Source organism: Ambystoma mexicanum, chromosome 12 (genome assembly GCF_040938575.1).
Source record: "Ambystoma mexicanum isolate Mex_15411 chromosome 12, UKY_AmexF1_1, whole genome shotgun sequence".
NCBI lineage: Eukaryota > Metazoa > Chordata > Amphibia > Caudata > Ambystomatidae > Ambystoma > Ambystoma mexicanum.
Window position 1 is genome coordinate 552,991,529 of NC_090936.1, and position 72,089 is coordinate 553,063,617.

Here is a 72,089-nt window from a genome sequence, read left to right on the forward strand (position 1 = left end):
TGGTAGTTCTCCCAGAGTGGGATTTTGCCACAATATGCCATGCCTAAATAACAATCAAAATCAAATGTACAATGCCCAATACCAGACACTAGGGGCTGAGAGTATATTTGAACCTAATACAATGGTATATGGTGTAAGTGAGAGGACCCCAAAAATACAGTTAATTCTCCCAATGGAGTCAATCAAGACACACTCCAGGAGGGAATGAGACCAAGACCAAGTGCTGGTGTTAAGAAAAGTCTTTTATCTAAATAGGGCAAGCAGAATCTACTTTACTCACGCCGAGAGCGCTCTGCATAAAACATGTTACAATTTACTTTTATACACAAAATCTGTCATCAAGCACAGTGAAGGCCTAAGGGGCACATGAACAGTTGGGATTGATCACTAAGAGTGGGCACCTATTGGTGCCATAGGGTCAGAGGGCTGCGGTTGGCTCAGGAACACGTGGTGTTGGGATGGTGCTTCTCGGGTCAATCGGTCAGCTGGGCTCATCGAATTGGCATGTGGAATCAGCAACTTGTTGTGCTGTTACTTATTGAATAACCTTTTGAGATTTTCCCTTGTGGCCACACATTCCCATTCATTAACTACCATAATCTTCTTGTCCAGCGAGCTTAAAGGCCGGTGGGCTTAGACACTTGGGAAATGTGTTTCAAGTCCAGGTATATTTATTATTGGTCATAGGTTAAAATACAGTCATTGAATGCATCACTTGACCTATTGAGAGGCTGAGCTATGTGTTGATACCATTTAAGATATACTGGCTGAAGAGGTGAGGCTTTTGAGGTCGATGTGTGGTTTGGAATGTCCATCTGATAAACAACAAAGAGGGCCATAAATCTACAACTGGAAACACACGTTAAAGAATAGGTCACAAAAAGGCCCATACCATCTTGGTCATAAGTTTCATTGTGGGGGGTTAGTGGTCGGGTTGTCCAAACATCATTAAATCTCTGCTAATCTACCTTGACACCATGAAGGGTAGAGGAGAATCAAAACACCTTTGCGGTATAGTTTTGCATTGCACAAAGAAACAGGACCCTCAGAAATAGATTTTACATACCGGCTTTTACACGTGACCTACTGCATTACATTCAGGTTATACTTGGTCAGGATACACTATATTTTCTAGCTGGCTAACTATTCTCATTGTAACAAAACTCATTAATTAGCTAGACGCATAATTGAGTTAGTTTCCATACTATAATAAAACAATTCATGGCTTAGGGTCTGCTCATACAGCCTTAACACATATGCATTTTGGTCAAAGCGATTGGTTGCTATATTACGTTTACACAATATCATACATATATTTATATTTCAACTAAAAGATGAGGTAGCTTGATGCTGGCGTGTACAGTGTTATGCTGGTTGTGCATTTCGTTATTGCAATCTATTTATTTTAGCAGTGTCATACCATATGTTAATATACATTGCACTTTCATGACTGAACTCTAACGTTAGAACTTTTAATCATGCAGATATTATACCGTGTGCTAATATGCTCATTGTTCTACTCTTATACTTGCATCATTTTACATGCAAAAAGGCACTTTGGCTTTCTTCTTACTAAAGCACAAACAATCAAATGGACTTGGGGGTCGCTCTTAACAGTTGACCCTCATTTAAGGAATATGGGATGGTGTTTTTTATGGCCAGAATCTGTTGGGTGTGGGGGCAGGTTTATAGAGACGGATGGCTTTTGCGCTGGTTACTGCTCGGGGCTGTATCTGGGTCTGTGAAGTGAGACGGAAGACAGAAGATACAGTGTAAAGTTTGTTGCATTCCCGCAGCTAGTCTCTCATGAGAACCGAACAAATGCAGAGACGGCAAAGGTTGAGGAGGTGAGGGGAGTAGCTTGCTCGCTGTGTGTGCCTAACTGGGAGAACTAGAACTGCAGGTCTGCGTTGAAACTTCACAACTGTCCTGCCATTACAAAATGGAGTCAGTAACTTACAAAATGGAGTCTCGTTCAACTCTAGTCTTATGCTGTCTCAAGGGAGGGTCACAGTTCCTAGGGGTATTCCCGCACGAGTGCTCTAGGGTCGGGGCACTGAACCCACAGCAGCCGCAACTGGGCTTACCCTGGAAGTGTCGGAATGGGGGGGTTAAAAAAGGCCCCTTCCTTCCACTCATTCCCCCCTTTCGTTATGTAACTGTCCTAACCTCTTATGTTCCTCCTCCTCAGCTACTGCTGCATCCCATGCAGGTGTTCCCTTTATGGGCATCCATGTCCTACCTACTGCTCTGAGGCTTTCACCCCTCCTAGCATATTCGTCTGGAGTGCAGGATATATAAATACACCCTCCCTCGCCCTCCGGTCCACCCATACTTCCTTGTGCCATTGTATCTCTCTAGGTTCCTTTATGGTTGTGTGGTATAAATTATCCACCCTGTGCCCTGTGTTATATATGGCAGTCATTCTATATTTGGGCTCTGAACCATCTCCTGTTTGCACTTCTGCTTCATGTTTTATTTGAGCCACTCCATTTGCACGGCCCATTGTCACCATCCTCAGCGCACCATTAGGTACCGCGTTTGCGCAGCATCAGAGTCCTAATTGGCACACACAAAAAATGAAGAGAAAAAAGATGATGAGTGGTATGAGTTGTTTCACTGTCATTCCAAGCCAGGAAAAAAGATTATCGAACCAGGTGCTGGGCTGTGCCCCTCCATCGTCCTTCATACACTCTCCAAGGTCATGCACTGCTGCTATCACGTGTGAGAGAGAGCCGTTCTCCGCATCTGGAGAAGGTACGAACGTGCAACGTTTGCTCCCGATTTTTCGGCAAACACCTCCATCGATCACTGCTCACAGGTCTAGCACATACCTGTTCTGCATGGTCATTAGTCGCAGGGCTCTGAGTCCACTTTGATGACATTGAACCCTTGTTCAGTGTCATTGTCCAATCGGATGAGCTCCCACCTTGTTATCTGAAGCCATTTGGCATTTGCTCTCACAGGGATGCTGGGAACAAAGGACACACAAAATGTCTCGACAGAGCTGAACAACACCGAATCGATCAGGGATCTGTGCTAGGAGTTCTGATGATTTGGCTGAAATATAGTTTGATGATCGTTTCTTCATCTGCATTGTGCTCTATAAACCTTCCTCATCCATGGCATACACAGGAACCTTGTCAGGCGGCGTTGGGGACAGTTCATTTGGCGCCGCCACTTGTGTGCTTCCTCCTTGGATATGGCTTTCTTGAATCATCATTAGTGCAAAATGTTGCGTTGCCAGGGAACATGTGCTCCTCCATGATTGCGGGAGGTGCAGGTACGCCATGTTGCCGCAAACCCAGTATGTGTCCATCATTGCGGCCATTCCTTTCTTCATGTCAGGTATTATAAGAGTTTTATTGCAATTTTTGTTTTCCCCCATGTTCTTTTTACCTTCCCCACGGAAGCAGAGTTCATATGAAATGTCTTTTTGCAGTTTGAAGGGTTTCTTGATGGCGGTAACCCAAGTAAACTTCATTATGTGTTCAGTCCATATGGGAGCACATGTTCTCTGTACCCATGAAAGTTTATCTTCAGACAGCCCTTACAATGCTTCTGCAAATGGAATTTCTTGTGGCAGCAATACTTTGGGAGTGTCGGAGGCATGAGGTATAACTGAGCACAAAACAACTCTCGTTAGTTGTTTGTTTTGCTGTGTTTCTCATGTCAGCATACCACTTGTTTGTCTGGTGTGGGTGTTGAGGATCATCAACTGTATCTAAGCCGAATTTATAATGATCCTCCCATTTTTCCTGTTGTGTTTCCCTCTTTTTCATCCTAGGCCCACTGTCATACGCAATCGCTGCCGCGGGTGGCGGCTCCTTCCACGTTGGAAACTGCAACCCGGCAGGTAGGGATGGTAGTCCCTTCTTTGTGTTTGGTATCGGCCCATTGGCCGGTCGCAGGACTGCCGGAAGTTATCTGCTCCCCACTCCCGGCAGTCGCTGCGTTTCAACCTCGCTGGTTCTTGCTCCAGCTACCTTGGTTCCTTCGCTTTATTTTCTTGGCTCCTCCTGCTATCCTCTGCTCGCCTCTGCATTGCGGCGGTATTGGTGCCGGCTAGTTTTGCTTTTCTTGCGGAACGGGTTTCTGCTTTCCTCCCTGTCTGTCCGTTCGTCCGGCAGTGGCTCTCCCTTCTCCCTTTCTCTTCCGCTGATCCTTCAGTGGTTTTTCTAGCTGGCTATCCTTCTCTCGGTCGCTGCTTCGGCGGCAGGTTTTTCCTCTTTGCTGTGTTCTTCACCCTAGAGGTCCTCCAGTTTTCCCTTCCTTCCTTCTCTTTTCTTCTCTGGTGTTTATTGCTATCTCCTCCTGGGCCTTGTTCCCTCTGGGCCCTGTTTTGCTCCGCTGCTGCCTTCCTCCCTCAGCTGGCTATTCCCTTCCTCGCAGGGATTCTATACTCACCGGCAGCATTCTCCTCAGTCACCAGAGTCTATTCCCTTGTTGGATTTACTTTATTGAGATCTCTCCTGTGGATTTCGGCACATCATCCTGCCAACAAGTTGCCTTGGATCTTCGCCTACTCACCAGCCATCTATCTCCTCGCAAAGGGTTTTTTTCTCCCCCGTGTGGGTTTTTCCCTTTTGTTCTGGCTTGTTCCCGGAAGAGGAATCCCGGGACAGCTGTCCAGTTAGCGGTCACTGTGGCTTCTCTCCGAGGCAGGCAAGTGCCACTAAAAAAAGGAAGGGATTACCTTAGCCGGCGGAACCTACTGAACTCAGATAACTCCGAAGGTTCAGGTGAGGAGAGTGTGGAGGCACGGGAGAACAAAGGGGTTCAACAGCATAAACAGTCACACTCACCTCTCTCATTTCCTTGAGCCTGCCTGCCACTCTCTTTTGCCTCCCATTCTGTATATAAATTATAGTAGCTGATAGCCATATGTTTGTTATCACTGCTCTCTTCTCTGATGGTTATGTTTCCTGGAGTTGCGGTTTCTGAGACTGGCATGGTGGTTGGATATGGGTGGTTTTGCACCCAGGTGAGTTCTGAAGGAGTTCTGTCATTCATTGTGTAAACGCTAAAATCAGAATCATTTACATATGGGGACTGTGGGGTTGTTTGCATCATTGTGATACTTGTGGTGTTATTATGTTCATCCCCAAGGCCCCCGTGGGCCCATATTATTTTAACACCATCCCAAATTAGATGGGGCCCTTTCTTGATTGTTTTTATGCCCACACACCGCTGGGTCACATTGATTGAAATATATGTAATTGCCCAATACAAGAACAGGCCAAATAATGTTGAAAAGAATACCATTGCACACATAAACAAAACACATTCATAGGAATAACTAGGATAAACATATCTTCTTTGTCTATTCCTATCTACGCTATTATTTGTTGATGGCGGGGCCTCTTCCAAGCCCATGGTAGCTCCTAATAAATTAAAGATAAACATTTGTTAATCATGCATATTAAGCTTTCGTTATTTACACACCGTTTACTCGTGGATCTCCTTAATTGTTCAATTTGCATTTACTTTTTTTATTTCTTAATACAAGCAGGTGTTCCTGCATCCCTCTCTTCTCCCTCCCCACACCTCGAGTCTGGGGAAGAAGAACTGAGGGAGACAACGTATAGCAGTTGAAATCAAAAGAAAAACATAAATCATATATATATATATGTATATATATATTTATACATGCATATTAACAAAGAGGAAAAGGTAGAGAGAGAGCGAGTGAGAGAGACACATCTTTGTTATTTTTATCCTGTTTTACAGGTTACCAGTATTCGTTAATAACATGCATTTATTTAAATATCTTCATTTACTCTTTGTTTACTTTTATTCTGTGTCTGACAATTATCCTTATATTCCTGCTCTTCCCACCTTCTATGTTTGTGCACTTTGCTCGTTTCTGCTACCTTCGTGGTCTGCGCAGTCCGTACTCCCATGGGCCTTGCAAACATCTGTCAAATGTACCCCATACCTTAGGCCCTGTACCTTGACTGCTGTGGGCGTGCAGTATATCACCTTGTATGGACCATGGAACCTTGGCCTGTTCCACCTACGCAAAAAACTCCTCACATATACCATGTCACCTGTCATCAACTGGCAGTCTGGGCTATCTGTGGCTGGAGTGGTTGTATCAGTGGCGTTTTTATGTGTAAATGGTGTTGCTATTTGTTTAGCTATGGCTCGTGTTGCTCTCGTCAGATTTCTGAGGTACTCATGGAATTCTTCTCCTAGAACTGTGGCACTTTGATGTGCATCAGATTGTCTGCGCAGGGGTGAGTGGGCTGTCTGCATCCTGCTACCTGTCATAATTTTATGGGGTGACAGGTGCTGGTCCTTGCTAGGCGGGTTCCTCATTTCAAAAAGCGTCAGGGGTAAACAATACACCCAGTTCTTCTTGAGTGTATGACAACATTTTGACAATCTACTCTTGAGTATCCCGTTCATTTTTTCAACAAGCTCGTTCAATTGCAGATGATAAATCGTACAGAGCTTATGAGTTATACCTAGCATCGCTGTAATGTGCTTGAAGATGTTGTTTACAAAGTGTGTCCCGTTGTCGGAACGTATGACATCACAAATGCCCCAGCGGGGAAACACTTCCCTGACCAAGAACTTGGTGGCACGCCGTGCATCTGGATGAGTGCAGGGGCCTGCTTCCACCCACCGGGAAAAGCGGCATACCACAACAATAAAGTATCGAGCCGCATTACACCACTCTCCCATGTCTGCATAATCTATATGCAGTTCTCTGAATGGATCTTCAGGTTTTGGTAATGTTCATCTGAGAGTTCGTAATGTCATGCCAGAGTTGTAGGTTTGGCATGTGATGCATTCTATTATTAACTTTGTCACGTGCTTCTGTAATCCTCGGGCAAACCAATTTTCCTGTATGTCTGCAATAATGTGCTGCTTTGTATTGTGAGCTGGGAAGTGCAATTTTTGAATGCTATGTTGAGCAACTTTGCTGGCATCACTACCTTACCAGTGTTATTCTGTCTCCATAATAGATCAGTGGATGACTGGCTACACCCCTTTTTTACCCATGTCTCCTTCTCTTCGCTGGGTGCATCTTGCTGAAGCTCAATGATTTGAGAGACTGATAATGAGTTGAATCCTTCTGGCTGTGTTTCCTCTACTATCTTTTGTAGTATTTACTCACCTGTTGGGGGTTTCGGTAAATAGGAGGCTTCCTTGGCGGCAGCGTCCGCTGCCGCATTTCCCAACAAGATGACGTCATCACCTCGTGTGTGGGCCTGACATTTTATGACTGCTACAAGCGTAGGTTCTTTTAATGCATCACTTAATGCCAAAAAGCCCAGCCTAAAGCCAACAAATAAAGAGCGATCGTAAGGGAGATGTATTACATCTAAAAAAAGATTGGCAAATCTCCAAAGAGTTGGGTAGAAGAAACACTGAGCCATTTTTCAAGGAATACCTTTGAATCTCTAGATTCCTGAAAGCGTTGCATTTAGCAGTTGTCTTAAGGGGGACCTTAAGTAAAAGGACGGCACTCACTAGGGTTTCCCTAAAAGTGTCTAGCACCTAACCCACACAAGATTATTTTTCACATGGTGAACCAAGCCCTGGTTTTTTGCACCTTCCAGATGCAGGAAATCCCTGAGGACATCTTTATATGGTGCCAGTCTCGGGGTAGACAAAAGTCTCACCCAATACAGGGCTGGCTCTAGGGCAGAGGTCTTCAAACTCTGAGGCGCGGCTGTATCCCACGTGGGGCGCGAGAGCCCAACATGAAATGTTAAAAAAATATTTTTTTTAAACTTTATTTTAGTTTTTTTAGTTTTTTTTAGATTGGAGGAAATGGGCAGGGGTGGCACATGGCCGGACTAGACCTTAAAACTGTCTCAGGCACCAAAGAAAAAGTGTCCCACAGTTGCAAATGGATGTTCTTTCCTTTAGTCACAGACTTTTTGAATAGTACCCCAAGGGGTGGGTTTTGTTAAAATATACGCAAATTGTGATATTTAAAGAACATTTATTCAGCAACAATGGTCAAAACATCTAGCTGCATAGTGAAGTAACTCATCCATCTGGCTCACATTGTCCAAAAAAGTGGCCCATTTTGACTGGCCTACACTAGCATTTTGCAATTTTGGTACAGGCATTGCGTTATTGCCCTATAGGCCAGTCCAATCATGGCGGCTCATCCATAATGGGTGAGGGGGCGTCCACCCAGTGGCCCCCTCCCCCATTATGGAGGAGCCGAGGAGCCAGCACAGTGAAACACTGAGCACTCCCTCAGCTGCTTTTTCCAGCTGAGGGAGTGCTCCTGGACTGGCTGAACTGTCAAAGGTAAACACTGTTTCCCTTTGACAGTTCAGTTCCTCAGCCGCACATGCTCACTGAGCCATGCAACGCTGGGGGTGTTTGCTTCGCCAGCCTTGCATAGCTCATTGAAAATGCTGGCCTGGGGCAATGAATGTCTGTATGTGTGAGGGGGAGCTCCTGCGCCTCCTCGCACATACGGACAGAGCAACCTGGAGCAGGGCATTTCAGAACCCATGCACAGGCCCCTGCAGAAGGTACGTTTATGTTCATTTATTTTTTATTTAAATATGTGTATGGATGCGTGTATGCTTGTGTTATGAATGAGTGTATGGTGATGGGTGCTCATATGAATGATAGAGTAATTGCTGTGAGAATGTGTGTGTGTGTTTGTTTTCGTCCGTTCAGCTGATTTTGGCGACTGGGAGGTGGAGGGGGAAGGAGCGTTGCGCAACAAAGGCATTTTAAAAATGCCTTTGTTGCACAATCCGCCACCAACCTGCCAAAATCAGCTTTCCTTCTGAGGCACTGTGTAGCCCAGGGGACAGGGATGGTACTTAGTTTTATTGGATAGCTATCATAGGTATCCAGTCTAAAATACCATGTTCCCCCTTGGCCCCCCAGGGGCAATTGTAAACTGTTTGGCTTTTTTCCCATTTTTTGTTTAAATTATGCTGTAAAATGCAACATTTTAATCCATTATTTTAAAAATAATCATGGGGAGGGAATCCCCCAAACCTACTTCCTTGGTTCAGGCTCCTTCACTGCGCTCAGTCGCTATGCCATTTTTGGGGGAAATATTTATGCCCCTCCACTTAAAAAAAATCACCAGCTCCCACTGGCCCTCGTACTGTGTTGGGAACAGGGTGGGGGGAGCCCAGCGACTGTGTTGGGATCAGGTTGGGCAGGAGGAACTGGGATAGTGGTGGGAGCAGGGTGGGGAGAGCCCAGAGTCTGTGATGGGGTGGGGAGAGCCCAGGGACTGGGTAGGAGTGGGATGACAGAGCACAGCGACTGTGATGGGAGCCTGGGACTATACTTAGAGTAGGGTGCAGTGACGGTGCACAATAGTTCAAAGCCATTTGTACATACTGTCCATTTGGCATTTATGGGGGCCCGGCCTGCCCAAATTTTTCTTAGTTGTGGCCGAATGCTGAAAAGGTTTGAAGACCACTGCTCTAGGGCAATCGAGTCTGTTAGAGGCAACATTTGGAGTTTCAAATGAATCAACAAGGATGGAGCATTCTTAGGCAAGAGCAATAGCTTCTTTAAGAAATTGTTCTCGACAGGAGATATCATTTTTTGCAATGCTTTATTATCAAATAGCTGTAGATTGCCCTGCTACCATGGACTTTAAAAAGGAACAAATGGCCCTGATATATTTACTTAGCTTTACCTTGGATTTAAAAGTTGGTCTGGCCACCACCCCTTGTTGAACCTAATCCCCAGGTAATCAAAGTGCCTAACTTGATCCAATACGGGGCCATCAACCTTGATTTTCACTTGACAGGATTTAGAAAATGGGGGTTTGAAGACCACAACTTTAGTTTTGGTGCAGTTGAGCTCAAGGCCAAACTCCTTACATTTCGCTGAGAAGATGTTAAGGGCCACTCTCAGCCCAGCTGGATTAGTGGCGAGAATGGCTGCATCATCAGGGAAAAATAGGGTGGGTCATTTTTGTGACCCTGTTTTTGGGGTGTCCAGGACACCTACCTTCAATGCACCCACAATTTCCTGGATGTATAGCAGGAAAGTTAGCTGAGCCAGAACGCATCCCTGGCAGAAACCCTTCAATACATTGATATGATCAGATTCGTCCCCTCCCAGACCATAGCGGACTGTGGTCTAGGTATGCACATAGAGTAGTTTAATTGCATCAAGAAGCTCTTTTGGGACTTCCCGCTCTTCAGAATGAGCCACAATAATATTCTTCACACAGAATCGAACAGTGTTTTGAGATCCCAAAAAATTACATATAAGTTCATTTTTAATAATTTTGTATATTTTTGGATTAATAGAGTCAACAAAAAGCATTGATCCACAGTGCCCTGACCAATTCGAAATCCCTCCTGGGCATTACTGCAATTTTCCCAACAGGACTTTGCCAAATGTTTTCCCGGCGCAGTCTAGTAGGGAAATGGGCCAACATTTTCGGGCTGATCTTTGGGCCCTTTTTTTATGTATGGGTACTATTGTGGCCTCTTTCCAGGATCACAGAACTTCCTTGGCTCTAATGGTAGCATCAAATACTTTACATAGAATTGGGACCCAGATGGTCAACTCATCCAGATAAAAATCTAAAGGGATCAAATCGGGCCCAGCCGCTTTCTCCCTTTTTTGTGAGCCCACAGCATCTTCCTACTCCTTGAGTGTTATAACCAAGGGTACTGGGGGAATTGCGTCCAGTTCATCCATGATATGGCACACATCGTGCCTTCCCAGGGCTGCATAGATATTTGAAAAGTACCTTCGCCAGACAGCACCCGAGATACAGCATTGTAAAGACTTGCTGTCATCCAGTTTACTCAGAGACACCAGCTTCCAGAACTGCAACATATCCTTTCATGCATGGCCTCATAAAGGGCGGCACAAAAAGCTTGGGAGTGTGCTTTTTTCATTGCGAGCAAAAGTGCTTTGTGATAATGCCTCAATTGTTGTAGTGCTCCCTTGTCCACAGGTCTCACAGTTTGAGCCCCATAACTACGCCAACTGAACATTTCGAAGTTTAACTTGAAAACAGCAGGGGGAGCAAGCTTCCCTTTGTTAGCAGCTAAATCCTGGAATTCGCTCCCTACTGATATTAGAGCTGAATCCTCCTTTTGGTGCTTTAGAGCCAAAGTGAAGGACGTGCTTTTTACTCAGTAATACTATTCCCTTGCCCTCAGTCCTGTCACTTCAGCAGTCAGATCTATATAGCCTGCTATATGCCTATATGCCTGCCCTAATGTTCTATCTCGGAAACACTTGTGTTGTCCTTCAACTCGGAACATTCTGTAACCTGGTCCGCCTATTGTGTTTATTATAGGCACTTGTAACCACTTTGTATGTGTAACCCATGTTTCTGCTCTAATTTGTAACCTATGTTGTGCTCCAAGTTGAATGTGCCCAGATACCCAAGGGCTTGGCTGCTCTATACAAATAAATAAACTAAACTCAATTAAACAACACTAAATCTTTTTTTGATCCAGAGAATTTGGCATTATACCAGGATTTTGTGTGTGCCAAGCCCTGTGTTTGGTCTTTTCATTTGTCGAGGACACAAGGGGAATACGTTTTTTTCCCATGATATCGAACTCTGCAATCATGGAAATGCTGGTAGGCCAATATTACAAATGTGAATATTTTGAGAGAGGCAGTGGATATAAACACAACCTTTAAGCAACAAACAAGATTGATAAATTGAAATAAATCCTGCTGAAGATCTAAACAAATTGTGAAACACTCTTTGGGTATTATCAATGAAGTTCATGAGTTTAACAGAAGGTTATGAATGGAAAATTACAGAAACAGATTCAAATCAATTTGTGTTTGGCAATATTTGAACCAGTTTCTTGATGTTAAATGTAAATTAAAGGATATGAAATCAACACATTTATGGAATTCTGAACTTCTTAATTTACTAAGTTTGACCTTTGGATGTTTAAGGAGATGATATAGAGTAGACATGGTGAAATCACATATTCCAAGGTTATTTGAATTTGAATTTGAAATGTATAAATGCACAAACTTGGCATCTGGCTGTGAAGGATAATATAGAGCAGGTGAAGTAAAGAAGAAAATACAGAGAAAGATGGTATACTTTAAATTGATTGGTTGAGTGCTTAGAACAACCATGTATAGCAATGAAATTCCTTTTTTCAATATATATTCATGGTCTTGCCTTTGAACAACTCAATTCATCACATCTGGTTTTATTGATTAGATTCTGTTATTTTATTTTGGATCTATTCACATTTAGAAGGTAAAACTGAAATTTGATGTGATGCCCACTTTTTTGTCTTGTCCAACCCCAGTGGTTTTGATTTTGTATTCAAAAGCAACTATGCTATGAAGCAGATTTCTCTTCTATTTTGGTATTGTAATCTCATTAGTGATAAACATGTTGCAGAATCAAGTATTGTGTTTCTTTTATTTTAATACTGTATCAGTGAGAATGGGGATGTGTGGAGTAGTGTCAAATTACAATATCTAAATATATCAAAGTTAATTCCTGTGAAATCACAAAGTGGCATTGCAACTTCTCCAGATTCAGCTCATAGAGCATACTCAGTTGTTTAACCCAATTTAGTATGATGGTCAAAGATTGAAATTGTATGGGGGACTAATGCCTCACCTCTTTTGGAGGTGTGACATGATAGCACTCAGTAATATAAAAACATGTTGAAATAAATGAAAGACCTAATGGTAAGATAGTTACTGGATGTCAACCATCAAATACAGCGGTACAGCAATGGAATGAAATAGCTGTGTTACTCCTGATTGCTCTATGTTAATGGAAGGGCTGCAAAATGGAGGCCATGTGTGTATATGCAGCTGTACGCACACAGAGGGACTGGCATCAGATTAATTTCAATCTCTAGTAATTTGACTGACAGCTTGCTAGCTGATTCAATCAAATTAGTATGAAAGTGGATACCTTGGCAGAGCTGCAGAGCTCAATTATCAGTTATATTGAAATGTCCACTCTTATGGTTCAATCTCAAGACTCAGTGGTGCGATGGAAAAATAAGAATAAATAGTAAGCATAAAGGTTTGGAATCTACAAAACAACTATTTGAGAAGCATCAATGGGAGTTTGGTTATGGCTCAATAGTGTAAGCTAGAACAATCTCTTTGTTAGTAAGTTGAGATAGGTATTGGTAACTTGGTTATGGTGTTTTGGGACTTGACTATAGATCCGTGATGGATACATTGAAATAGTCTAGCATCACTGTGCTCTTCTACAGAAATGTACAATATTGGCTACTTTAGATACAGATCTAAAGCTGCTGGATAGATCAATGATCATGCTGCCGGCAGAAATATTTCAGGGGGCAAAGTTGAGATTTCATGAGCAGGAGGTAAAACTAGCTCTTGTGTATTGGGCATCACCTAGTAGGAAGGAGCTACCCCTAAGGAACCAGGAGCTAGTACATAGTGTGACACACATTTAACATGTATGTGAGATGCAAATCTGAACCTTTTGTCCATTACATACAATCAATCATCAAATAACTTTATTTGGCCAAAAAAGGCCATCAATGTACATCCTAAAAAAACAAGTCTAATACATAATTACAGTAGACACAACAACAGGAACAAAAAGGAAAACCTTGCAAAAGCAACACCGTCCGAAAGTGCCCCAAAACTGTTTGATTAGCCAAAGATCAGGCACTGCCATCACCTTGCCTTGGGTAACTCCTGTAGCGCCTTGGGCCCAAGGCTGTCAAGTTAGCCCCAGAAAGGTGGGTGTTGCCAGAGGGGGTTCCCATGGGGCACACAGGAGCAGAGACATAGAGTGCACTGACTGTAATACCACTTATACTTGTTCGCCATAGGCCATTACATTTTTCCAGAATGTTCCTAGCCATTAAGGCATCCTCAAAAACCAGTTTAACCTTAGCCGATTTTGCTCGGGAATTGGACAATCTGGTGCACTCCAACAAAGTGCCCCAAGACACAAACCCACACTCCCCGACCACCCGTAACCAGTGAAAGCATTTATTCCAGAGGACATCCCTTGGTTCTCGTGTATCAGGCAATAGTTTTGGGACACCATAGAGAAACATTGTCGAGCAGCTGCTGCGTTCGGGTGTCTTTGGCTCCGAAAGAGATCTCCCCTGACTGTGGATTCGAGCACTGTCCCCCCTTCCGACTGAGCACAGGTTACCCAGGGGTCTCCCCATGGGGTTCCTCAAAAATGTGTGGTCAGACCCCAGAACTATGGTCCCGGAGTGCTCCCTCTGTAAAGTAGGGACTGGGGGGGATGAACTACCTCTAATCGGCTCCTTGTGGGTGGTGTAGGAGTCATGGCCACAGAGGCAAAAAGCAGACAGGGATACAAAGACTTAGTCCCTTTGGTAGACTCTAACATGGGTCCCTCTGACCCCCCGGGGCCAGCTACTGCTGAACCCTCACCACCTCTCCCCACACCACCTTCCCCCCTGAACCCCGGCATCCCAAACAAATAGATTTTAAATCTCAGCCATCTCAGTGAGCAGGAGGTGACAGGGACAACCTGGCAAGTTTGCAGGACCAGAAGAAGGTGGGGCTAATGGGTGGTGTGGAGCCCAAAGAGGACTAAAACGAAGGAAGGAACTAGCCAGGGGGGCATCAGGCATGGACTCACTCCCTGTACTAGACGGAACACTAAACATTTCCCCCCCACCCAGACCAGGTAAACCTTCACCCCACAAATCCATAGACATGGGCAATGAAAAAACAGGGAAATGTACTTGAGGGCATAATTCGGCTTCTGGGGAAATCAATGGCTGCTGTGGGGCTGTGACACCAGTGTTCAAACCAGTAGATGGACAATGAAGGACCAGTCCCGTAGTAGAGGCCAAAGATGGAGCCAACAAAACATTGGCACCAGTCAGCTTTGAAATGCCCATGGAGATCCTCTCGCACCCGTTGGCCAGGGTGTCCAAAAAGATGGCAGTAGCCGCAAAGTCAAAGCTCCCTCCAGGGGTTAACAAATTTGCAGGGGACACAAATGTATCCAGAAAGTGACTTGCCGGGCTGAAAGTGGGAAGTGGGGTCAAAGCAAGACCATAGGTGGAGACACAGGGCTGTGTTGGGGGCCCCACCTGAGGGCCAGAAGTGCAAGGTAGCTGGAGAATGGAGTCCACAGAGTCTCCCTCCTTGACACACACGGTGGCCGAGTACAAATGCGCAGGGGCTCCATACATGCACACACTCCCAGTGCAAGCTTCCATTCCCTGCACAGCACCTGGTGCTTTTAAGCACTGTGCCCCCCCTCAGTCTTCTGCCCATGATTGGCTTCCATTGTGCCAGCGTGGCAGGGGTGTCCCGTAGTTTTGAGAGAAGCGAGGAGGCGGAAAGGTAGTGGGGGGAGAAAGGGGAGGAGATGTCTCCTCCTACCATGGCTCCATGGGCAACATCCAGAGAGAGGCCAACCATCATATGACCTTAGTGGAGAGAGGCCTTAGAAGTCCGTTCCAGGAAGGGGACTCACCTCCAACACCACACAGAGACCATGCTATTTTGGGTCTACAGCACAGGAACTTGTGTGCATTCGGCACCTGAGTGGAATAATCCTTTTAAAAGTTCCAGATGTCCACCTCCCAACACTCTCAGACGAAGGTTGGTTCAAGCTCACTGGGTTTAGGGCTGAGACGCTTTCTTGAGCCCCCAGCATCCACAGGATCACCATTTCACGCTGGGCCGATTTTGCGCCTCTCCCTCCAGGCACGGAACACCCTGCGGGCGCGCAACACCCATGCCCTTCATCCCTGCGGGCTTCAGGCCCTGCGGGGAGATGCATCAGATTAGATCAGGAAGGGGGTGGCCTCCCCTCCCCAGCTACGGTGGCCCTCCTGGGCTTGGGGAATGATGAGGTATGGCCGCAACATCCGTGCCCTTAATCCCCGCGGGCTTCAGGCCCTGCAGGGAGATGCAGCAGATTAAATCAGGAGGGAGCGTAGCCTCCCCTCCCCAGCTACGGTGGCCCTCCTGGGTTTGTGGAATGATCATATAATCCATGATGCTGTATATGTCTTTTAGATGTATCAAATGCTTCTTTATAGACCACCCCAAATACAGAAAGTTAATGTCAAATAGGTATGTAAGTATGGCAGCAGATGGCTGTAGGATCCAATAGTACCCCCTGGCAGCTGCTGGTGTCAAGCTAACCAGGCTCTCCATTGCTAGAAATAGAAGTTAAATAGCTCCCAGCAATTTTGAACCCTGATAATCTGCACATTGGAGCTGTTTTTTGGCACCATCAGGTTAGTGGGCCAGATATGAATGGGTTGTCCAAGGACTGAGTTGTAAATTGCTGATAGTTCATGAGGTGAGGTAATGTGTGTGTGCCATTCATGGGAATTGTTGTCCATCCAAACGAGAGGTAAGTATAATTAGATACTATGCACATAATAAGAAAACAAATCTGCAGGACAGTTGATTCCAACTGACTTTTCTTTTCGATTCTGGACTTTTATTCCATTCATTCTTAGGAAACTAATGTTAGTGTATTCCAAAATGTTACTTTAGGTTTGATGGAACAGGATACAACAACTGGGACAAGTAGCTAGGATGGAGCCCAAAGGGGAAAATAACAGAAGGATGGAAACACTCCCTTGATGGAACAGTGGCTGATGGTGTAAGGAAAGACGATCCAGAAGAATGCAGATAGGAGGTAAGCCAAGAGCATAGTAAGGTCTGAAGGCACAAGGAAGAGCAGGAGAAAAGGCAAGTAAGCAGAGTAAGAGGCGGACACAACGGAAGGCGAAAACCAGGGAGGATGGGAACACAATGAGAAGGAAGTAAACAAGCATGTCTTAGCCAGGAGATGGAAGGATTGCAACTTGAGGTGACAATGTCCTCTGCAGTCTAAATGCTAGACCAAAGAACTGCACTCCTTTTTAGAAAGACTAAACTGGGAGGGGAGAATCCAGGTCTAGCGTAATGACACATTACCACTGCAGAGGCCAGCGCTTCTACAGCGACCATCGCGGCATATTGACACATGGACTCATCCCATGAATCAGATCATGATATATTTGCCCTTATCCTAACAGGGAATATGAACAAATGACTTACAATAGAAGCCCACTACAAAAATAGAACTGCCAGATGTTGGGATGCAAGTGCAACATCTCAGTCAGGTGAAGAGATTTATACTGCGCAAAATATATTAGTAGGTGGCCTAGTGCTAGCAGTTGTCATTAGGTGCAGCAGAATGCACATGTATCCATTTGTAGTTAGCTTTGACTCATATTTGAAACACCCTATTGCCACACAGAAAGAACAACAATGTATTCACGTTACGGATGCAGAGGGTAAACATAGGGCGATGTACCTTGCATTTAGGGGTAGTGTACAGTGTTATGTTTTAAGGGATGTGTGAGTAGGTAACTGACATAGGTAGGCATATGAGATGGAGTAAAAAAAGTGTTGCGGTAAAGGTGAGGTCTGGGGCTAAGGTAGCAAGAGTTCCGCCATGTTGGATTTTCGGGCATGTTACAGGAGGTGTTTTTGAAAGTATGAGAAACATGCTTAATGTTAATTGCGGCTCTGTCCAGTTAATCCTGAGACAAGTCCCCAATCTTCCCCACGGAGAAGTTATGATGTCAAGGCCATCGGCAGCCACACTGTGTCGATAACAGTTAATTGAGTCCAGCTGTGGAGCTCAGAAGAGCCTGGAAAGGAATGTTGGGCCCGGGGAGGAAGGATAGGGATGCATCCTTTGAAGGTTAAATTCTTTTGAGAAGGGCATGGGGTCTGTGATGCCAGGAGGTCTGGTGAAGATTTTGAGTACTACCACCCTCCCCCAAAGATTGGTGACTCTGTTTGAATTGCAGGTGCCACAATGTAGGGACAGATCAATGGTCAAACTTCAGACATAAGAGTGGTGCCCCGATCAAGTCATTCATGTGCAACTGGGTTCCCAGAGAGATAAGGGCAGAGATGTGCTAGGGCTATACCGTGATTTGGGATGGGAGGGGCAGAGGTCTTACCAATAAATGTATCTATAAAGCTAGGAATATATTTGTTTGTGCATGTCACAGTGTCTGGTATAACGGCCATTGTATTATCAAAGCAGAGTGGACCTTGGCATTTGCACTTTGATAATGATCCGACAGAAGGGTGCACTTCAAGTGATGGTCAAGAAATGGTAGTTAATCAACTCCTGAGTTTTGTGGTGATGATGTAGTAGGTCACATGCCTAGGGGAATGTGTTTAGATGATGTGTGACCAATATGGTAATGGACTATAGGTGATAATTAGAATTTTATATAGGTGTTAGCCAATGGGGAGTGTTGGAGGGTATTGTTCAAGTCAGGAATGTCGGTTATGATGAAGAAGGTGATTTGTTTGATATAGATAGTTCATGATGCCAGGTAACGTGCCACTTAATACTACTGAACATTATCTGAGTGATTTAAAGACATCTTGAATTCTGTGGGATTGGAGGTCTTGTTTTCAAACCTGTAAGAATAGTCTGACTAGACTGAATAGATATGATTTTATTCAGAGTATCATAGTGAACATTCCTGCCCCCTCTTCTGCCTCCATCCTGCCTATCTTTCATCTGAAAGTGATTTGTATGAATTGTTCTGATCTACATATGTGGATGTTATTTGTATAAAGGTTATACCCTCATAGATAGTGAAGACCTTTGCTTCTCAGGTATGTCATGATGGTGTATTGTATCATACTCAAACCTTGATGGAAAAACTGAAAGTCAAGCAAAACCCTCTGAAGTTGAGCTTGACGGCAAACAGAATGGTAAGGGCATTGTAGGGTATTTTGTGGAGATTTGGGGCCTGACGGTATTTTATTACCGCCGAAAAATAACTTAGCAATAATCACTCTTTGTATTCAGATTTGGCCATGTGCAACAATAATACAATGGACATGCATTATTTCAGCACCCAGACCTGCATATTTGGTATACGTGGTTGGTGGTATTTTGGTGAGCATAATTCCCTTGTTTTATTTGTGGCCCCAATGTCCAGAATCCCTTATCTTTGCTTAGATTTTTCGTGTGATCACTAGAGAGACCTCAGACCTGCATTCTAGGAATACCACATTTTCCAGTGATAGTGTTGGTGTGCCACCATGGGCGAACTCACTGACTTATTTACGACAGAGAGCTATATATGGTAGTCTTGTGGTAATTTCCACTACCTTATATACGGTAGGGAGCTATGTTCGGAGAGTCTCTCTTCCCGTTGGCTCATGTACCTCCAACGAGCTATGCTACAGTCACTCACAATTATTCATACTGATTCTGACATGCACACATCTGTCTTAAAATGACCATTGCACTGTTTAAAAATCTCCCCACATCATCAGCATTGTAATGGTAAACAATAAACATCACCCGTCTGTTTTCAAATATTTTTCTGTATTATAAAAGTTGTATTTAAACACGATCTCATTCTTTACAGAAATAAAATGGTACAGTCAAAGCATTGTCTGTGACACACTGCAAAGAGCGTGGCAGAGAACAGAACTCAAATTGCAACATTGGTATTTGATTAAGACACGCACAGGAATCCTACACTGACTGCATATTACCGTACACACTCAGCTCCCACACTTCTCATTACCTTATCTTTTTAGTTGTTCTCATTGGCTGTTCTCTTTGTGAATGTGGCTCCCTTGAAGATTAACTCCAGCAAAAAGGAACGCTTGCCTTCTCAAACCGGGGTCATTGCCTGGAATTCTCAGCTTTTGCAGATAGGAATGCCTCAGCCAGTGGAAAGGTCCTTCTTTCAGCTCTCCCCAATCTCGACTGCAGCAGGACACAGGAATCTGCATTCAGTCAGGAGCCCCACAGCCAGGTCTTCTCCCCAGTAGTGCCCACTAAAACTTTCCTCTCAGCCCTCTGTATGACGTGTCCCAATGAAATCCATCATCTCTCATCCTCCTACTCTTCAACAATAGCTTCGCTTATACATTTGCAATTGTTGCAAATCTGACTTCCTTCTTCCTGCAGTTACTGTGCACAAAAACACGGAGAAAAAAAAAATCTGCACACACATTTAAATGGCTTTCAGAGTATGCCTAATTCTGCAGTGGAGAACACATTTTATTAGTGGGTTATGTTAAATAAGGTTTTATTAGTCAGGTTAATGGTTAATAGGTTAGCTGTTAATTTTCAAATGTGTCTCTCGCACCATAGGCATGTCAGGTGAAAAATAGTGTGCATTTTTAAATGAGCACGTGTGCTTTTAACTGTAAAAATAGATTTGCCTCTTATATGTTAAAATCGTTTTTGACTGAATAGCCTGTCTTTCCTTGTTAATCTGGTAACCCATATAGCAATGCACCGCACCCTTGTGGTGGTGCTGCAAAAAAAAATGTGCTACTTGTGCAGTAGTGCTGTACTCTGTGCTGTAACATGCCAAATATCCTTACATATACCCTCCTTTTGTTTTTAGAACTTGGCTATAATCCAAGCCAATTCCTAAAAACAACTTGTTCTTTTTTTTTTTTTTTTACTATATAGCAATCCAACAAAATGAATATTCATGTGCATCAATGAAAATTTGCAATCAATATTTCATCTGAGTCCATCAGTCCATAAAATGTTCCACATTTGCCTTCTCAGAGGAAGTGGCATTACTTTAAGTTTAAATTTTCCAAGTCAATTAAAAACAACGAAATAAAACAACTAACTAAAACAAATAATTAATATAACAAATTAAAATAAATAATTAAAATAATAAATACGTGGAACTTCATATGCCGGAACTTCTGTTTTGTCTCTTTTGGTATGTCCCGACCAGCGATGTTATTCGGTTCATTCGAGTATTCTTTCATCTTGGCAATCTTGAATCCACAGCAGTCATCTCTTTTGGCATTCCGGTTATTTTGTCTTCACCTCCACCTGGAGGCAGGCATCTTTTGGTCTTCATCCAGGGGACTCCAGGACTCCATCGTCTCCCGTGGCCTCTGATCCCGGAACCTCCGACCAAATAATGTTAATTGTCTAAATCAAAATAGAAAATAAACAGATTAAGTACATAGCACAATACTAACTTCATCCTTTTGCCAAAAATAAAACATGCTTGGTAAAAATATTTCATTTTTTTTTTTTTTTCTGAAATTAAACACAAGTTAAAAGAAAACAAGCAGATATTCAATATTTAACACACTTCCTCTCTGCACACCAACCATGAGCTTCCATTATATGTGCATTTATTTATTTATTTATTTATTTATTTATTTATTTATATATTTTTACATATATTACAGTGTTTATGTGCCATCATAACAATCAACTTTTTTTTTTTAACTTCTTTGTCACTGCCTCCTGATTACACCCATTTATTTTCTCAAGGGACTCTATCTGTTTCTACGTGCTCAAGCTGCCTGATCTCATGCCTGGGATGGCATGGTTTGATTTGATTTACATGGACAAACTGCTCTATTGCTGTTTCACCTTCATTTTTCAAAATTTTATACACTACAGGAGAGACCTTATCTATAATTCGAAATGGCCCCTGCCAGGCCGCTAGAAATTTAGAATTTTTCTGTTTACTTTTTCCAAAATGAAACTTGTACACCTGATCCCCTACACTGTATTCCTTTACTGATGTCTTTTTTATCATAATATGACTTTGCACTGTCAGCAGCTCTTTCCAGATTTCTCTGCACAAAAGCAAATGCATGTTGCAAATGCCTCCTCAGTTCATCAATATATTCATGAACTGTGGATGCACTCACTAGAGTTTGCTCATGTGTCCTGTATAGTAGGTGTTGTGGTAACACCATTTTCCTACCTGTCAAGACCTCATGGGGGCTAACACCTGTTGCTTTGGCAGGAGTCGACCTGATTGCCATCAGAACCAACGGTAAACGTAAATCCCAGCTGGAACCTGCTTCTGCCACAAATTTCTTTAAAATATCCACAACAGACCTATTGCTTCTTTCAACTGTACCTGAAGACGCCGCCCGATATGCGATATGTAGTTTCCTTTTTACACCTAGTATTTGCCATACCTTACTCATTAGAGTACTTGTGAAATGACTTCCTCTGTCTGACTCAATTCTTTGTGGCAACCCAAACCTTGAGAACACATGGTTCACCAGCAATGTGGCTGCTGTTTGCGCACTACAATCTGGTGCAGGAATGCATTCAATCCACTTTGACATCAAACATACCACACTCAAAATATAACGGTGTCCCCTGCTCGACCTTTTTAAAGGACCTACATAGTCTATTTGCAAATTTGACCATGGGAGAGTTAGGCCTCTTTTCATCAATGTTGCTCTATGCATTGGTGAAGCAGGTTTAAATTGGGCGCATACTAGACATCCTCTAGTATATAATTCCACATCTTGGGACATATGTGGCCAGTAAGCATAATCTTAGTATTTCTAATGTTTTTTGTGAACCTCTATGGCCTGCAGTTATGGCATCATGTGCATGGTGTAGCATTAGTCCTCTGAATGAAAGGGGTACTACCCACTGTATTTGCCCTGTTATGGACTCTCTAATCATGAGTCCATCCTGTAATCTAATTCGTGTTTTGTTCTTTAATAACACCCTCAACTCTTCTTTTCCCATACAATCTTTTTCTGTTAAAGGATTTTGTTCAGGATATATCAAATGATTATAATAGATTCCCAAAATTTGATCATTCTTTTGTGCCTCAATCAAATCTTGGTCTGGCGTGTCATCACTCCACTGCACCACCGGTTGATCTATCTCCTTTGGTGCTTTAGAACGTGTCACTGCATCAATTTGTATTTCACCCATTAAATAATCAATATGTAGCAATTCTCCCATCACAGCCCCAATCTTAGCCAGATGGTCTGCCTTATCATTTCCCTCCTTATCCTCTCCTGGTGTTTTTAAATGCCCACGAATTTTTCTCCAGTATATTGTTAAATTATTTTCTGACACTAATTTGTCTATGGCTTGTATCATTTTTCCATGTTTAAGTGGCTTTTTGTTGTATGTAACCATGCCTCTTGCTTTCCAACCAGGCAAATACTCCACAAAGCTATTCCGTGCATAGTCAGAATCAGTCACCAGGACAATTTCACTGAACTTTTTATCAACTGCAGTAGCAATTGCTTTATAGATGGCTGCCAATTCCGCCACCTGACTGCTCCTATCTCCAATCCTCATCCCTATACTGGGGACGCCTTCACATTTCAACCAGACATTTCCTATTCCTGCCACTAATTGTTTATTACTGTCATTTTCAATGTGAAAAGCACAACCATCCACATATACAGTTGGCAAATCCTTGCATGTTTTTTCATCAAAAGCTTTGTGTGATGATTGTTCAAATTCCTGCAAACTAGTTTCCACTTCCATTTCATTTGGTATTTGTTCAGCTGCACAGTCATGTAAGTCAGCTAACCCTTGAGCAATTGGGCTCTTTTTATTTTGTCCATATCTCACTTCTACGGGAAAACCTTGTAATGCCAGCGTCCATGAAGTGATTCTGGATTGCGCTAGATTGCCTGATCTAATTCTTTTACTCTCTAAAAATTGCAAAGGTTGATGATTTGTTTCAATAATCACCTTTTCTCCCTGAACAATGGGACGGAAATGTTGTAGCGCCCACACAGTGGTTAATAGGGCCTTTTCACATTCATTAAATTTCATTTCAACTTGGGAAAATGCCTTACTTGCATATGCAATGGTTTTGTGATTCAAATCGTGTTTTTGTGATAATACTGCTGACATACAATGTTCAGAAAAACCTATTTCTATAAAGAAATCCCTGTCCTTTATTGGGTATGCTAAACATGGTGCCTTTACAAGACATTCCTTCAATCTAGCCACTGCATCAGACTGCTCTCTTTCCCATCTCCAGGGAGTATTTAGTTTAAGCAGTTTAGTCAATGGTTGGGTGATCTCGGCATAATTCTCAATGAACTTTCTGTTATAGCCTGTCATCCCTAATAAACTTTTTACTCCTTTCACATTTTTAGGATCTTTTAATCTTTGTATGGCCTCTATTTTCTTCCTTTGTGGATTTAGCCCACGTTCAGTCACTTCATGCCCTAGAAAGTTCACTTTTTTCTTGCACCATTGTGCTTTTTGCAAAGATACTTTGGCGCCTGCTTTCTGCAATTGGCCAAGTACATGTCTTATTTCATCAAAATGGCTTTTCAGGCTTTCATTTTTTATCAGGACATCATCCACATAAACTATTGTTCCTCTTTCCGCTGCATCCGGCATGGCCTTTCTCAAAAATATGCCAAATTCACTCCCACTATTGATGTACCCGAACGGAACTCTAAGCCAGGCATATTGAGTCCTGTCAAATGTAAAGGAAAATAAGTGTTGTATCTCCTCTGCCAATGGCACACACCAATATCCAGATGTGAGATCTAATGTGGTAAATAGATTTGAACCATGTATCTGAGCTAGGCCCTGATCAATGAATGGTAGTGGCCATCTAGATACTGGTACTCTTTTATTTAACTCTCTTAAGTCTGCACACAGCCGCCATTGACCATTTGGCTTTAACACACCTAAAATAGGCGTATTGGATGTGCTATGAATGGGCCTGATTATTCCCCGTGATTCCAAATTTTTAATAATCTCTGCCAATGATTCTAAACATGCCAGCGGTAGTCTATACTGGCGTACAAACACTGGATTTCTGCTACAACCTTCTGGTAGTGTGGCCACATGTAAATCAGTTAAACCACAATCATAAGCATCTTTTGCAAATACATCCTTAAACTCCATAAATATTTCCCTCAGATTGTTTCGATCCTCATTGCTGTCACATGCATCCGCTAAGGAGATCTGCTCTTCTACCATTCTGGAAAATTCTGGAAACTCTTCTGGTAAAGGAATCTCAGCGCTTTCCTCTAACTGTGTGGCTGTATCTTTTTGTAGAGCTGCCACTTTTAAATATTTTGGCATATCAGCTTCCACTTCAATGGGCTGATTTCCTGTTTCATTTTCATTTAAATTAAATATTATGCAATCCTCTTGATGGCAGCACACTGTCTCATTTGAATCATAAGGATACACAGAATGAATTTTAAATATTCCTTTGGGCTGAGAGTCCAGGTGTTCTGGCAACTCGCCCTTGGCATCTACATATTTTTCAGGAATATTCCCAATCACCATGTTATTTAAATCTGCCGTATAATGTGATTTTTGTATGGCCATTCCTAATGGGGAGTTTTCCTCTAAATGAATATCCTGACAACCTTTATTATTTACCATGATTTTTACAGATCCCTCACCAATGTCTACCAATGGAATGTATTCATAATCCAGGCCTTGCTGTTTTATGGATTCATTCAGGCATACAAATGCATCAGAGCCTTTCATCTGCTGTCCATTTTTGCATTTCAGTGTTATTGCAAACTGTTTTGTAAATGCAGGAATAATAGTATTTTTCCTCATTTGTAATTCGACTGCATAAGGAACTAGTTGTGCACAATGATAAGCCCTTCTTTTGTCTTCAAATTCAGGTGCCGGCCCACCTAGGCGTGACCATATTTTTTGATTAAGGAAATCTAACACCATACACATTCTGTGCATGATGTCATTGCCCATGTAAAATTCATTTTTTGCTCCACTCACTATCCATATATTATGGTAAATTGTTTTCTGACCAATGCTAATTTTAAGCATGCATCTGCCTGCAATTCGGTTTTCAAAGTCTGGACTGTCCAACCCAGAAACATATTGGTTTTTAATCCTAGATTTCGGGATTTCTTCCCTCTCCATAATTTTTTGCAACAATTTCTCATTAATGAAACTCCTTTCATGTTCAAGTGCTAAAGTGGCTTTTATTGTTTTAAGATAATCATTTATACCAACATGAACCCATGGTTGCTCATCTTCCATGTGTATTTCTGCCAGAGTGGTAATGTGTTTTTCTGAATCTGTTTTAGGAACAATATTCTGTTTGCATGTTTTCTCTTTTAAATAGAAACGTAATGTGTGCTCATCTATGGCAGTCTGCCAATCTTTCCTTGGGTCCAAGTATATTTGTACAGGTAGTTTTTCATTGTCGCTCTGATCTTTGTCTTGACACATTAATATAACAGTGACACTAGGTATGCAGCTATTCTGGAGATATACCTCCACAGCATCATTTGTTTTGGCAACGGTGTGACATTCATTTATATTGCTGTTTTGTGATTTTAGTTTCTTAGGCCTCAATGGTTTTTTGGTTAAGGACCACAGCACTCCATTCACCCCATCTATGAGAGGAGACAATCTTTTCAGGCAATCTGTCCCCATCAGAAATGGAATTTCACAAATAGATGTGATCAATACCTCTTGTTTCATTCTGTGCTTTCCTATTTTTATGTCAACCTCAGTTACACCTATGATGGGCACCTCCTCCCCATTAAAGTTATGCACTGGGCCTTGATTTGCCTTCACTGTGATCTGACTCTGTGGAGGCCTCCCTTCATTGATACTCTTTACCAGCTCCTTGGACATAATTGTGGCCTGTGCGCCAGTGTCAATCATAGCGAAGGTGTGGCATTTTTCTTCTACAGTGATGGGTGCATAATATCTGTCCTCAACTTCCTCTAATACACATAAGAAATGTGAATTCTTACTGATTTCAGGGCTCACCTTTCTCAGGTCTTTTTGACTTTTGGCTAAGCACATTGGTAAATGAAAAGACATTTTTCCCTCCTTTTTACCCATTTCTGTGCGAGATATTTTATTCATTTCTCCATGTTCAGAGGTTTTTTGGAGTGTGGCCACTGTTCGCCCATCCATCTGGGTAACATCAGAGACCACATTACAACCTTCCAACTGAACATGTGTAACAACATCATTCAGCAATTTGTCATTTTTTAATTCTGTGCATTTGTGATCATTTAGTGTAATACCAGCCCTTTCAGCCTCTTCAAAAATATGTGGCTCAAAGAATTCTTCAGGTGATTGACTTGTACCCTCCTTGTGAGTATTTCCTTTCTCTGTCTGTGTTTGGTCATTGTTTTGCTTGCCCAGGGAAGGAGCTATGGCATCCCCACTTACTCCCTGTTCACTGGTATTCCCCATGCATGAGTCATTTTTCTTAAATCTGTCCCTTTGTTCTTTTGGAATTCCTAATGTTTCTTTTTCATTTGTGCAAATCTTTACTGTTTTATTTAGCTCTAAGTTAAACCGTACCTCTTTTTTAGAAGTATTTGCACTTTCTATCACAATTTCATTTACTGGTACTTTCATTTTTAATCCATTAGTCATCTCAGAGTTGTTATGCAAAATTATATCAGAGCAATCTGTCATTTTGGCACTGCAGTTATCATGAGTACTTAGTCACTTTTCGGAAGCCCCCCGGTCATTGCTATGGCCATCAGCCCCCTCTTTGGAAGATTGTTTTTGCGCTGTATAGAGCTTTCCTATTTGCTCAGCTAACATTTTCACTTGGGCCTCAAGGCATTGGAACCTTTCCATCTCTCTAGGATCCTCTTTCTGTGGCCTAGGTCGATATTGGTTGTTTTCCCCCTGATTGGATCTATTCTGATACCTCTCAGGTGATTGATGTCGGTTGGGATGGTTTCTGAACTCTTGATTCATTTGTGGAGGGGAGCGGGTTGCACCCATCCTTTGATTATAGTCCCCTGGTGGGGAATCATTGTACTGGCGTGGATTGTAGTTCACGTTTTGCCTCATGTCCTGTCTCTCAGATTGTGGGTACTGGCCCCTATGTTGATTTCCATTATCAGTAAATCGATCCACATATCGGGGCCTATCCTGATTACCATATATCATGGTGCTGGGATCAAATCTGCTCTGTGTCCCCAATGACTGGTAGGGACCATCATTTCTTTGATCTTGATTTTGTCTCTGGTTATTGTTCATACCTGCCATATCAGGCCGATATCCTACCCGGGGTCTGTCCCCTTGTTACCTAGGGCTGATGTAGCTCTCTCTATTACTAGGATCATGTGATTGGAACATTGGTACAGGAAATGGCGATCTTTGTTGATTACCCCTTTGTTCAGGTGTCACATTATTTTTACCATGACTTTGAGCAGACTCAAGGGACATTTTGGCTGACCTGATTTCCATTACTGTGGCTGAGGGTTCTTTAGATTTAGGCCTAGTATCTTTCATTTTATCACTTTCTCTACCCTGACAATAGAGTACCTCATATAGCTTTGTGCTTTGATGTACAATCCATTCAAGGGACTTGTCACGGTCAAATTCACGGACCAATTGGGATATGATGTCTTTCTGTAGCCCATAGAAGTATGCAGTTTTAAACTCATTGGAATTTGAGTCAAAAGATACATCAAAGCGAGAGAATGCTCTTTTTAAGTCTTGTAAAAATTGGCGAGGGGATGTATTAGGTCCAGCAGTAATAGTGTACGCGACTTTCTTTGCCTCCTGCAATGACTGAAAAGGAGAAAAATGACGCCTAATTTCTTTTTCAAACTCCAGCCATGTCATATTCTGCTGTTCATTTAATCCCCTTATGATGCTGGCCGTCGGGGCATCTAAAGTTAAATGAAAATATTGTCTGTACTGTTCCTTAGGTATCTGGAGTGCTTTAAAAATGTCATGCACCGCTTCTAAGTGATCCTCAATGCAGCATTCACCTCCCTTTTTAAATGGTTTGATCAGGGCTTTAATGGATTTCATTATTTTTATGGGGCTACTTGTTGCAATGCATGGAATTGCACTATTTTGTGATTCAATCCTGTTTTCAGGTGTATGAGATTGGTGGCTGCCCCCAATGGGAGTATCAAATCCCCCAAGGGCGCTGCAACCAAGTTCAGTCACCGGCCCAGTCTCTGGGGCACTAGTTCTTTGGGCAGAGCTAGACTTCACCTCCACTCCATTGAATGTGCTACCCTGCCGCCTCTCCTGGGACCTGGGAATGCACATTTGCTGTTCTAAGTCCTTACACTTTTTAAGGAGTCTATTGGCTTCATCATGCAAATAATTATTTTCATCACTCATTTTATTAATCACCTCCTGCATATCGCACATTTGCATTTGGCATTCATTGAACTCTTTATTTCTCTTGTCTCTTTCTTGAATCATTTTAATCATTTCTTGTTCTGCACTCTGGAGATCACCTTCTTTTTCACAATGTTCTTTTTGTAAAATCTGCATTTCTGAAACAACCTCATCTTTATCCTGCCTAATGTGATCCACTAAGGCTTTTAAGTGTGCCAATTCTTGCTCACTATCTTCAAATTGTTTCTTGCTTTTGGATAACTGAGTATCAAAGTCTCTGCATTTTAATTGCATGTCTTTTTGGCATACATCCAATTCTGCTCGCAACATTTCCTGATTTTTACTTGCCCCCTCTAATTCAGTCTTTAACCTGTTAATTAGCTGAGTATCATTCTCTTGCATTCGCAGGGATTTGTTTAAAATAAACCATATTTTGCCGCATAGCCGTATTAAACAGTCTTTCTCTGCACTTTTATCGGCTGCATTCAATAATCTTGTAAGGCAGACCTGAATTATGCTGCCTTCTGCAAAAATATTGTCTAGTTTTTCTTTCTGCACCTCACCCTGAATGCGGTTACTCCATTCTAACGTGCTATTCGAAGACCAATTCCCATGTGCAAATAACTTTGCCTCTAAATATTGCACTAGATCTGAGAATGTGGTTTCCCTTTGTGACATTCTGAAATTCGTTTTTAGTGGCACACTGCTATTATAAAATGGGTTCCCTTTAATGTGCAAATGGCAGTGTGAGACACACTTGCCACGCCCAGTAGGTACTCTATGATCACTTTCCCGGCCTGCAACGCACCATAAATATGTAGGGTATTTTGTGGAGATTTGGGGCCTGACGGTATTTTATTACCGCCGAAAAATAACTTAGTAATAATCACTCTTTGTATTCAGATTTGGCCATGTGCAACAATAATACAATGGACATGCATTATTTCAGCACCCAGACCTGCATATTTGGTATACGTGGTTGGTGGTATTTTGGTGAGCATAATTCCCTTGTTTTATTTGTGGCCCCAATGTCCAGAATCCCTTATCTTTGCTTAGATTTTTGGTGTGATCACTAGAGAGACCTCAGACCTGCATTCTAGGAATACCACATTTTACAGTGATAGTGTTGGTGTGCCACCATGGGCGAACTCACTGACTTATTTACGACAGAGAGCTATATATGGTAGTCTTGTGGTAATTTCCACTACCTTATATATGGTAGGGAGCTATGTTCAGAGAGTCTCTCTTCCCGTTGGCTCATGTACCTCCAACGAGCTATGCTACAGTCACTCACAATTATTCATACTGATTCTGACATGCACACATCTGTCTCAAAATGACCATTGCACTGTTTAAAAATCTCCCCACATCATCAGCATTGTAATGGTAAACAATAAACATCACCCGTCTGTTTTCAAATATTTTTCTGTATTATAAAAGTTGTATTTAAACACGATCTCATTCTTTACAGAAATAAAATGGTACAGTCAAAGCATTGTCTGTGACACACTGCAAAGAGCGTGGCGGAGAACAGAACTCAAATTGCAACATTGGTATTTGATTAAGACACGCACAGGAATCCTACACTGACTGCATATTACCGTACACACTCAGCTCCCACACTTCTCATTACCTTATCTTTTTAGTTGTTCTCTTTGGCTGTTCTCTTTGTGAATGTGGCTCCCTTGAAGATTAACTCCAGCAAAAAGGAACTCTTGCCTTCTCAAACCGGGGTCATTGCCTGGAATTCTCAGCTTTTGCAGATAGGAATGCCTCAGCCAGTGGAAAGGTCCTTCTTTCAGCTCTCCCCAATCTCGACTGCAGCAGGACACAGGAATCTGCATTCAGTCAGGAGCCCCACAGCCAGGTCTTCTCCCCAGTAGTGCCCACTAAAACTTTCCTCTCAGCCCTCTGTATGACGTGTCCCAATGAAATCCATCATCTCTCATCCTCCTACTCTTCAACAATAGCTTCGCTTATACATTTGCAATTGTTGCAAATCTGACTTCCTTCTTCCTGCAGTTACTGTGCACAAAAACACGGAGAAAAAAAAATCTGCACACACATTTAAATGGCTTTCAGAGTATGCCTAATTCTGCAGTGGAGAACACATTTTATTAGTGGGTTATGTTAAATAAGGTTTTATTAGTCAGGTTAATGGTTAATAGGTTAGCTGTTAATTTTCAAATGTGTCTCTCGCACCATAGGCATTTCAGGTGAAAAATAGTGTGCATTTTTAAATGAGAACGTGTGCTTTTAACTGTAAAAATAGATTTGCCTCTTATATGTTAAAATCGTTTTTGACTGAATAGCCTGTCTTTCCTTGTTAATCTGGTAACCCATATAGCAATGCACCGCACCCTTGTGGTGGTGCTGCAAAAAAAAATGTGCTACTTGTGCAGTAGTGCTGTACTCTGTGCTGTAACATGCCAAATATCCTTACAGCATTAAGCTGCTGAGCCACTATTTTATGCCATGGCTGGTATGTCACATGTCTACTTTAAAGATTTTGGTGCAGGATCTTTTGTATCATGACAAGTTATCAGAGTTATGAGGCCAATCTTTTACCTTTGAGTTTGGATTCATGTAAAAATGAAGGTATGACCCGAAACCTAGCTATTCATTGGTTAATCTGGCTACATGACTTTCTGTCATGGCTGATTGCTAGACTATAAGCTTGACAATAGGACTTTGGACCACATCAGTGACAGTGAGCACTATAATTTTCAATGCATGCTGAGTGCTCATATTAATGTAAATTATCCTTTCAATTTGTCACAAAGGAAGGGATGATATGATGGTTATGCTGATGCATTTGAAATAGCATGTGAAGACCAAGCATCCCTCTGTGAGAACTGATTATGACATAAAATGAAATCAATGAAAAATATATATTTCAATCAGAGTTTGGATTGAGATACTCCACCTTCCAAACACCTAAAATATAATTTATGTTTGAATCACTGAAAAAATAATCTTGAAAAAGTGTACCCCTCATTGATAGGATATGGATGAATAGCACTTCTATTGCATACATCACCTTCCATATTTAGCACCCATGGAAGCACCTAAGAGGAATGATTTGGAATCAACCAAGGACAAAGAACGTAGGACAAGAAGATTTTCATACTAGTTTGAGGATTACAGGCTTTTCTTCTATGCAGAAATTGGGTTTTCACAAAGTGACATTCAGAAGGATTTGATAGTCATTTTCATACACTTTGAAGGCATTGTATTCTATGTAATGTTCTCCCTATGGCTTTTTTCACCTCTGTGTTTCTCAGGCTATAAATTAGGGGATTTATCATAGGGATGACCACAGTGTAGAGTACTGACGCCACTCTGTCCGCATCACGAGAGGAGCTGGAGGTGGGCCTGAGGTACATGAAGAGAATTGTTCCATAGAACAGGATGACACAGGTAAAGTGGGAGGAGCATGTAGAGAAGGCCTTGCGTCTCCCTTCTGAGGAACGGATTGCCAGGATTCTGCGCAGGATGGAGACATAGGAGAACACAATCACAGATATGGCACTCATGGTGAGGAAGTCAGCACAGATAAAAAGTACCACCTTGCTTGCATAAGTGTCAGATGAGGCGAGGTCCAGGATAGGGAGGAAATCACAATAAAAGTGCTGGATTTCGTTCGACCCACAGTAAGAAAGACGGAAGGTGCCAGCAAGATTCAAAGCAGAGTTCAATAGACCACAGAAGAAGGAGCCAAGTACCAATAGATGGCACAATCTCTGGGTCATGACCGCAGAGTATATCAAGGGGTGGCAGATAGCTAGGAAGCGGTCATACGCCATCACTGTAAGGAGAAAACACTCTGTGGTCCCAAAAAGTGCAAATGCGAAGAGTTGCACTGCACATGAATGGAACATGATGGAATTCCTTTCAGCCAGGAAGTTCACCAGCATCTTTGGGGTGATTACTGAAGAGTAGCACAGGTCCACGAGGGAGAGGTTACCCAGGAAGAAGTACATTGGTATCTGAAGGCGAGGGTTAACGAGGATAAGCAATATCATGCCAATATTACCGGCTACTGTCATAAAATACATGGCAAGAAATAGTATAAACAGGGTTAACTGCAACTCTGGGAGGTCGGTGAGTCCCAAAAGGATGAACTCAGTGATTTTGGTGCAATTCCCCCAAGGCATGGCTCCAAAAGGAAAGAAAAGAGAAGTGCGTTGTTTTACTTTAATGTTACCACATAGATAGGTAATCAAAAAACAGTGAACTTCATAATTAGATTATTAAATAACAAAATAATGTAAAGAAAGGGGTGAACTATAGCATGTAATAACATTGTGTGTAACTCAATCCAAATGTAAAATGTGGAAAATAAAGTTGTCTGTAATTCTCAAATGTTTCCTTTATCTATGTGGGATGCCCTTCCTACTTTTTTGGCTATTCTTTCCTGTTATCTAGGTATGACTGGTCAATTTCAGGCAATTCTATAGTTGTTTTCACGTCTCTTTATTTGAAAATATGTTGTATAGACGTTTCCTCAATTTTCATTAATTTCATTCAATTTGAATGTTTCTCCATGAATTGGATTGTGATGCAGTTAGCTGAATACTAGTCATTATGCCCTTTAGCCCCCATTTAGGGGGGCTAAAAACAATATTTACTGAGATAAATGCACGTACTCCATGCTAAATGTGCGCTCTCCATACAGGACCTGACATATGTGTTGCATGTATTTATTATTTATTTATTTATTGTGTTACACAGTACAAAAGTACTTTTAACACAGTTAACCTCTAGAAATGTAAATATAATACAAATTCACAATACAAAGATTAAGAAAACATTCCAACCTATTATAAAAATACTGCAGCGCACTTTAAAAAACTCTAAAACATGAATACTCAGGCTCAGTTCATTACAATTCATAATCCTCCTCCACAACTCATCTTCCGAGAATTACCCAATTCCTTGTAAATATTGGAGTCGCAGGATTTCCAAATTTGAACACTCAACACATAGGGCCTCATTACGACCCAGGCGGTAAGTTACCGCCTGGGCCGTGACTTTACCACCATGGCGTAAACTACGTTTACGCCATGGTGGTTGGCGGACTTACCGCCCCATTCCGACCTTGGCGGGGCGGTAAGTCCCCAATCCCCATTTACCCTTCCCCATTCCCATTTTTGCCCCATAGGGCATAATGGGAGTGGGGAAGGCGTTAATTACGCCACCGTAAATTACGGTGGCGTAATTAACTCCATGGTCCCTTAGCGCCATGGATTTTAACACCTGCTAAAAGCAGGTGTTAAAAGCGCCATGGCGCTAAGGGACCTCGTACTCAGGCGGTAAGGGTCGGCGCTGTTAACGCTGCCGTAAACCCCTTACCGCCTGGGTCGTAATGAGGCCCATAGATGCCTTAGAGTCTCTGTCTGAAGATTACAATGACGACACAGCCTCTGATCTCGTTGAATGTTATGACGCCGACCCAATATTTCATTAGTTGGTACCAAGTTCAACCTTAGTCTTAGTACTTGAGACCTAAAGCTTTTTGATGGATGTTTTTTCAAATAGGTGCTGGTACATGGAAGCTTTTACAAGACCACACAAAATGATCACCAAAACATTTAAAATCCATAATCGTTCCTCTCAAATTTGTCCAAACATACCTGCACCATCTTAGCTTAGCTACTTTTGATGTGAGGCCCAGTTCTTCTGCAGGTATGCCTGCACCTTGGAGCATTGATTCACAACAAATGACCCACTCTGTGAGGATCCTACAGCCCCCCTGCAGCTTTACCAAATTTAACTGCTCCAAAACCGAGGCTACTGGAGGGTTCGGAATGTTCATGAAGAGCTGTAACTTCCCCCAATCTATCAATGTCTGAAAGGGGAGCTGTCCCAGCTCATACAAATTCCCTACAAGTGGTACTGATTGTGGTAGTTGCAGGAAACCTCTCCACAATGCTCCCTCCAATTTTGCTGAATCTAAGGGCCAAGTCTAGGTTTGGGCACCATAAGTTAACTTAGGCACGAGTTGCTGCTTGTACAGTTTCAAAACGGGCTAAAGCGAGTATCTTCCGAATTTGCCATCAAAGACACGCAGCTTCACCAGTGCCCCTGGGAATTTGACCTTACGGTCTTCTTGATACTCTGTTCCTGTAACCTTACTGTACATTACAACACCAAGATAAACAAACTTGTTTACTACTTCTAGTTTGCCATTTTTCAGATCCCAGGGTACTGTTTTACATTTTTTCCCCCTTTTAAAACAAGGACCTTTTATTTTGTTGTATTTAGTGATAAGTCCAGACTCCCCAGAAAATCTTCCACAGCTGTTAATGCTCTCTGCAGACCAATAGCTGTTAAATCGCATAAAACTTTGTTGTCCGCATACAGTAGATATTGAATTACCAGGGAGCCCAATCTTGGGGGGAAGGTATTGAATAATCCTAAATGACCTCCCAGCCCCAGCACGTAGAAACAGAGAAGAAATGGGGCCAATACACAGCCCTGTTTTAGGCCCCATTTGTCTGTATCCAGGGCGAATAACTTCCCAAAGCATCAAGCCTAACCCTAATCCTTGTGTCTGTGTGTAAGGCCTCCAGGATACCCAGCAGAGCAGCCGGGCACGCCTGATCATGTAACTTTTTCCTCAAAAGAGACCTATTCACAAAATCAAATGCCTTACTGATACCCATAAAGGCTCAAAATACAGGCCGAGATTGGGTCTTGGCTTGGTGTGCTAGTATGTCTAAAACAAAACAATTTGTGGCAGTGCTCAAGCCCTGCTGGAAGCCTGATTGAAAGGCATATAGAGACTTAAATTCCAGTGCCCATCTTTGCAAGGCTTTCAGAAGCATTTTCGCAAAAATCTTATTTGAGGCGTCCAGCAAGGAGATTGGTATATAATATAGGGGTGAAGACCTATCACCACCTTTAAAAATCAAAATTATAGTGGCTGCAGACCAGGTATAGGGAAACTTTTTGTTTGCAAGAATATTAGTAAATAAATCTGAAAGCACTCTTGACCAGACTGTCAGATTCTCTTTGTAGGTCAGGTTTGAAAGGCCATCTGGCCCCAGCGCATTCAAGTGCTTACATTTCTTTATCAAATAAGTTACATCCTCCAAGTCCCATACCATGGCCCCAATCCATTCCACCTGGGACCAACATATGTGTTGCATTATACTACCAGCGATTGCTTAGCAACCATGAAGAGCCTGCCCACTTGTAGAGTCTGACGGGGTACAGAGGAGCAGGTCATCCAGAGCACACCACACAGCTGGAATTGCCTTGCCCGGACCTTGAGATGACCAAATCAGCAGCGTGTGAGTCAAGTTAAGGTAAAACAAAGAAGATGTTTGGTTTGTGGCAACCATGTTTGAATGTATTGTATTAAAATGTGTGTACTGTGTACACAATTTGTAATGTGCACGTGTGTGTGTGTGTGTGTGTGTGTGTGTGTGTGTGTGTGTGTGTGTGTGGGATGGGTAAGGAAACGAGAGAGGGACGGAGGTGAAAGTTATGATTTCTGTACCATGACAATTATTGACACAGATTTTTGAAAGCAATTTAAAGTGACCATAATTGGCATAGATTTTGTCTGCAGTTTCATGAAAGTAATTTACAGTGACAAAGATTGTCGCTTCAACTTTATGGTAGTGATTTACTATAGTCACCATACTGGGAAATGGTAGTTGCCACAGCTTTAACAGTGACCATACTGGCACAGATTGTGGCCACAGCTTCATGAAAGTAATTTACAGTGACCATTACTGGTATAGCCTATGGCCTCAGCTTCATGAAAGGGATTTACAGTGGTAGTGCTAACATGTATTGTAAGTACAGCTGCCTGAAGGTGACTTGCAATGGCAATCTTGCCATGTGTTGTTGACACAAGCATCATGAAAATGTTGAAAAATACTCCTTCGTACTTTTCTGCAATGGAATAGTGATAAAATGACGATTGCTCCACAGGAGTACAGAGATGAGTAGTAACTAAACTGCCTACTCCGACCTACACTACAACAAATCAACAGTGATCCCAATTATATAAACAGATATACAGACAGAGCCGAACAGGCATGCCTGTTTCACTTTTTGTGGTAACCTGGGCCGAGGGCAGACTATACACTCAGGAGGGTTTGGAGGTGGTAACCATAGAAACGCAAACGTAATATTACAAAGAATTAAAAATAAAAGAATGCCCAATAAAGGTTCTATAAACATATATCTTTTACCTAAACAATAAAATCACAAGTAATTATCTAAATACAAACAAAAGCAAAGCCCAGAATCCTGTATTTAACAGAGAAAACAGATGATGCAGATAAGTATGTATGGCACTTTGGGAACTTATGCAGGGGTGTTCAGGCAAGAATACACTAAAAAAGGGAGCTTACAAGTCACTGGGCCCAGATACCTTTGTGTGGGGAGCGCTATATAATAAAAAAAAACAAACAAACTATGGTCCCAGAAAGTGGACATGTGGACAGGGTATCAAGTAATAATATCGCCATATATATGGTCACCGTAAATAATATCGCCGGGAAAATTTTGTGGCGATATTATTTGGGTGACCATATATATATGGGGACAGGGGCAAAAAAAAAAAAAAAGAAAGAAAAAAGTTTGGGGGTTGCGGGGGTGTCTCTCGCATGTTCAATGCAATAATGTTTCCACAAAAAACGGCAATTTTTCGGCGAGATTTTTGTGGCGACATTATTACATGGAACCGTGGACAGGGCCTCTCAACAGCACCTTATTCTTGTCCTGGGAGGCTTAGCAACATTGGACTGGTCTTCTTGCCACTTTTCAGTAGTCAAACCGGGTTCGAGATTATGTGAGTCTTGTTTATCCAGCAGTCAATCGCCCATGAGATGGGGCTCTGTGTGGTTTGAATTGTTGCTTGAGGTGATGCAGTACAATGGGTCAGATAGGTTCATATCAGTGTCCTAGTCAGGTCGAGACAATGGTTCTGCCAGGTCGAGTTGGTGTGTGACACAATAGCTTCCAGCAATTCAAGTCAGTCATTGAGTCAGGTCAAGACAAGGTTCTGTTGGATGAAAGCAGTGCTCAAAGATGAAGCAAGCTAAGTGTCTCCAGAGCAGTGAGCTGGCATTTGAGTCGAGGCGGGAAAGCACTACCGGTATAAGACAGTAAAGAACTGGTTTGAAGGTGCAGTCAGAATTTGTAAGTTGCAAAGGAGTGTCAAAAGCAGCACCACAGATATTGTGATGGCTCAAAATACTTCAACCATGGTTGAAGGAATTTGAAGGTGGTTTGTAGCAGCAAAACAGGATTCCTCGCTGCTTTGGATTTCTCAGGTTGCTGCGAGGTACAATTCAGGAGCTCTAGGACAAGGTGTGTTCTTCTTCCTCTGAACTCCAAGTCCAGGGAGTTTGGCTGGTACATACACTGATTTCTCCATTTCCTCAGAAGATCCGGCTTCCACTGCAGCTGGCAGAGTATTAATTCTTGGTCCATAGCAGTTCACCCACAATGTTCACCTGGGGGTGGTTAGATAGTAGAGTTCATCTCTTCCTTGGAGGCCTTTTTCCTTCACCTACTTGTTTGATGACTTTGGAATAAACTGAACACCCAGCAGAGGTCCAAAAATATATTCTTCTCATTCTGATATCTGATAATTGGATCAAGGAAAGGGTGGGAGACTCCCTCCATAAAGGTACCATGTCCCAGGGGATTGGCTTCAAGTGAACCTGCTGTAAGGGGTCCAATCCCTGTTGCTGCAATAATCAAACTTTGCCTTTGTTTATCATACCAAGAGTGCCTAGGTATGCAGGAAATGGAGGGGGCAGGAAGGAAGAGAGCCTCAATAGATGTAGTAACTCCTTCTCAGTCCACCCTCCTTCTCTGGCTATTCTAGTGGTGCCCCTTCCCAAAGTTACAGGCTACACAATCCACTGTGTGCAAAACACCCTGTCTGAGGCTGTCCTTTGTTTTGCAAGTGCCTGTTTAAAGCTGGGTTCCCACAAGATCTCATGGTGAGATCTCCTGTGCCCTGAGCAGAGGTGTTCTACTTCCTCCCTGGGAATCAAAGAAAGGCATCATCCTTGCAATTGGTTCACTTGGAGCAGTAGAGGCAGCCAGGCTAGCCATGAATGCACATCGTCTTGAAATAACTGACCAGGGCTCACATGGTTGACACTTGCATGATATTGAATTGTGGTGACATTCATAATTGTGTGCTCTTATCATTCACCATATCATACCCAGGTTTGGCTTATTCATAGAGATTACACTGCCACCAGACTGATAACAAGACAACATTTTAGCTCAGGGCTTTAAAAGTTAAAATGGTACTTCTTTCTCCAGGGACCTGGTTTTCAAGCAGCTGTCTGGAATTAACATGTGACCTTTGAAAATACCCTTTGCCACTAAAGAGCAGGGGCTGCAGATGTCAGAAGACTGGTGCAACCAAGGTACATGGATGCACTGTGATATGTAAGGAAAATATATAGCATTTTACCAAAATGTTCAGGCATAATTTTTATTGCAAAGTGCAGTGGCATTTTATTGCCAGCAGTAATGTGGTACATACATTTATTGTTGTGTTGCCAGTATAACATGTGAATATGTTGTTTGTGGCATGCAAGGTACAGAATTCATAACACAGCAAAAGCCCAATGTGAAACTACAGAGAATGAAGTGCACCATTTTTTTTTTCTGTGATGCCTTATATATGAGACTACATTAATCATATAACTGACTAATTGAATTAACTTTACTAAACACTAATTCTAACTTCCTTAACATTATAATGTAGTCTCATGTGCAAAATAAGGTGAAAATACATATTTCGGTGGCACTGCTGAAATGTATTTTAAATGCACACTGGCATGTTTTTTTCTTTCTTCTTTTTCTTCTGTTTTAACTTGTGGAAAGCAGAGGGAATGTATGCACAGCAGGAAATAAATTGAAACAGTTGCTCGGAGAGCAAGGATTTCATTGTTCTAAAAATTAAGGGTGGCACAGAAAACATGCTTTTGACCTGATTGGAAGAAAGTATCTGCAGACATGCTATGTAAATAAAGTAGGAAGCCTCTGAGTTTTGCTAATGGCAAAACTGGCAGAGAGGAGTTGGTTCGTGGAGAGTGGGCTGTGAAGACAGTGGTCCAAGGGGTCACAGAGCGCTGGCTAGAGAGTTTCTCACTGTGCTTCCCACACACACAAGATTTACAGAAGCATTCCGTGATGGCTGGGCCTGTCTTTGCGAGTGGAGCAAAGTCACGTGGGGGACTTCAAAGAAACATTTTTGGGTAAGATAAGTACAAGTGAGGACACTGTTAAATGCTGCGTGAATGGCTGAGCTTTAGAACAGCATAGAAAGGCTGAAAAGTCACTGCATGTATTTGTTCACCTTGTTCAGAATAGGGGAAAATTAACCATGCTTTAAAAGGATTGTTTGTTCTGTTTTCTCTTTCATTTTGTATTTCAGATGATGATGCAATATATCCATGGTAAGATTTGTTAATATGTAAATAAGGTTCCAAATAATAAGTATTCATGAAAACAAATGAATTTAGTGTCATGTTTGCATCTGTGAATTTATGTATAAATATACAAGGGAGATTCATTTTGTTCAGTAGTGCATTTGTCAACTTACCACTGCAGATGAAACAACAATCCAAAAGAAGCTAATAATATTCAGTGATAAAGCAGTTTAGTGCGTGTGTGTGTCTTCATTACATGGTGATGGGAGGTAATCTGAGATGATATATAGATTACTGGACGTCCATGAACCAGTAATACTTTATGACATAGGTCACTGGATGTAAATAAGCCAGTGATACCGGCCACAACCTATAGGTGGCGCTCTAAATAAAATTGTTGGGTTTCTATCAAGTGCATAGGTCCAAAGCTCTCTATAGACCACTGGGAGGTACTCTAATAAAAAAGGAAGGTTTTGTTTTATGATGGGGTTATAATATGAGGAAGAAAACCATGCTCACCACTAAATACCGCAGAACAATATATCACTAGGTTCCCCAATATAAGCTTACAAGGTATGGTCACTAAAATAATATGAGGCCAAACCTAATCTAAATGCAAGGCTAATTTACCACCAAACTACTGCTCATATTTTGACAGTAATAAAATACCGCCAAACCCCAAATTTACCCCAATAGGATAAAATATCCTACAGATATTAGCATTGACTGTTTAGAAACGGGGCTCTGATTAGTGGACTCCCCTTTCAGAGGCATCTTTTTATTTTGATAAAAATCAAAAAAGCTAATACTTTCACACCCAGGCCAGATGGCATTATCTCACAGACATGAACTGAATTTGTTCATGTCGATCTAGAGAGCCAACTGTAAACTGTATAGCTTTCAAACCAATTTTTTTCTAAAAAGGTTGTGCTATTAAATGCATCATTTCAAAACATTATTTGACACATTTTCTCGGCATAAGGACTTCCCTCAAACCACTTCACATTAGTTAGGGATTTGTTTCTGAGTCATGGGAGATGTTAATGCCACTATACTAAAAATACTCTTGTGGGAGGGAAAAATACTGATATGCAAATGGTTATTTCTCCTCTCTGAAGGCACCAGTTAGCTAAGATGTGGTTGTAGATCCTCCTGAGGGGAAGAAATTCCATAGAATAGGGTATTTTACCCATGTCCATTCTCAGTAGAGGGGCTGCCACATTCCTTTGTAACTTTGTAAACCTTGTAGTTTCAACCAAGGGAAATCCAGGTGTGGACCCCTTGCTCTCTGTGTCTTAGAGAGGCTCAGCTTCACCTCACTCATGAGACCCGACTAGGCTGAAACACGGGTCTGGGATTGCTGATGATACTCTTGTTCAGAGCTGATTTCCCTAGCATTTCGCTGCTGGACTGCCCTTGTGGGTGGGACCAAGACTGATATGCTAATGTATATTTCTCCTCTTTGAAGGGTGTCTTGAGCTAAAATGTGATTGTAGACCTTCCTGATTGGAAGAATTGCAATAGAACTGGTTATTTGACCCATATTTGTTCTCAGTAGAGGGGCTCCCACACTCCTTAGCAACACTAAAAATACTCACGTGCCACCTCTGACCTTGAATTATTAACAATGGCATTGCCCCCTCACAATCCACACACCCTCCTGGTACCAAAAGCTTCTCCACAATAGAGCTGTGCATAATAATGTCCTTGGCCATGCACAATGGCAGTTGGCACGTTTGAGAGCCAGTAACTGCTCTCTTGTTTATATGCAAGGTGAAAGATGTAAAGTATGATTTAAACATGTGTGTGCATCTTTAACCTAGTGCAATACTCGATGTTGCACTGCAACAGCATCAGTAGGATAATCATGTGAATTGACATGGGAGGTTGTCCAGGCTGGCATGGCAGCCTATGGTGCAGTCTGTTGTGAATTACATTTTTATAACATGTTTAAATTATGTATTCCCACTAAGGCGTCAAACTAACCTCATGTCCCCAATATACAGTCCCACCCCACAATTCTGGGCAAAAAAAAGACGCATTTATCAAAACTTGAAATATTTTAAAACAATTAAGTCAATTTAAATGAAGATGATCTCCAGAGTTATACTAAGAAAATCACTATATTAAAGACTCATAAGCAATTAGTAAACAAAAGGTATTCTTGGGAATTCATGGAGATGGAAATTAGGGAGTTTTCTAAGTCCAACGGCATGGGAGAGATAAGTGCATGGGCGGTGATTAGGGAAGGGGCCCACATGAAAGGAGAAAAGGCAATAATCCTAGAGACTCACTGTACTTAGATTCCCCACTTGAAAGGGCAAGTCTGGATTGAGGAAGACAAAAAGATTTGTACGAGATGCCTGGCCTCTTGGTTTGAAACTCTTATGCCAAAATTGGTTCAAACAGATCAAATAGTGTTCTTTCCAAGCAGGCAGGGTGCCAGCATACAGAGGAAAACTTTAAAGTTAATGGAGATGCTGTGGGGGAAAGGTGGCAAACCAGATCTTCTCGTGTTGAACGCAGAGAAAGCCTTTAACCCGGTGACATGGGGATTCCTTTATGCAGTACTGGAACATTTTGTTTTGGGGAACAAATTATAAAAGGTATTCGAGCAATATATACAGACCTCTGGTTGTATATTAGGAGGAATGGGAGGAGGTCCAGTCAGTTGACCCTTAAGAGGGGCACATTACAGGGATACCACCTGTCTCTGCTCCTTTTCACACTCACCTTGGGGACATTGGCAGCTGCAACTGGGAATAATATTAAAATAGAGAGTAGTAGAGTGGCAAGGGAGGAATTCAATTTGGGCATGTATGTGGATAATATTATATTGAATCTACATAATCGACTCACCTATATCCAGGCAGCACTCTTGACGATCCAGGTATACAAGATGATTTCAGGGTTCAAGGTAGACACATAGAAATCAATTCTTCTCCCATTTGGTAGAAACCAAAGGTTAGCTACTGTGGGCTTGGAATTCCTCTCATTAGTGACCCAAGGGGACAGTTTAAAGTACCTCGGATTGGTAGTGACAATGACTTTGGAGTACTTATATGAAGCCAACTACCCGCCAATGTTTGGCAACCTATTCAGGGACCTAAATGTGTGGACTAAACAGACTATATCGTAGATGAACAGACTGAATGCTCTTAAAATGACATTCCTGCCCAAGATTCTATGTTTGTTCCAAATGTTGCCAGCTCAGGTGCCGGAGCTGATGCCAAGAGAGGCTAAGGAAAAGATAACATGCTTCCTCTGGCAGGGGATAAACAGAGGATAGGGTATGACATGCTCAGTATGCCAAGGAAACTAGAATGGGTGAGCCTGCCGGACTTGGAGTGTTACTATATTGCAGCACAGATGAGAGCATTGGTGCCGTAGCTACGGAGAGATCGTGAAAAACCATGGTTGAGACTAAAAAATATCTGGCTGAGGCCAGTGATGATCCTCTAATGGCTATGGGTCCTTTGAGAGGAAGTACCTAGACAGGTAATGGAACACGGTATAGTGGGCACATGCTTGTAACTTTTCAGGAGATAAAAAACTATGAAGGGAGTCACTGATTGGCCTTCGCCAATGAGTCATCTATGGGCCCTGAATAAAAGAGATGAGTTCCTAAACCCCCTTAGATTTCAAACGTGTTTTGGGGTGGGTTTAGGAAGGGGAGGTCAACTTTGGAGGAACGGGAAATGCATCTCTATACAGAAATTGGAAGAGAGTCATCATATTGGATAACTGTCCATTTTCATTTATCTGCAGCTGAAGGATATACTGACCTATAACAAATGAAAACTGCATTTCCAGAGAGAGTTAACTCTGGTAGATTTACTCCTGAATACAAAAACTGGTGGTAGCGGTCTAATCTCAAAGCTCTATGCGGCCCTAGAGAATGCAAGGCCGGTGGGGATGGAGGAATCACATAAATAGATGGGCAAGAGACCTGGTATGAAACAAAAAGATGGAAAATGAATGATGGAAACTTAAAGCAGTTGTGTGTTGAATGCATGATACATTAATTGCCTGCTGATATAAACTGCCAAGCATTAAATTGGCACATAGGTATCAATATGGCCCGGTTTGGTTGTCTAAGTTGTATCCAGGGGTGAAGCCCTTATGCAGGAGAAATTATGGGAGAGTGTCAATTATTAGCATATTTGGTAGGTATGCAGTGGTGTGCAAAAGTACTGGTAAGAGGTGCTGGGTTGTATTACAGACTGAGAAGGGATCCAGAGGGAGATTGACCCGGTGTTGTGTCTATTCGGATTGGAGAAAGGGGACAAGTTTTGGAAGCACCTCCTGCATATGCCTCACCTTTTATTGGCAGCGGACAGGGCCTGTTTGAGTATCACTTGGAAGAGCAGTGAATTGCCAACTGAGGAGGATTGGATGTGCAATGTGTGGGAGATACTTGAATTTGAGAATATGACAGGAATGTTGCATGATTTGAGACTGTCCAAGGAAATGGAGTGGGCTGCCTTCACACTAAAATATAGAGATGGGAATGTTGTTGCTCCTTCGTGAAGACCGGCTCTCAGACATAGCAACATAGAAATAGTGGTGCCACAGTGAAGTGGTCCGCGTAGCGCTTTTGTTGGCTCTGTAGACTCTATGATCACCTGTGCCGTCACATATAAATGGACACAAGAAAGAACTGTCATGAGAACCCTTCAGGGGAAAAATATTTTAAAAATAAAGCTTTGTTTTATCAGGGGTTAATGAGAGGAGTGGTGTGGGGGTTTGACAAAGATTGTTACTTATGGTTATAAGGTGTTGTTTTGTTCTTTGTATGAAAAGCAATGGAATCCTAATTTACAACAACAAAATAATGTTCCCTGCCTATATAAATCTTGACACTTCAATTTACACAAGCATTCATTTCCACAATCAATTCCAGGTATATATTATACTGTAGAAAATAATAGGAATTTTAAATACACTCCTTCTGTGAGATACTTTCTAAGTAACACAGTATACTTCAATGATAGCGTTGTCGCTTATTGACCATTGAGTGTAAATCCATTAAAAAATGTCCTCAAAAACTTAATTATCTCCAGTATCAAAACAAACAAGTATGATATAGGAGAACATGTAATTGCATATTTTCCTTTGCTCCCTTGTATAAGTGTGGGTTTGTGAATGTGTTGCAGATGTGCAGGCCAGTATATGCAGGCAAGAACACATTGTAAAAGACTCCTACAAACTTTGAATATATACATATATAAATATATATATATATGCAACTTTCAGTCTTCATATGTGTGAATGGCTTTCACTGTATATGAATGTCATTTTCAATAAATTCCTATTTATCTGACTAGAGCTCTGCATGATTTTGGGCTATAGGTGCAATATTCTCCAGCAACAGGAGCCGTGTTAAGACACCATTGCCCTTTCACATTACACCAAGGTCTGCATGTGCATTTCAAGATAAGGAACTTACTGGGTTTAACACTGTGCATACTTTTCTGTGAAATGGTTGAATTCTCTGCTCAGTTCTGTTGCATGAATACATAATTTATGACTGGACTCACTCTGGCCGTAAATACGCCTGATATCGTGTTAGGCAATAGTATTTCATGTGGACACTAAAGCATTTGTGATTCTATGTTGGAATGAGCCAATGATTGTAATTAATGGAGCTTAATTTTACAAAATCACATGCTGCCAGTTTTAAATTGTGCCTCCCAATACAAAAACGCATTGGATATTGAGAACATGACATCTCACTTGGTACTTAATGTAAATGGGAATACGTACTGTTACATGTATATAATGATACAGTGAACCTTACATATTCTAACAGATGTAGTTCTCTCCTGGAATCTGGAATGGATAGTCTGTTTGCAGTGAGAGTGTTATAGTAAGAAATTGTCATCTGGCAAGTGTGCAAAGCACAGGCTTTTTTGATTTTTAGTACATAAAATGATGCAACTGATTCCTTCTCAAAAGGGGGCAATCATCTAACCAGACCTCCCTTTGTCATAGCTCCATGCCAAAAGCATAGTACACTTGTGCCCAGCTGAATAATTGGCCAGATCTGCAGCCCTCGTTCTGCTTGAGGTGCAGAGCGGGTACAAAGCTAACAAGGTGCTCCCTAGACCACCCCAGCAACAGCAAAGTCACTGTAGCACCATGGTGACATTTAAGATCTGCCCCCGGTATGCAAACTATGATGATCAGGCGTACCTCATGCAGATGGCAGGGTAAACTCTAAGAATAATCTATGCAGGACCATGGCCTCCACATCCCAATTGGTTTTGGAGATATGCTAGCTCCTGTGACTCAGCTCTGCTGTGGAAGGGATTGTGTATTCGGTCAGATGGGCCGATACTGCCACATGTAAGGACAGAAACCCCAAAGACCAGGGGCTTCATTACACAGAACACGGTAGGGGATTACTGGCACCGGTAAGGGCACCGGTGCTAGTAATCCCCTACCGCCTTACTACAAGGTCCCTTTGAGGGACCCGACTTCAACGGCTGGTTTTACCAGCCATTAAGGAATGGGCCTGCAAAGGGACCTTGGAGGCAATTACGGTACCGCAATTTGCAGTACCGTAATTGCCGCCTTCCCCATTTCCATTGAGCCCTATGGGGGCTCAAATGGGAATGGGGAAGTGCCATGGTGAATGGGGAATTACCGCCCCCACTCACCTTGGAATGTGGTGGTAATTCCACCATTCACCATGGTGGACTCGGTACGGTACCGGCGGCAACCATGGCACTAATAGCTATGGTTACCGCCTACCGTGTAATGAGGCCCCAAGTCTTTCTGTGATTCTCTTTGTGAGGACCAATAACCCCCTGCCCCAGACACAGCTGCATAGCAGGCAGCTGGCCTGTACCTAGGTTTCAAAGGATTGCACCCTTTCAGGAGGAGTAGCCCCATGCCATGGTGCTGCATATCCAAAGGTCTTTGTTGATGGCAGGAGGGAAGGGGGCAGGAGTAGGGTAGGCAGGAGTACTCTGAACACTGGAAGAAGCATTCCACCATCTTGCTTCTCACAGTCTCTCATCCCCTTTCCTGTCTCCTCCCCTTCCACTGGAGAAAAGCACTTTAGGTGCAAGACCAAGAGGGCAACGTTCACTCCAGCCAGGATCAGGATTCGTTCCCTAAAGCAGGTTTGCTTTAGGACTTGAGGACTCGTGCCCATTATAGAAAGTGGTGTCACACTCCTTCAGCAGAATACCTGCAGATCCTTTAAGGCCAAAGAGATTCTCTGAAGACTCTCCTCTGGACTTCCTTTTGGACCAGTTGCATTGTCCAAAGACCTCCACCAGAGGTTAAGAAGGAGCCGTCCAAGACAGAAGAAAGATCTGTCCCCTAACCATTCCCAGGGAACATTGGGAGTGACCAGTGCTGTGTACCATGACCAAGCAATCAGCAACAGATCTTCTATGTGAGAAGAGCAGACCCTGAAGTGGAGCATCCTTTCCTTTGTGAAGGACTCACAGCAACAGCTCCCTGTTCTCCCACATCAAACCAGTCCCTCTGTGTTCTCTGCACCTTGAGCGATAGGGAAGGCGGTGCACTGGTGCCTGCCCCAGAGGTGCAGACAGGGTAGGGCCTGAGCAGGCAAGGCCCACCCAAAATCTGTAAATGCCCACTCAGCAGCAGACATTTTAAGATGTTGTCACTTTTTCACAAGCACTTGAGATTTAGAATTTTCAAATGTATGAAGGCAAGAATATTTCTTGGTGTGGTTGAAGGACAAATTGCGTGTATGTACATAAACCAATGGGTGCTAGAAACAAGTGTGCATGGTTTCTAATCAGCTGTATATGTCAATCCTGCATAAATATGCTATTCAATATATGGATTTAGCTGCTTAGGTTTAAAGTCAGACTCGTATACAGAAGTTGATTGTTGGGGTCTATGATCCCTGGTAATGCAAGAACACAAAATGGGAGATATGTGGTGGGATGATTGCTGTGAAATATTGTGCAAAATGGTGAGAAAAACACCTAATAAACGTATTGATTTCCTATGAGTTGTAATAATACATTTCCCAGAGGAATATTTGTAAACATCATAGACAAATGGTTTATTTTAAAGCACATTACATGAAATAGAGAGGATTTGAGTAAAAGCTAGCAGGGGTTGCTCTTCAGCTCCTCTGTGCGTGTCAGGATACGGGAAGCTCGCTCTGCTTTCTGAGTCTTGTCTGCTTGGATCCCAGGAGACGGAGGCCTAGAAAGCAGCTGAGGAGGCGGCATCTTTTCAAGACTGAAGATAAAGGGATAGGGGAAAAAGAACATTTCTTTCTGTGTGTATGCATTTCGGCGAGGTTTGTATGTATGTATATATGGATGGATGGATGTAAGTTTGTGGGCATGCATGCAAGGTGGTGTATGTGTAAGTGCATGTGTATATGCATACAAAGTAGTGTCTGAATTAATGCACAGTGAATGGTGTGCACTAGTGTGAGTGAGAATGCAGAGTGAATGATCTGGGTACTCAGTTGTATGACTGAGAAGCTGTATGGGTGCGTGACTGTTGGGTGAATGTGTATTGATATGTGTGTGCGTGTGTATTGTAGGCTGGTACACAGTGGACAAGCCAGGGCATTGGAGCAATAACATTTTTTGACCAGGGCGCTCATGTTTTACTGCCATTTTTGGGCAAAGCTAAGCCATCTTGATGAGTGTTATTACATGAAAGAAGGTTTAGAGTGGGGTACTACAATAGGGCGGGCAGCCTGGATCTTTTTACACTGTAGCATGGAATTGTATGCTCACATAAAGGGCAAATCCAACATGATGAGTGTCCTTATGTGGGGGAGGGGAGGGCATATTTATTTACTGTGGCATGGCATTTTTTTACACTGGTGTCCAAGTGTAAATTACAACAATGGAGTGTTCTTAAATGGCTAGGTGGGTGGGGGGGGTGCATTTGTGCAATGTTTTCTCACAGTGGCTTGGCAGTTTTTACTGGTATTAGGGAGCAAATACAACATGATGAGTGTTCTTATATGGGTTGGGGGTATTTGTGTAGCCAGCAAAGAAATGCTGTTTTACTGTGGCATGGCTTTTTTAATACTGGGTTTAATACAAAGCAAACAGGATCTGCTCTTATGTAGGGATACTGGCATATATTGGCAGAGACAGCGTGAACATGGTTTGTTATAGTATTTTTACTTGTATGATGGGGAAAGCAAACATGAGCAACCCTTTCCTCTGTGGGATCCCCTTGGAGTGGGACCAACTACATTAGCTTCAGACCCCAATTGTTAGACAATTCTGGCTATGCCTCTGGTCTGCGCTCCTCCAACCAACCAAACTAGTGCACTGTATCTCATCGAGCTCCACACAGCAAAGTGCTTTAGCGGAGTCCGTATCTTGCCAGCCCCAAAGCGTCTGCTGAACACCAGAATGTGAACCAGATCTCTGGAGGGTCACTCGCTGATCCTAACTGGAAGTCACATCCATGACTCATCCCAGCTAGCCTCAGAACTGCTGCCTCATTGATGGCACTTTAAGGCACCCTCGATAACCACTTAACAACCGTTACCCACAGACTCAAACTGCTGGTGTGTCATTCACCAACCTCTTCCAACAGCCAAAGACTGACTTTGTCTGGCCACCATTAAAGCATTCTTGGGACCGCCATGACCTGCATCTCTTGAACCACTGGATCACATTCAGGGAGGTGTTGAATTAGGCTTCAAAGTTTTCCCGAAGTGTTATTCGAAACAATGTTTTAACACACAAGAACACTTATTGGGGTCCACCTTTTCAGTGTGGAGGCTGATCCTTATTTTGGTACCATTTAATGGGCGACCTCAGAGGATAGGTTTCACAGAAGATTCCTCATAATGTATGGGGGCTACTGTCCTTAGGCATGGGGTGCATGGGGCTGTTGCCCATTTCAGAGACAATTGTGTTGTTTCATAAGAACTTGGGGCCACATTTCAGTGAGGAACTATTTTTTCCTTTTATTCGACCTTCATAAGAAGTGTGTGGTCCCAGAATTATAAATCACTCAGTGATTCTTCAAGAGTGAGGTTTTCGTAGGAAAAATTTAAAAGCAACGAACTTCGTCCATAGTGCAGAGTTATATGGTGTTGTTCACAGGGTATCCAGGGTTGGTTTTTGGGATATCCTTAGTTAAAAAATGGTCGACCGGTTTCGATGAATTTAATTGATCATCTTCTTCAGGACCTTGATTTTGGCTTGTCTCTATGAAATCAGGGGTATGAGAGGGGCATAAACACCATCATCCCTTTTACCTAAGAGAAATCAAACTGAAATGGGTTTTAGACCTTGGGGTCACAGTGATTCTTGAAGTTTTATTCTATAGTACTTTCTATTGATTTTACACAGTTAAATTGATATGCTAAATTTTTTTGGACAGTCATTTGGCTATTTGGGCTAAAGTGGACATAGAAGGCAGCTGGTGATTACCTTATATATATAGACGCTGACAGCTGGGTCTTTTTTGTATCATGCGTGTCACCAGTCCTGCAAGACATTAACAAGGCGTATTTTGGAAGACAAAAAAGCCTGCATGAGACCTCGTGGTGCTGTATCATAAGTGAGTCGTAATACGATTATAGGAATGTCTGGCACCGTCTGTTTTGGTGTTGGCAGACGGAACGCTGGTGTGCGCTCATATCTCTGTATTTGCTTCCATTCGCACGTGCAGCTGTTGGTGTGGCGGTTGTCGGCACAGTGCGGGGAAACCATTTATTCTAAGGAACGCCACTTTCTTGTGAAGAGGGGCCATCCCAGTCACATGTGCGTAGGCCATATGGGAATACATCTGCCCGCATTCATGTGCGGTGAACAAGTCTACATACCTGTCCATAGAGCGTTGATATGCGACCCAATGCTTGTAAAGATACCGATCGCGTGCGCAGCTGCTATCCCAATAACAGTTTGCGGTCGTGCGCGAGGGATCTTAATTCTAAAAGGGCCATGAGTGTCGACGCATGAATCACGTTCGACTAGGAGATCACTCACCGTGTGTCACGAATGCTTGCTCGTGTCTGTGAGACGCCGGAGGAGTTGTTCTGTTTTAGCAACCGTTGCCCGGCAACGGCGGCATTTATAGGTTGGCCGTTTTCGCTGTTGATGATCCTCGTTTTTGGGGGCCATCTTAGAGTGACTAGAGTTACATTTAGGGGATATACATTTTTGCATCAGCGGTTTAGTAGCGGGCTGCAAAAATAGCTGGTGCAGCAGCCTTATTTTCTTTTAACTTCTGTATTCATTACGGCAATCCTTTTAAGACACACTGGTCTCGTTCCCTTATTTGGTTTTTGAAAAAGGGGAAAAGGCAAAGATAATTTGTTATTCTAAGCAGTGTCCATATTTTATTTATACCACCTACATATGTGTTCACCTTCTGTCTTCATCACGGGTGCTGGGCAGGGGACTTATTTGGGTAGCTTGGTGATTGTGTTATGTGTAAGGGGGGGTGGGGCGGGGCCTCAGCACCACTTGACTGCAGAGAGGAGGTTCCACATATGTAGGGGGTGTACATTATCATTTTTCAGGTGTATCCCCAGTAGAAGAAATCCCATGTGGAGTTTCTTGTCATGCTTCTTCATCTCTTTTTTGAACAATAGCTTAATTTCATTAGAGCCAGGCTGTTCCACTGGATTTCTTCATTGAGTCCATTTTTCTCTGTATTGAGTCTAAAAATCCAGAGTTGTTCTCGTTTCAGGAGCATTTTTCCAAAATCCCCGCCCCTTCTGGGTGGGGTTAATTTTTCCAAGATGGTCCATGTGAAGTCTTCTTGTTTGTGACCTTTTTTCACGAAATGGTTCACAAGGGGGGCTGTCAATTTTTTTGTACGAATACATGATTTGTGTTCAATAAGTCTTGTTTTTACTTCTCTCGTTGTCATGCCTACGTATTGTGGGTACATGGGCACGTGATGAGGTAAATTACCCCTTTGGATTTGCAATTGGTGAAACTCCTCTGTTGCCATGGTGTATGCCATCCGATCTCGATGGATTTGCTACGTGTAGTTTGGGCGCACATTGAGCACCCTCCACATGGTGTGTTTCCCGTTGGTTTGTTGGCTCCCCAGATAGTGTTCTCCGACTCATTGTTGCTTGGTTCTCTTATAGTGTGGACCAGACTATCCCTTAGGTTTCTGCGTCTTTTGATGGTCACCCATTAAATGGTACCAAAATAAGGATCAGCCTCCTCACTGAAAAGGTGGATCTCTTGAACCATCTCTTGAACCACTGCCATTCGACCTCACCAAACACCCGCATTCGAATCTGCTCGATGCCCACTTGCTACCAGGGCCTCCACAATTCTCTGTTCCCAACTGAGCCTGATCAGCTCCGATATTTGTTCAACCCAGGTTTGATGCGTCAGTCCACCAAGAACCAACTCCAGGTACTGTGACACTGAACTGCCCCCAAAGTCCACTTGAACCCTAGAGACTAGTTAGGTCAAGTACACCCCTGCATTGAACCCTTTTCCTTTTTGGGAGTATCTTGCCTACCACCTCTGGAACTATGTTCAGAGTACTACTTTCTCCAGTCTGTTGCATCTTCTCTGTTCTTCCCTTTGGGGTGGGTTTTTGCATAGTAATTTGTATAGAACCATGATTGGACATTCCCTTTATTCTGGACTGTTATACTATGTTGTTTGGCTCATTACTCGTTGACCTTCACACCCCTCTTAAGATTATTGCCTTCTCTCAGCCCACGTTACCACAAAAGGTAAAGGAGGTATATTTGTTCACTGTCACTGTTTTACCTTCATGATTGTGTTGCGTTTTGGTGTGTAGAAGTGTGAGGGCTGAGTGGGCCATATTACACCTACTCATCCTTTTACTCCTGTGAGACAGAATCCAATTCACCACAGTTATGATCCCAACTGAGGAGGAAGATTCCAAGGGCAGTTGGAACCAGCAGTGGAAGTAAGAGTGCTTCCTGGGGTTTTCTCCACCCATGACTTGAAACTGAGGGCTGAGCCAGTGGTTGCAAAAGTGTGCAGTGTCATACGGAGAGTGTATCTAGGTGAGTCGTCAATCACAGAGGAAGAAGATTCACCAGGTGAGGGCCCTTTCATTTTGTACTCTCGGAGGCCGGTAAAGATCACCTGCTCCTCTGATAGTTGTAGCAGTATGGTTGAATTCATCCGGCCATATATAGAGCAATCCAATACAGCTCATCAGTACTGGCATTGGCTGGAAGAGACTCAAGTACACTCTGTTATGAAGTTGGGAGACCATTGGACAGGACTCTATTCAACACTGATAGCTCTTCGAAATTACATATCCTAAGTTGGAATTCATGAGGTTATAATAACTTCTTGGGGAACAATGAAAGACACAAATATGTTCAAGCAATATGTTCAGGAGGAGTGGTTAATGGATTACTTGATTTTGGATGGACATGTAGTTTCGGATAAATGGTGAAGAGCAGCCAGGGTGGGAAACCATCAGGGGGTCTAATACTGATGGTAAAGAGCTCTGTGCTGTAGGAGTTTGAGGTCATCTCGAATGACATCTATGATTTACTGCCAGTTAGGGTTGTTTTGAAGGGAATCCCAGCCTTGCGGTCAGTACTGTTGATTAATATTTATAGCAATCCTACCTGCAGTGAAGTGATAAAAGATTTGTGTCAACTGTATGATCTATTTGAAACATCTTTTTTGTGATAAAATGATAGTGAGGTTTCAGTAGATGGGGACCTATATGCTTATTGCCTCCCAACTGTAGAAGTAAGGGGTGATCAGCCCATGGGAAAATCAGGATTAAACCCTAGACTTCCGGTTAATGAGATACTATGTGGGGAGTTTATTTAAACTTGGAGTCTGAGAATTACTAACTGCTCGGTTACTGGAGACACACCCCCGAAACCACCCCCAGGCCAACATGGAGTTTGGGTAGTAAATCTTCATTTCTGGCCTACTTTGCACTCTGTTCTTCTCTGTTCAATCATTTTGAGGAAATGAGAGTGGTGGATCACTAAATGACTACACTACACAATTCTGACAATGTGCCACCAAACAACATACCTTTGGTTACATATTTAGTCGTAAACCAGAGTGGGAACAGAATCTGCAAATATATTGGTAATGTCACAAAATATAATAGCGCAATGTCTGACTTTACCTCTACAACCACCTTGGAACAAAAGAGAGAGAATTTCCAACTTGCCCTATTTGAAGTGTGTCTTGATAAATTTAACAATAAGCCAAAGGAGACCAATGTGATGAACTATAATCAGAAATCCCACCCTTACAACCCGATAATGTAAAACAAAAAGAAATAACTGAGTAGGTACTTGCGTGTCCTCAGTGGATGTGGCCATGACCCGATATCATATTTGAGTAAATCGAAAAAAATTAAGACAGACCTATAAAAATTGGGTCTGGGGCTACAAATTTACTCCGGCCCACAAAGAAGGCTGCAGAAAGCGTAGTATTTGGATTCAGCATGAAACAAGGAATTATTTAGCAACTAATACATAGAATTAATAAATCTCAAGATAGTCAACAAAGTAACCCATTTTCTTAAGGTGAGTGGGTAACCTACTTTCGACAGGTCTATTGAAAGTCTCATTGGGAAACCCAATTTGATCAGAAGGAAACACCTTGGGATGAACCTATATCAGTAGACTGTTACGCTAACCTGGTATCCACGGGGATGCCACCCAGCCGTAGAGACTCTGGTATCCTTCTCTGAGGTTCCCAGGTGTGACCAGTGGGGAAGTTCTGCCTGGAATACAGGTGGGCAATGTTCAAGACTGGGCAACTGGGATAAGCAGCCCCCCACCATCCCATATGCCCGCAGTCCCTCTGGACCTCTCCTCTCCTTGTTGTTAATTCAGGTGTGCTCTCTGCCCTGCCTTCTTGGCAGGGGCGCGTTGTCCTTTGTGGGCGAATGTGATCTAGTTACTTCACTGATGCTGGCCCGCTTTGAGTCTTTCAGGTAGGGCTTATTGCTGTTGTAAATTGTTCTTATGCTTGCATGCCTTTCTTGGTTTAATAAATGTCTCTTTCACTTCCTTGGGTGCGCGGAAGTCCAATGTGATGCATTGGCTGAATTGGGTCTTGCTGGTAAATGATGGCGTATAAAGAGCGCTATGATGTGGTAAGTAGGCGCTATGCGCAGCGCTATGATGCCTTGCATTTTCTAACCTGTTGTCTTTTCTTTCCCATAGATCGCTGTGCTCACCTGGTGTATGAAATCCCAAGGCAATGCTAGTCGAGGGGTGACTTGAGAGGTAAGCTTTTCGGCACAATTCGTTATGTTGTAAAAGTGTCTAATGTCTTGTTTCTTCCTTTTTTGCAGATCCGTCAGTCCGGGAGACGCGCTGATCCTAGGATGCTGTTTGCAGGAGCTGTGGGCAGCTAACGATGAAAATTACAGGTAAGCTGCTGCTGCTAACAATGTCCTCTTGTCTCTTTACAGATGCTGCTCTTCCGAGGTTCGCGGGTACATCTGAACACGATGAGCGTCACGTTGCAGGATTGCAATGTAACGCGAAACGTGTTATCCAAGTCGGGTGTGGTTTAAATAGCTTCAAGAAAGTACTCCAGGTAAAATAGTTCCTAGGCTACCACACCCAAAACACGATACCGCATAGCTTGGTTCCAAGGAGCCAAGCTATGTGGATGCCTCCATGTTGGCTGGCACTTGAAATAAAGTAGTTCCCTAAACACAAGTCTTTATTAAGTATGAGCCTGGCGCCAAAGGTGCCAAGACTGGCCCCAACAGGGCCTAGGCAAAGGATGCCTAAGTTTGTTGGCGACCCGAGCCAAGATAACTCCTGGCCAAAGGGTTTGCCAGGGGGCTTTCTGGATGTGGGTCGTGACAGGGAAATCCAATTTGATCTGAAGGAAACACCTTGGGATGAATCTATATCAGTAGACTCCATACAGAGGCTTATTAGGAAATCATCAAGCTCAGGGGCGGCTGGACCAGGTGGTCTTTCAAATGCTGTTTTAAATCTAAAATGCTGTTCGGAGACGTGATCATTGATTCTATTCATCCTCTTTAGTGCTGTGCTGGGAGCATGTGAAATTCCAGAGTCTTGGTTCAGAGTAGTTATAGTACCAGTCCGGATACACATCGGCCTATCTTCCTTCCAGATAGCAAAAGTAACATAGTTGCTGTACTGGTACTAGGAGAACTGGTTGACTGGGCCACAGTGTCTGGTCGACTACAGAAGTATCAGACCGGCTTCTGCAGGGGACTGGACACGGAATTGATAGACATTGTAGTGGGTTGGTTGAATGAGGAGTCAAATAAATCATGAAGTCTCCAGCTGTTTATGGCTGCCATAGATTACACACAGACCTTTGATTATATTAACAGAGGACTCTTGTGGTGTAAGCTAAGGGACTGGCAGATTCCTCAGCATTTGTTATCCATTTTGGTAAAACTGCATGATTACACTCTATTACAGGTCAGATTGAATAGGTAGGAAGCTTTGAGGGAGAGCTTTTGGGTAGAGATGGGCCTTTGCCAGGGGTGTTTACTGGCTACCTGCCTGTTTAATATGTACCTGTCAGATTTGGGGGATTTCTTGTCAAGGTCGGCTTTTGCACCACCAAGGACATAGACACTAGTTGTCCCATAACTTACATACGTGGACGACGTTCTCCTCCTTGATAGAACCCAGGTTGGTTTGCAACGGAAACTTGATTCAATTTTGGACTACTCACTGCTGAATGAACTTTGTATTAATGAGAATAAAACCAACATCATTAAGATCATCTACACTCCTAGAAAGAGGACAGGTCTAGCTGGCAGATGGGTAACCAGGCACTAACACCTACCCACTCAAAAAGTCACATATTTGAGAATTAAATTGGGCACAGTGGATTATCCCAAACTACTCATGGCTTGCATTATATCCAAAGCTAACCAGGCTGTGGTTTAGTTGAGGAAGATTAAGGCTTGGAATTTTAGGTTCTCAATTTCCCAATCCTAATTTATTACAGCATGAAAGTGATTCAGAAATTGCTATATGGGACAGAGACTGCCATTGGCATAAGAGCCTTAGTGTATGAAAAAGTCGGGTCCTGTGTCTTAAAGCGTGCCCTGTGTCTGACAGATTGTGTTCCAATAATAGCTTTAAGATTCAAACTGTGCCATGCATCTTTAGGATGCAGATAAGATTGGAGGATTTTGACTTTGTATAGAAGGATGTTGACTCTGGTGGTGGGATCATTATATGAGGACCTGGCAGTCATTTTGAAGATGGAAACGGTTGAATCCATGGATAAGTTCAGGGTGAGAGCAGTGTTAATCAGAATTAATAAGTCCCCAAGAGAATTTTTTGATTAACCTCATGAGATTAAACAGATGCTGTTTAGAGAGGATCGGATAAGTACAATGACAAAGATGAGATAATACAAGTTATATAAGAGTCTCTCTACCCTAGACAAGTGAATGAGAGTGATTACAAAGTATTTAAAGGATTTCCCACAGGGTTCACTGGGCATCACAGTTCATGCGCTATGAACTGAATCTGTTACTCACTAGTGAAATCCATCAAGTTAGATCCTCAGAGAATGGTGAGATCATTGGTTGTGATTCGTGTAAGGAGGAGGGTGTACTACAGAATAGAGAGCACATCCTGATAGAATGCCTGGCATTAAAGGTTCCCAGATCCCTCTTGCTAGGTAGATTTGTGCACAGCCTGGCAGTTTTTGATGTGAAGAATTGTTTTGTCTGCATATCAAGTGGGTAAGAAACAGTTGTCATTATAGCTGTAGTCACGTTTTTTCATCAAGCAGGCCTGGTTAGGCTAAGGTGGTAATCTGTCTTGCCTGCTTGTGGGATATTGTTAGTTTGAGATTGTACAAAATGAAAAGGAACATTTTTGCTGTATACGAACTGGGTACGGCTGTCTCCCTTTTCTGTGCCTTTGAGTGATGGGGATGAATTGAATCTAAGTTCCTTTGTTCAGGCACAAACATTTAAAGTGATATGTTGTGGGATTTCTGAATGTGCAATTGATTTTATTTACCTTTTTATTGATTTTTTTTGTTATATTTCTGTTGTAATGAATGCATAAACATGTATAGTTTTATTTTATTTTATTTTTATTGTAAACATATGTTTTCCTGTTTCTTTTTATGTGTAAGGTTGAGTAAGAACAGCCAATTACACAATAAAAAAGCGTGCAGTGTCATAGGAGATGTGTCAAAAGTGTGTAGTGTGCAAATGGCTTTGAGGAAAGAAGTTATGTCTGAAATTCAATGGCTCGAACAGCAGGATGTCATTAAGGAGGTGGAAACTTCAGAATGGATTTCATGCACAGGTTTTGTGCAGAAGGTTAATGGACATGTCAGATTACAAATTGATCTTAAAGCTCTTAATAGGTGAGTAGTGGTGGATACATTTTGCCTGCCAAATATAGGAGAACTGTTGAGTCTTATCGCAGTGGTAAAGATATTTAACACACATGATCTGGCCTCAGCATATCACCAGGTGAGGCTGCACCCCAGCTCGAGCAAATACACTACATTCATCACACATGAAGGGACCGTTAGATTCAAAGTAATGCCATTTTGATTGGTTTAAGTTGCTGTCTTCTTCCAGAGGGTCAGGCATACATTTTTCAAAGGGCTTAAGGGTCTTGTCTGCTACCAAAAGTACATAGAGGTTGCTGAGAGCACAGAACAAGAACTTGATCAGAGGTTGGGGATGGTGTTGAGAAGGTTCATAGTCATAATGTCGAATTCAATAATTTCGAAAGTCAAAAAGTCGAATCCAAAAAGTCGAAAACAAAAATGTCGAATTTTTTTTTGGTTGCTTTTTTTTCGAAATGCCCCCCCCCCCCCCCCCCCAACCCCCCTTTTTAAATTTTTTTTTTTTTGTTTTACAGCTTTTTTTTACCACCGGAACCCAAAAAAAATATATAAATAAAAAAATAAAAAATTTGACATTTTTGTTTTCGACTTTTTGGATTCGACTTTTTTGTAATTCGACTAATTTAATTCGACATTATGACTGGACACCTGTTGAGAAATATTGCAGAGACCGGGATCACACTGGAGTGGAGGTTAAGAGTCTAATCTGTTGAGGATCTCAGGGCACAAGCTAAGTGCTGAAGGCATAAAGCCAAGGGAGGAATTGGTTGTGGCTATTAAATGTCTGGATAGCCCGAAGAACAGGTAAGATGTGATGTTGTTCTTGTGCTTAGTCGAGTTCTATACCAAGGTTGTCAGACACTTTTAAGACAGGCGTAGGAGCATAAGGGAGTTGTGCAAGGTGGGAGTTAAGTTCAATTGCTCAGAGAACTGTGAGGAGGAGTTAAAATATGTTAAAGGAGTGAAAGCATGAGCTCCTGCTTTAGCAGACCATGATTCCCACTTTGAAGTCTAGATAATGAGACTAGGCTGGGTGCTGTGTCTATGCAGAAACAGTAGGAATTGACCACCTTGTAGCATTTGCGTCTAGGACTCCGAGAGGCACAGAGCCACATTATGATGTAATTGAGAAGGAAGTACTCATTGTAATCTGTGTCAAGAATACATTTAAGGCTTTACTGTGGGGAAGGACGTTTCAAATATGCACTGATTATAAGCCTTTGGTGGGAGTATTCAATAGCTGAGGATTTGAAGGGATTTCACAGCAGATTGTGTGGTGAGTCATCGCACTGCAGGTTCATGATTTCACTGTTGTACATGCACCTGGAAAGGAGAATGTGCTAGCTAATTTTTGGTCAAGGCTAGCAGTTGGCAAGTTGAGCTGGTGGGTTCGGAGGAAGAGGATGGTGATGGCATTAAGCACTTACACATGGTGTGTGGTGGTGCAGTGGGAAAGGAAGAAAGGAGGAAGCTGGTGAGCTGAGAAGAGTAGTCACAATTATTGTAGCTGGAGGATGGAATGAAGGAAATAGTAATTAGGACCAATGTTCTTTACACAGGGACAGAGAGGAGTTGGGTTTGGAGGGGAGGGGGGTGTTGTGCAAAGCAAGTAGGTTTGTTTCCCCAAATGGGGTAAGCAGCAGGATATTGGATATGGCTCATCAACGTCATTTTGGCATGACCAAGATTAAAGGGAGGCTGAGGAGTGATTATTGGTGGCCTAGGATGAATATTGAAGTGGAGGAGATGGTGAAAATGTGTGAAGAATACATGGAAGCTCGCAGAATGGTCAGGTATGTCATACAGCCACTTTGGCTGTTAGAATTACCCTATCTACCATGGGAGTTTGTGCCATTGGTTGTGTTGGGGCCCCTAGGAGGTTGGAGGGATAGAGGAAAGTATGTTAATGTGGATGGATCCACAGTCAAAGTGGGTAGATGTTGAGGGGGCACAGGAAGTGGATTCCAATGTGGTGATATGTTTTCTGTATACAATCTTTCAGTGGGAAGGGTTTCTGAGGAGAGAGTTGACTCATAATGTGGTACAATTTACTTCTATAGTAGTTGAAGATTTTCTGAAAGACATGGGTGTGATTTACCATAACAGCTTTGTACCATCCCAAAACGAATGGGGTGTTCGAGAGGTTCAGCTACACGCTGATGCAGACTGTGAGGATGTCTAGGTGAACAGGTAAAGGTTTAGAGGAACAGATGAGGCAAAGAGTATATGCATACAGGTTGGCCCCTCATGATACCAGGGGGTTGATTTCTTTTGAAGTACTGAGGAGAAGGAAGTTTCACACGTCAGTCTGTCCTCCATGGGAACTTTGTATGCATTTTGTAGAGTGAGGTTAACAGAGGCTGAGAGAGAGCAGGATAAAGGGGAGAAGATGAAGATGAGGTATGATAAGGGGATCTTTTAAGAAAGAGAGGTGTTGCAAGTAAATAAAAATAGGATTGTTCTGAAGGAACAGGGTATGTTTTGGGTTCCAAAGACAGTTTGTAGAGTGTTGGATAATGTGGTTATCACTGATAATGGGAGAGTGTGGAACAAGGGTAGGGTAGTGAAGGGCAAGCAACTCATGAACCCGGGGGCCAACTGAGTTGGTGATTTTGGGTGTATAAAGGAAAGAGGTATATTACATGTATACTATGTTATTGCATACATTCCAGATTGCAAAATAAGTAGTTCTCTCCTTGATCCTGAAATGGGCAGTCTGGGTGTGGTGAGAGTGTTATGATCTAAACCAGTGAAGGAGATTCCAAGGGCAGTTGGTTCCAGTAGTGGAAGAAAGAACACTGCTGCGTGGGGGGCCTCTCTACCCATTACATGAAATCAGCCACTCCGCTCAATAAATAGGATCAAATATACTCCCATTTCACTTACATTTAAAATGTGGATTTTTATTTTGCAGAATCAGCTGGGACCCAGTCAGTCCGGATTTCCTGCCTCAGCAAAATTATTCTCAGCTGGCTATCTGAAGCTCAGTTTCCGGTATGGGCTGATCACATCTCTCTAAAAAGGATTACATCTCCAGACTGCCTAGGCATCAGTTCCAAGATGGTTTCAGCTCCTCAGCCACCTACATCTCCAGTTGTATACAGAAATAGTCTTCTATGTTCCTCTTTCAACATTAAAATTGCGATCAATCTGATACAGCTTTTTATAATCATTAGTTCCTCCCCACATCTTGTGACTTAGGGGTTGCTTCCACCATTCCCATGACTGTTAATGTGAGAAGTAATTTCACTCCTCGTGTTATGGAGTGGCATTTCCTTTATTTTACTGTAACTTTAGATGTGAAGGTGGAGCCTTCCTCTTCTGTAACAACAACAGCAGCTTTAGGTATGGACAGCAGCTCGAAGTCGTCATTTTCTCCAGTGGCTTGTGGAGCCTTCGGATTGTAGAGTGAAGGCAACACTGGTGACTTCTGCAGCAATAACGCTAGCTTTAGGTATGGAAAGCAGCTTTAACTTGGCAATTTCTGCAGTGGCATGCATGGACAACTCCCTCCTTCCAATGCTACATTCCTGTGATATATGCTGGAATCTTACATCATGGTCTGGGACACGACTAAATTATTCTGTTCGGGTACGGCTTTTCGGCCTGTGTCCCTCCCGCCCTGCGGCTGTGCCCCTTGGAATTTTGGGACCACCCTTGAAGGCTGCTGTTTTGAATCTTTCTCTGGACAACTGCCCCCAAACAGTGTTTTGAATTCCCCTGATGAATCAAAACCAGTTTGGGATGGTTAATTATAGGGTTCTAGAAATTGTTTGGGAGCCCTGACTTCTGGACTAAAGATGTGTTTATGAAGTCTTACATTGTGAATTATGTGCTTGTTTGTGCGATTGTATTATTGATTGTGGATGAGTTTTGATGGTGGTATGATTGAGTATATGGTTTGTATTAATTGATATATTAGGTTGTTCGATTTTTTTACTTTTTTGTGCTAGTGGTGGGCAGTTCATTGGGTTTTGACTTTGCTTTTGATGGAATCATACGATTAATTTTCTGCTTGTACAATTAAATAGGAACCTTAAATAAAAGTTTATTTAATACATTTTACCTAGATTTTTTAATTCAGTTGTCTTCTTGTCTCCCATGATTCTAGGTTTCAGGGGTAACTGGTTTTCTTTTCTTTTTCTTAATAAAATAAGGACCATTATATTCTATAGATCAGAACGAACAATTCAGAAATGTTCCTGTTCGATGTGTATTCACAGATATAATTATTTTTCCTACTGCAATTTGTTTTAAGTTGTTAGGACCTTCCTTTCAAAAAATATGATTTTTGTAAATGTACATTTATTTATTTCACAGGCCCACAAAGAACCTTTTCTTCATTTTGACAAGAATGATCAGTCAGATAAATGCCAATATTGGACTGCAGTTGTCAATGGTGGTGCATGGAAAATTAGCTGTTTTCTATGTTACTGACAAATGAAGCTCAACATGACTTTGATTCGAAGTAAACATGGTCACTAAGGTCTGAAAATAACAGTTTGAACAAACCTTGTTCAGCCTGTGATTCTTACTTGAACACAATAACGGCATTAACTCATTATCTGGAGTCCAATGACAAACATTCCTAAGGTTGGGGCCGCTGGAGTTAGGTGAATCCAGTTACTTCACCAAGCATGTTGTAGTTCAAGTTAAATAAAATGTAGTGGTATTGAACATTTAAGTAAAAGTAAAGGGAGATAAAATGACTGAATATTAATAACATTTTATTTTCTATTAGAACTCACAACGGCACCTGTTCATTTGTAATTTGATACTTTGAAACTTTGATATTTTATTTTTATTGCGCTCGTCCACAAGTGTTTCAGAGCCCGACAAGGCAAGGGAGGGGAGCAGGGGAGACCAAAACAGCGATCTTACTAGACCCAGTGACATTGAGAATGCGCAAGTCCATGGGAGAGGGGGAGAGGAAGAGTGCATTGAAGGGGGGAGAAGTGGAATGTGCGAAGTAGAAGAGAAACAGATAAATAATAATAAATAAATAAATAAATAAATAATAATAAAGGCAACATATAGTGGTGGTGCAGCCAGCAATTTGCAAGTGCTAGGTTTAAGGCAGCAGACAGGGTAGGTCTGATAAGTGCAGGAAAAAAAGGGGGGGCTGTATGGGTACAGATACAGACCCCAGTGCAAGGAGGCAGTGCAGGAGGGTGGCAGGGTGAGCAGGTACCTGGGCCCGGAGGACAGAGGGTGGCCAGGTGCACGGTGCCAAGAGAGAACAGATCAGCAGGCGAGAGGTGGAGCGAAGGCAGAAGAAAAGAGGAAGGTCTTGAGGTGCTTCTGGAACCGGAGATGGTTCTCCTCAGGTTTTAGAGTGACAGGGAGGCTGTTCCAGAGGGAGGCCCCAGCCGAAGTCAGAGATCTACCCCCAGCTCGTTTCTTTGAAAAACTACTGACCCTAAGAGAGTTAGAGGTAGAGGAGCAAAGAGCTTGAGAGGGGAGGTATTTGTGGAGGGATAGCTGAAGGTATTTAGGACCCAGGCACCAGAAAGCCTCTTGGACAAGGCAGAGGGTTTTGAATTTAATCCTTGCATCCACTGGGATCCAATGGAGAGATTTCAGAGCTGGAGAGATACGATCCCAGGGCTTGAGGCCAAGGACAAGTCTTGCAGTCCTGTTCTGGATTAGTTGCAGAGGGCGGAGAGTAGAGGTAGGTAGATTTAGAAAGAGGCTGTTACAATAGTTCAACCTAAAGAGAACCAGAGCTTGGGATACCATGAGCTTCTGGGGGAAGGAGAGGAAAGGCAGAGCACCTCTGAGGAGGTGCAGTAGGACGTTGACTTTTTAGCGACCTCAGAGATGTGGGCGGAGAAGGAAAGGGTGGGGTCAAAGATGACCCCGAGGTACTTAGCCTCGCAGGTGGGGGTAGGAGGAGGGCCAAGGGAAGCTGGCCAGAGAGTGAGGGGAAAGGATGGTGAAGGTGTGCCGATGAGGAGGATCTCTGTCTTGCTGGCATTCATCAATTGCATTTTCGCGTGAGTTTACCATTGAAAGGAAAGAAACAGATTTTAAAACTACAGATGTATTTTCTCTAAACATGGCATTTAAATAAAAGAATATGCTGAGAAATAAAGTACCTTTTCAATGTGAGGGCTGCACAAATAAGTGTTCTGAGACCCAGATGGAGTTCTTGTCCTGATAACCACACTTCAGATGCATGGGTCTTAGTATTTTTCTACATGAGGCAAAAGTTCCAACTTTCATACGCATTTTTCTACATGGCCTTCAATACTGATCAGGCAATAGTTGAATCAATACACACATTTACATTTGTGTCTTCCAGGGTGAAATACGTCAATTTGTATTATTTTACATATAGACAATTCCTGTTTAAATATATGCAGTTCCCAGAAAGTCTTCAGCTTCAACCAATCAGTCTCCAGATTAAATTTAAAGGCCTTAGAAATGGTTGCAGTTCATCTCTCAGGTGCCCTTGCATCATTTGTACATCACATCTTACAGGGCATCCATCTCTCAGGTGCCCTTGCATCATTTGTACATCACATCTTACAGGGCATCCATCTCTCAAGTGCCCTTGCATCATTTGTACATCACATCTTACAGGGCATCCATCTCTCAGGTGCCCTTGCATCATTTGTACATCACATCTTACAGGGCATCCTTTTCATCATGGCAGCGAGCAAGATGCGCAATCCAACACAAAGCATCCCTTTGAAATTGGTGCCTCTCTTGCAGTCTCAAAAAAATGAATCTGTTGTCAGTTTACTCCAGGGGAATGGTCTTGAAAGTTCCCAAATGTGTGCTTTTGAGGCATTTGAGGCGGCCCCAGTGGTAGTTGTAGGGGGACATCAAATATTTTGTTATAATCCATGGAAGGGAAGCCAATGCAACATTTGTCACAAGTGATATTGTTTTTCCAGTAAAATATCTTAAACTATGTCTAATTGATAGGTGATCATCAATTGTCTGTAACCTGTTCTTGGGGCTGCTAACTGCATTGCTTGTTTTAATGATTACAGTGTCCAAGCCTCAGAACTGACATGCATGCCAATCAAAACTCAGATCACCAGACAGCCTAAAAAAATATAGTTGCTATCAATTTATTAAAGAAAAAATGAACAACGCAAAGCGACAAATGTAATGGCTAGATGAGGTCTACCCCAAATGCTTTACTACTGCTACTTTTCCTCCACATCATTATTTGCGTGATGGCCATGGCTATCTGCTTTGGTATAGCATGTATGTTGATATGTGGTGTTGAATGATAAGTAAAACACTCTCTCTGTCCCCTCCATTTTAGGGCGCAGGGAGACCTGTGTGCTCACTCTGACTTTCAATGCAAGGACTGCAATTTGTATTCATATATCTAGAATGCTTGACCACAGCAGGGAGTAAAGAGGTTCTGACTGTGGAAACCAATATGATACTCTGCCCCTATGTGGCATAGTCGCTAGACAACAGCATTGGCCCATTTCAGAACCCTAACATCACATCACAACTGGCAAAGCATTTCCTGAACAATGAGTATGACCCAGATTAAATGAAATGGACATTGACTGAACAAGTGCAAAGACTACCCCGATGGGTGAGTGGTGGATGCCTGCCGTTGAAACAAGAAGAGTGCTGGTTATATGGATTGGCACCCTACAATATTACTTAACAAAGCAACTGAGTCGCACAGACTGGCAATAGAAAAATAATGCAATACCATTACAAAGACAGCTGATTGGAATGTGGGTCATACGTGTGAGAGAGCATCAACCACCCACAAATACCTAAAACGACGACATTGGTGGATTCAGTTTTCATGCTTATTGTTCCAGGGTATTGGCGAATCACCCTAGTAACAGATGGCACTCTACTCCATACTTTTCAGTTCAAGAAAAGGAACAACACAGATCATATTCTGAGTTGCTTACTCTCAAAGGTGGGCATGTATGATGCTAGTCATTGGCACATTGTTAATTTAAAATTATACAGCTACTGAACAACTGATGTATTAGCATGTGAGGGTAGAAGATATATACGTGTGTCTCTTTATAGGTGCATAAAGAAAATACAGGTTTGTCACTTTTCTAGTACGTAAGCGAACATAGCCCCTCCATGGGCCAGATTACAGAAACTTTGCACCAGTGTAAGTGCAAAATTTGCACGGTATTAGCAGTGGGGCATAGTTGGTCCTAATTTTAAAAACATTGGGGCACATTAAAAAACCTTTGCACCTCGACAAGTGCAGTTTGGCATATTGAAATACTGTGCAAACTTTGCACTTGTACTGGTGAAAAGTTTCTGTAATCTGGCCGCAGATGGTAAAAGACCATACGAGAAGTAATTTAATGCATCTTCACACCCAGTTTTGGTAATACAAATTGAATATTTTATTATTATGCCCCTTGAAAATTAAAAATATCATGAAATGATGTGTGCACCACATCCAAGATGGCGTGCAGAGGTCATAACACCCATATTATAGATCATGCTAACATACATGTTCACGTGACTCACATCGAATCTACTGTGAACTGCTGAAGCTAACTCCTGAATGCCTCACTGACGATCAGAGGTCAGAGAAGCAAGGGATCTGGTGAGCATGCTATAGTAGGACACTGATGCAAATGGAAGAAATAGGGCCTCATTACACGGTAGGCGGAGGACCAAGGTGCTATTAGCACCTTGGTCCATGCCGGTAAAATACCGGCACCGCCTTGGTGGAAAGGGGAATTACCGCCCTTTTCCAAGGTTGGCAGGGCGGTAATTCCACCTTCCCCCATTGCCCTTCCCCATTCCCTTTTTTGCCCCATAGGGCATAATGGGAATGGGGAAGGTGCTAATTACGGTACCGCAAATTGCGGTACCGTAATTAGCACCCTGGTCCCTTTGCGGGTTGGTTTTTAACGCCGCTAAACAGCAGGCGTTAAAGTACCTACCCACAAAGGGACTTCGTAGTAAGGAGGTAAGGGTTAACGGTCACCGGTACCATTACCGGTGACCGTTAACCCTTACCGTCTTCTGTGTAATGAGGCCCATAGACTTGCCAATTTATTTTCCACACCTTGGAGGCCACTGGCCCACCAGTACTTATGTTATCAGTTCGGAGGTTGTCCATAGAACAGCGGCACGCTTACGGCAACCAGCAGAACATTGGGCCTCATTATGAGTATGGCGGTAAATGGTCAAATTGGAGGTATATCTGTTACCATCAACCTTACCACTACACCAAATTATGAGTCACACAAAATTGGCGTTAATTCTACCAGCAGATATTCCTGCTGCGGAATTGGCTCCAGTGGTAAATCCTCCAACAATAGGCAGAATTTTCCCCGTGGCCAGAGCCGTTCGCGGAATTACCTCCAATAAAAAAAAAACACCTATTTCGGCCTAATTACAAATTGGGAATCCCCTGAATTTCCTCCAAACATTTGAGGAATTACAGTCAAAAACACAGAGGATTAACCTCCACCAAAATGATGGAGGTGACAGGTCATTGAAATCAAGGCGCAGGTGCACCAGGTCACTACAGGAGTAGTATACAAGGGCCTCACCCTCCCCCAACACACATCAAGCCAACATGCAGCCACAAGCAGATCTTCATTATGGGCACTACTACCCCCTACCCCACATACACCAAGAGCAGCATGCAAGACCGCAGCAGGGAAGGAGACAGGCACCACAAAGGCACAGGAGACGCATGGCATGGGGGTCACCCATATCACGTGACCACCCACCTCCATGGACACCAACGGTTAGCCCATCAGTGACCCTCTACCTGTCGGACCGGCTGACCATCACGGTCTTGTCACCCTGATCCAGGCCTATAGCCAGAGTGCCATTGGAATCAGAACTACTGAAGTTGGCGCTGGTCCTACATATTTGTGCCATGGGCAAATCCCAGCACACTGTGGGTACTTGCATGTGATGTAACAGCCTGCATTCGCTAAGGTGCTGGACCAAGAAATGGATGCGCTAATGATGCATGCACATCACCCAGGTGCTGGTGCATGCAGCGAAGTCACGTTTCATCTACATTGCCCATTTCACCAATATCATAGCGGCCTTTGATTGCACACATGTGGCATTGTTACCCCACCCCCCAAGGCAACTATGAAAGCATACAGGAATAGGAAACCGTACCAATCAATTAATGTACAAATGCACATTCACCCACTGCTGTGCACAATACCCTGGGGTCAATCACGATGGCATGATACTGTGGAAAAGCACCCTGCCAGCGTTCATGCAGAGACACAGAGGACAGCTCACTTGGTTTGTGGCTAAAAATAGGCATAGCTGATGCACAGGACCACCGTCACATACCTGGGCTAGATAATTGGAACTACTATAAAGCTCATGATGCAACAACAGAAGTGAAACAGAAGAAACCCAGTACACTGACTGACCCACCTCGGTACACAGACAGTACTCATGTAATGACACAGGGTATACTGCCAGGCAAGGCAGCACAATGCATTCAGGCCACCCGCCACAAGCATACTAAAAATGTACTGCAACACCAGAACTGAAAAGTGATTTGCAGATGACATGACACTGACAAATCCTTGATTACTGTTTTATCCTGCAATGTGACTTGCTGCAATTGTACCATGTTTGAAGAGACACATCAACCTCACACAGTCCATGCATGTCTTGCATGGAAAGCTGTCCATCCACAGTCACCATGGCTGAGGATGCATGTGAGGAACAATGGCAAACCACAGTAGGAGGCCTACAGTGATGCGCAGAGGAGGACAATGCCATGCATTGAGTGTACATTTGGATTTGTGAAAGCCAGATTCAGGTGCCTACGCTCCACAGGTGGTGCCCTCATGTACAAACCGGATGAAGTAGGCAAGATTGGATTCATCACTGCAAAGCTGCACTACTTGTGCACTTGAAGGCACATTTAAATGCCACCAGATAAGACCCAATCACGCCCTAGCTCAGATGAGGATGTCTCTGAAGGTGTAAACAGGTCAGCATATGGAATACGTTGTAATGAGATTGAATGCCTGATGTTCTTCACTATGCACCTATGCATCAGCGAGAGCATTGATGAGGCACTGAATACACAACGTTCTCAACCATAAAATAATCACCTTACATGAACACTAACTTCAAACTGATTTATTCAGAACTTGACATACATTGATCCCCAACTCCACCAGCCACCCCACACGCTGATCCCCAACTCCACCATCCACCTCATACGCTGATCAACAACTCCACCACCCACCCTGCATGCTGATCCCCAACACAAGCTCCCACCCCTCAATCTAGCCCTTGGACAGGAACCCACTAGTGCAACCTCTTGTCCCCCTTGTCAGCACCCATTGCAGCATGTGCTGCATGGCGCTGTGATTGCTTAGGTGGGGTGCTCACTAATGAATCCTCAGTAGGGCTATTGGATTGTGAACTCCCTTGTGTGGCTCCACGGACATGGTCCATGGTGAGGTGGATGGCCCTGGCCTCATGGGAGGAAGACAACGGTTCAGCCAATTCATGAACCCTCTGGCTCGTCAGACACTGGTTTGCTTTGCTGCGCTCCGTGCTCCTGCACAGCTTGTCCATGGATTTGGACAACCTCCTGACTGCCCCATGGATACAGTACTGCATGGCCTGGGAATGACCCAATTGTTCCTGGGCCATGGAGTGCATCTCAGCCTGCCTCTGCTCCATCCTGTTGAGATGGTCCCAGATGGCCTGCATTGTGGGGCCAGGCAACGGCTGGGATGAATGGCTGCTGCCATGGTTGGCCTGCTGTAGTGGAGGGGCGAATGGACACTTGCCTCAGCCTGGTCATCGGAGGATGAATTATGATGGTACTGGAGTGCACGGTGTGATTCCTGATGGAAAGGCGGCATGAACAATGGGGAGAGGCTACGTAGAGGAGAGGATTCTGGGGAGAACTGGCAGGCAGGGGAATGTAGTGGACTTGAAGCGGGGGATGCAGAGTCTGACAGCATGTCTGCTGTGCCAGCTGTGGCCTGCTGGGATTGTGTGCTGTCGTCAACATTGTGTCTCACATGAGGGCTACAGTCGCCCTAGCTGTGTTTGTGTGTTACCCTGTGGACTGTGGTGCTGTTTTCGTGATGGTCTTCTGTGGATGCACCATGGCTGTGCCCTTCCCAATGCTTGTTGAGCCTGTGGATGGCATACTCACAAGGTTGTTTTTGTGGGTGGCACTGTCCCACTCACAGGACTAACTGGCAATGTGCGCTTCCTGGTGCTGGTTGGTGCTGGTGTCCTGGAGGTCCGTCAACAACATCTTGTGTCTTGAGTGCGTGTTGGGGTATAATTCAGATGCCCATGAATGCATTGTTGCTGAGGTGCATGGTGATACAGCATTGGTTTTCACATGTACAATTTCATCGCTGTGCATTGTTCCTCCCCAGGGGCATGCATCATGTGTCTGCCACTGTGTTGTGACCAGGTGACATGTGTGAGGTGCACTGTTTACTATGGATGTGCAACCCTGGGCTGGGATGACCAACAGGGTGTCCTGTCCAGATGTGTGTCATGACTGTTGAGGCTTTGATTGTGGTACAGCAGTGAGGTGATTGCACTGCATTGATTTGTGTGTGAGTCAGGTGGACGTGATGACCGACATGGAGTGTGCAATGAGTTCCTCCATTGCGCATTGGTGCTGATGGGCTGTGTGTCTGACATTCATGCACATGCTATTGTTATATGGTTGCATGATGTATGTGTTGCATGTGCATGGGTGGTCACCATGTGCCAGGGGGTTTGAATTGTGCGCTGTGGGTGTGTCTTGGGTCTTCAGGTTGCATGCCAATGGTGATAGTTGGATGTCCTCCCCTCCACTTCCTACCCGGCTTCCTTGTATGTAGGTCATTGGTTTGCTGACTGGTATCACGATGGACTTTGACCTGGCCTGGATTGTGTATTCTTGCTGGGGCTCATGTCAATTTGCTGGATTTATATTCTTAGCTGCATGCATGCAGGGTTGTCCATGTATGGATGCACATTTCACACAGTCACTCACCAGATTCTGCCTGGCCACTGGCTCCAAACTCTGCAGTGCCCACACCTTCGATGCCAACCATGTGAATGATGCCAACGACCATCTCCTCCCAGGGTCTGAGCATAAGTGCTTCTACAGTGCCACCTCCAGTAGCAGCTGTCTCCCTCTGTTGTATAGCAATCAGGCTCCATACTCAGGACTTGAAGTCGTTCCAACTCTTTTTCATGTCTATCTCATCACCTCGGAAATTTCCTACGGCCACCACCTTGTCCAGGATCTGCCACCACCTTGTCCCGGATCTCTGTGCATATTGTGTTTTTGTGTTTCTGGCGGTTTTGCCGGTGTTGTTCTCCACACACGGAAATTCCAGGCACCGACATGACAGTAATGGTAAGTCCGCTAATTATCCGTGGTAATTCCGAGTTTGGGTCAGGTTTCTTTGTTAATTCTGCAAGTTGAAATTAACGTTACTGCCACTGGCAAGTGCGTGCGCCCACCAAGTTTTAATTCAGCAGTAACTCTGCAGATCAACAGTTTTGATGACCAGATATGTG

General features: G+C 43.0%; 1 protein-coding gene across 1 annotated transcript; it reads right to left on the reverse strand.

The window, feature by feature from the left end:
- Nucleotides 1-32,058: 32,058 nt before the first annotated feature.
- Nucleotides 32,059-33,003, reverse strand: LOC138514594 (olfactory receptor 8D1-like). The gene has a single exon (XM_069630047.1). It carries the CDS (start codon nt 33,001-33,003, stop codon nt 32,059-32,061), a length of 945 nt encoding a protein of 314 aa, XP_069486148.1.
- Nucleotides 33,004-72,089: the final 39,086 nt, after the last annotated feature.

Excerpts from the sequence above, each read along its gene's own strand:
- LOC138514594 (XM_069630047.1), bottom strand. The coding sequence starts at position 33,003 with ATGCCTTGGGGGAATTGCACCAAAATCACTGAGTTCATCCTTTTGGGA.